The following is a 69,483-nucleotide window of genomic DNA, read 5'->3' as shown; positions in this document are numbered from 1 at the left end:
CATAGGTTTGAGGTAACATAGAGCCAAGGGAACATAAGGTTGAGGGGACATAAGGTTCAAGAAGCATAGGATTGAGGGAACACAGGGCTGAGGGAGCGCCAGATTAAGTAAATATAAGGTCAAAGGGGAATAAATTTGAGGGAACATAGGGCCATTAAGTTGAGGGGTTGTAGGATTGAGGGAACATATGGTTCAGGGAACATAAGGTTGAGGGATCACAGTGTTGAGGGAACATAAGGTTTAGAGTGCATAGTGCTGAAGGAACATAGGGTTTACAGAACATGTCTGAGACAACATAGTGTTGAGGGAACACAGAGCTGTGGGAACATAGACATGCCCCCAGTTTTAGGCTGCATTAACTGCTGCGAGCATAACACACCTGAATCTCAGACCAAACTGTCAGCACTCAGAGTTGCATTATGGGTAATGTAGGTGCCAGGTTTTTACCACAAATCAGAATAAAAACAACCAGTCTAACAAGGTTATATAAATACAATGCTAAACTGGTGGAGTTTTCTTTTACTGGGGCCTATTCATAAATGCCTTTTAAAATAGTAATCATGACCTCTGTACACAACTTATTTACCTAGTCATTATTTATTCACTTTCAAATAAATATTTATTCTAAAATGCAGCTGTACATGATCAAATTAGGTTCAAATAAAATGCTAAAAAAATGCTATTGTCTCACCAGATATATAAAAGTTTTGATTATTTGATGTTTATGCTGTAAAACTGTCAAGTTAGTAGAAAGCAAAATTTACACCCAGGGTAGGGTAAATTAATGTATAAGCTACTCCAAGACCAAACCAAAAAAACAGGAGATGCTGTTGTTAAACAGTTTTAAAAAAATAAAAAATAACGAGGAATAACAGTTTATTTGACAGTATTCGTGTGGTTGTGCTCTTTGTCTTGGCAGGATATGGCACTGAAGGTAAAATGTTAAATTAAAAAAATGTCTCCCTCTCTGTGAACAGGTTCCTCTTGTTACTGTCCCTGTTTTTGATGGCGCCTGGTGCCAGCGCCTGTTTGATGATGTTGATGGATTAGTGCTCTGGTGTTAATGAGTAGAGCAGCAGAGGTGGTGGAGGTGAGGTTGTGTGCAGAGTAGGACAGGAGACAGAACAGGAGCAGAGCTGCTACCACATCATGACAAAGACAACTGATGAGGAACAGGTAAACCCCTGATGACCAAAGACCTCATCTGGTCAAATGGTGGAGGGTGATTTTATTCTCCGCTGTCACTGATACGCTCCACTTCTGTCTTTTTCCTTTAATTACAACTGTACTTTAACGGATCTGTCTGTATATTTTTAATTGACTTATCTTTTCCAGCTACAACTTTTGTGGTTTGCGCCTCTCACTTTACACCTGGATAGATGAATATTGTAAGAATACTGACAATAGTGTATAGGGTTTGCAGTATACTAGAAGCAAAGTGTTATTTTTCTATCAAATGTCATCACAAAGGAATCAAGCCAAATTCTTCAGCAGAATATTTGATGATCCAAAAAAAATTACTTTTATTCCTGTATAAATAATTTTTAGTTAATTCTAACTCCAAAACAGTTGAAACGTGCCGTCTGTCTTTATTTGAATTCATCTCACATTTGCTGAAAACAAGACAAGACATTAGCTGTATTCAACCCAGTTACCAGAATAACTGGCATTGTACCTTTCTGCAGACTACATATATGTAACATTTGTATGTTTTATATGTAGCAGATATGTTAAAACTTAAGGTTTTTATTTGAAATTTTATGCTGCTACAATGTTTTAGTAACGGGTGGTGAGGTTAGACACAAAAACTACTTGTTTACGCTGGGGAAAACATTAATACCCACTTTTTTCACCACAATCTCACGTAGGTTTAGGCACAAAGATCACGTTCAAATGTATCATATCTGTGGTTTGTAGAGATGTACAATGCAAACATTTTCTTCTGGTGAATGGGCTGTCAATATTTGTTGCATTTTTTATCAAACACAAATCATTTAACTTCTCAGTCATGACTCATATGTAAATTATATGTGTAGGGTCTGCTGTATTTCAGCAGATGAGTTTCATGTGAGATTATCTTTAAGTTTATCAAATATTATAGATTTGTTTATTCATATACTTACCATGATAAAGTATTGAAAATCTTTACAGATTGGGTGGACAAAAGTCTTTCCCAGGACGTCTTTTGCCAATCCAATTTGGTGTGAAATTCTGACGACAGACAATGTTTATATTTTGTTGGTTTTAAGTTGTGTTGTTAAGTAACCAAAATCCTAAATCTTTCGAACGTCTTATGCAAATGTCAAGTTTATGTACGATGTAATTTAGTCCGAAGGTGTAGAGAACAAAACCCAACGTCTGCAAAACTTCCACAAAACGTGAAATTCTAACCAACCTGATTTTCATTCAAACCATAATTTAAAGTCTGTTTTACGTAAGAATTCAGTGTCTTTCTGATATCATATTGATATCCAGTGCCAGCCTGAAATTTACCCTTAAGTGACTTTAAATGTTTTCTTGCTGTGATCAAACTCTCCCACTTTTTTTTTTATTGCCCTGAGTAGCAAACCCTGATAGTATGGCAGCCAACCGAGCTCAAACAAACAAATGATTTATGGAAGTAATATCCAACCAGGTCTTTGCATAATGCCAGATAATTAAAACTGAGAAAAATAGTTTGTGTTTCTTTGGTCTACTGTTATCTCAGGCTGTAAGCTGTTAGCTGTGCATTATTTCTCTGAATAACAGTTTGTAGTTTTCTGAGGTTTAAAATAACTATCAAATGTTTTCAAGAGCCTTTTAACAGTGTAACTGCTGGCCACCTGCTATGTGCTGTAATAATTATAAACTTCTATATCAGTCACTTTGTCATGTGGTTGTAGTGACTCATGCATTATAGTGGACCAGTTGTATAAAAGACAGATTACAGAAACTTGTCTGTGTCATATTTTAATTATGAGACAGTTTTCACCTCAGATGAGATGGTGGATTGTTGTTGCACCTTTTATTTTATTATTGTGGGCAGCCTTTGCTCTGGTGCTGTGGTCCTGGGCCTCTTGGTTGGATGTGTCAGCTCTCCTTTCCTGTGTGAACATGAGACAGTAATGTGTGGCAGCCGGCCCTTCTCAGGATTTAGCTTCTTGCTTTTCTGTGTGGTGGGATGCATGTGATCTGCAGGTTTCAGTTGCAAACCGTAGCTGCACCTGGATCTGCAGTATTTTACAGCTCCTATGGTTTTAATGAGTGAGTTGCAAACTGATCACACCGGATTAGAAGGTGTCGTGTTTTCTGAGCATGTGTGTGTGTCGTGTGTGTGTATTTGTAGGTGTAAAGCACACACAAAGTCGGAAGGGGAAGATGTGGAATGTCCTCTCTTCTAGGGTCTCTTCCTCGGGCTCCTCTCCAGCCCTCCTCCTCTCCGGGAGGGGTTTTTCCGATCTCTATGCCCGTTTTGTCTATTTCTGTCTGCCAGGGTATTCAGGTTGGTGTGTATCCCTTACACACACGCCGCACATTCCCCGTCTCTTTCTCGTTATCTCAAGACTCTTCGCACTGGATCTAGTTTTATCCTTCTCCCAAGTCTCAGTTGTCAGAGGTATTTCTCTTCCTCTTCACTCTTCCTCCCCCTTCTCCACCTCCTCTCTTCTATCTTGTTTTCTTTCCCTGTAAACTTGAACAAACACATGATTTCTTGGTGTTTTTGTGACATTTTGATTGTCAGTGTTGTCCCCTTGGTTTCAGTTGTACGGTGAGTACAGGGAGCAGCTGGGAAACTTTGCCCGACGGGAGGCTGCCCGTTTGCTGACAGAGAGACAATGGAAGAGACAGGCAGGGGACAACAGCACCGGCCGCAAAGGGCATGGCCGGCGACATCATCTCCATCACCCTGCGTCTCTGGACTCGCATCACAACCACGCCTCCTCCACCAAGAAGCCTCGTCCCTACTCCAAATGCCAAGGTGACCAGCAGGAACAAGTTATTCTGTTCAAGCACACACATTCAAACACTTTACAAAAGCTTTTTTATAAAGATGCAAACTGCAGTGATAGTTTCATGGTCATGCTTAAGGGGTTGTCATGACACCTGATTTGGTAACCAGGAAACGGAGAATGAAATCAACAAAATAGTACTGAATACAGTTTTGAAGTACGGGCACTTCACCTCAGTTTTTCTTTTTTGTGAAACTTTTATCACACTGCGTTCTGGAGAGAGCAGCGTCTATCTGACGTCTCAGTTACTGGTTACTTTGCACATTATGATTTTACATGCAACACGATGAGCTCATAAAATATGATGCACTGCTGTAGTTTAATTAGGTTACCGCACACAACATGAGGCAGTTAGATTTAGTCGGGATTTTAGACATACTAAGGTCAAAGTCTAGTTACCTCTCTGCAGAGGTCATGAGTACCTTAAAGGGACAGTTCACCCCCCAAATTAAAAATACATATTTTTCCTCTTACCATATTGTTTTAGTGTGAGTTGCAGAGTGTTTGAGATATCAGCTGTAGAGTTGTCTGCCTTCTTTCCAAAATAATGGAACTGGACTGCACTGAGCTTTTGGTACTCAAAGCACAAAAAAACAACCAAAAACTCAACAATGTCTTTTTCCAGAAATTATGGCCTAGTAACTCAAGATAATCCACTGACCTTGTTGTGAGCAGTTTCATGTAGGAGCTATTTTCTTTCTACCAAACTACACCCACCAGTTGTATCACCGCACAGAGGGAAGCATGCATCTGCACAACTAAACCAACAGCAGGACGGCATGAACGTTTACATCTCGCGCTGCAGAGCACGAGCCTGTTGTCCAGGAGTAGATGTATGCATCCTTCTGTGCAGTGATACAGTTTACATTTTGTCCCTTTAATGTACCCCCACCCATACCTAAAAAAAAGTGTCTAAAATGTGTTATTTAGTTGTTTTTGTTTCATATTTTATTCATCATTCAACTGTTCTGTTATATTTTTTGCAAGTTTTATTCCCCAATGCTGTTTCAAAGCTTTCTCCATCCTGTGGGAATACAGTTGCTCTGAAAAACATACTGAATGTTTAATACATATCTATTATTTATGTCTGTCAATATATTGAGTCTAAAACACACTGGAGTCTAAATATGAAGTGCCCACAAACAAAACAAAAAAATGGAGTACATGACCTCAGTCAGTGTTGGAACGTATGTTATGAAGTATACCCTGCCCTGTTATAAATTTAACTACCCACCAATTACATGAAATGGTTAAAATGAGCTCCAGCTTAACCAAATCCAATTGTTGCTTATAATACATCAGTGATGATAATCATTTATTATAATAACATAGCACTCATATTTAGAAATTTACTGTGTTGTGGACTTTTACTTTTGATACTTACATTCATTTTCCCTATAACCTTTTCATATTTTCACTTGAGCAAGATTTTCTAAACATACTTTTACTTTTAATTGAGTGTTTTCAAAGTGTTATATTGCTTGTTTCACTAATCTTTCTCCACCACTGACCTCAGTGTTATTATAGCCTTGCCAGGACTACCAACGATAAAATATTGTTTAGTTCATTATCTACATCAATGCATCAATAAGTTAGCAATCTGAAATATGGATAACTTTCAAAATAAGAACTTCCTATTGCGTATAATCGAATACAAACCTGTCACAATTACTACATAATTGCGCATACAGTATTCAGTACATTGTTTCGGGACTGCTGACGCTGTGTCAGTTAGAGGTTGATATTTTTGTCACGTGCCTCATGAACACATTTTGAGTTACTGGTACTTTGTTTGAGGATGGACTGCACTACATTTTGCAGGGATACATAAAGGGGCTCTGCTCTTATTTTACAAAATCAATTTACTGTTCACAGGGAGTAAAAAGCCTGTGCAGGTGTTAGGTAATGTCTGTGGGAGCTCTGTCAAGTGTGAGAAAATGACTCAACTGATATCACTTAGGTAATTTTGCCATCTGCAGAGGAACATATTCAGAATCAAAATATTGTGCTTCTAGACCACAACACATAGCCTGTATCATAAACATGATGGGGGAAGTTTGAAAGTCACATGCAAGCAAGTCTAAAAAAAGATTAAATTAAGTTGGTTTATGGGAAGTGTGGGATCTATTTAATTTTAGCTCAACCCATACAATGAGGGAGATATTGCTTTTACCTCAGTAAATGATATAAACACTTTATTCTCTCCACTACCAGCAGCTGTTAAGGAAGCATCAACATCTTTTTGTCAAGTAAAAGCACAAATACAACACAGTAAAAATACTTTTTTACGTGCATTAAAAGTGTTACTTAAGTAAAAGCATATGTTTAATTAGAAAACAGTGTAATTAAAATATGAAAACTAATGGTACTAAATGAAGAAAAATGTCCCCTGTGACTGTTAAACTGTTGTATCATTAGATTATTATTCCCACACGTGAACTAACGTGTGCAGCTGGACTGATGTTCCACAACAAACCACAGAGAAGCCCAGATTACAACACACACACACACACACACACACACACACACACACACACATAAGCACAGAGCATCCTGAGCATTCTTTGCTCAGGATGCTATCAGTCCATGACATCTTAATGAAGCAAATTCTGGTTTGCTGCTATTTAATGCTCTGAATGTCGCAAACAGAACTTTTGATTTGTAAAGTAACTAAAAGCTTTCAGGTAAGTGGAATCAAAAGTGTAATATTTTGCTCTGAAATATAGTGGAGTAGACTATAAAGTGGCATAAGAACAAAAGACTCAAGTAAAGTGTATGTACATATTTACATCACAGCATTGACTACCAGTGAACAAACCAGTGATTTTCTGTTTTGAACTCCAATGTATGTTTCTTGGTAGAAAACTTTGTCCAGAGGATGCACACACATCAATTTGAAAATGTCAAAGAAACACAGATCATTCAGTGCTGACATTACGTGGGCTGTTATGATGAGCATCATCACTGTACCCGTGATCACACTGAATGATTCCCAGTGTTACAATTATTAATTCTCAGTAATCAAATCAAATGATGAACGGATTGGAGGTGAATCATTTATTTGATCTCTTTGTCCCAGATTGTTTTGCTCGTGTGCGGCGGTACATAGTGACCAAGTTGGGGGAGGACTGGATATTTCTGGTTCTGCTCGGGCTGACTATGGCTCTGGTCAGCTGGTGTATGGATTACGCCAGCGCCAAGAGCCTGCAAGGTACTGCATGTCATATTGATTATTACTGACAGAAACACAGGATATTGTCCATAATTATTCCATTTATATGCACTTTTCTGTCCTCTTCTCTTTTTATTGCTGTTGTTTTTCTGTCTTTCAGCCTATAAATGGATGCATGGGGAGCTTAAAGGCAATGTAGCACTCCAGTACCTCGCGTGGGTTAGTTATCCCATGATCCTCGTCATGTTTGCCTCGCTTTTTTGTCACCTGGTTTCCCCACAGGCCATCGGTAAGCTCTCCATCACCTGTCAGCCTCTCTTATCTTTTCTCAGCACCTGTTTTTTTTGTCTGGTTTCCTGTTGTAGGATTGTGGCATTATAACCACTCTTTCTTTATGTTCTGCACCCTACATCCTTCAGACTCCACCTTTCTTTCTTTGTTTCTTTTACAGGTTCTGGTATTCCTGAGCTAAAAACCATCCTGCGAGGTGTAGTGCTGAAGGAGTATCTGACTCTCAAAGCCTTCATAGCTAAAGTCGTCGGACTGACTGCGGGCCTTGGCAGTGGGATGCCAGTGGGCAAAGAGGTAAACACCCCCCCCCCTCTATCTAACTCAATCGCCATGAGAAATGTTGCCATTGTATTCTTCTGTAAGCCATGGATACATTACGTTTGTATGTTATCATGTCACAGATACATTGAAACTTTACTCTTGTTTTCCATTTAAATAGCGATTTGGCTAAAGTGTGGTTTGGTTTAGGCACAAATACACTTTTAAATGGCGAGGAAAAGATCATGATTGGGCATAAAATACCCACTTTGGGGGGCACTATACTGGCTGCAAACACAGTAATTTCCGTTAAAAACCACCACTTTTTTGGCACTATCTCAGCTGGAAGTAAAGTATTATAAAACAACAGCTTCACGTGACACAGTGTTGGCAAGAAACAGCCATGTTGCAGTAAAAAAAAAAAACACTATGTGACACTACCGCCGCAGAAATGCAGTGTGATCACGGGTGCAGTGATGATGCTCATCATAACAGCACGTCACCACCAAATGATCTGAATGATTTGTGTTTCTTTGACATTTACAAATTGATGTGCACGCATCCTCTGGAAAAAAATTCTCTCCAAAGAAATATACATACATAAGAGTTCAAAACAGAAAAATCCCAGGTTTGTTAGCTGGTAGTCAATGGTGAAATGTGAATAAGTAAATGTACCTAACTTAAGTACAGATATCAAATATTTGTACCTTACTTTAGTCTTTTGTTTTCATGCCATTTTTCTTTGTAAAAAACAAAACAAAACAAAAAAAAAACAGCAATGTCCCGGTAAAAAAAGAAACACTTTTCATGTCACTAATCTGGCAGGAAATGCAGGGATGTGGGAACTATTTTCTTTCTACAGCCAGTAGTGCCACTTTTCATGGCACTATTGGCAGTGGAATCAAATTATGTCTCTATGAAAAACAACTGCTTTTTGTGGCACTAACCAGGCTGGAAACTAAGCAATGTCACAGAAAAAACAGCTGCTTTTCGTGGCACCATGCTGCCAGGAAACGACGCGAGGTCTTTTCGTAGCAATATCCCCACTGGAAACACACAGAGGTCTCAATGAAAAAAAAAAAAAAACAACACTTTTCCAGGGACTGTGCCAACTGGAAGCACAATAATATCTTGGAGTTTGCAGAAACGCACAATGGCGACTGGGCTGTTTCATCTCTTTACCGTCTGTTTTTCTTTTTATTTATTACCTTCCATTGATCCAGCATCACTGTCATCATCCCACTTCCTCTCTTATTCTCTTTCTCCATCACTCTATCTGCTCTTTCTCCAAGCTCGGAGGATAATAAATCATCTTCTGTCATGTTTTTCTTCACTACCTCCTCTCACGGGATTGAAGCAAATTATTCCTCAGTGAAGGAGTACATTCATTTTCCCCGTTACAGTAGCAGGGCAACTGTCACATCCAGCAATTATACAATGATTTATCTGTTGTGATACAACATGTCCCAGTTTAGACTGCCTGTTCTACAGACAATAGTCAGTGTCTGTGTAAATAACATTACATGTCGCTCATCTGTGTCATTTCATGTCACCTCCAGGGTCCGTTTGTCCACATCGCCAGTATCTGTGCCGCAGTGCTGAGTCGATTCATGTCCATATTCTCTGGAGTCTATGAGGTAAGCTGAGGCCCTGACCAAAACAGACTACATCACCCATCATCCTCATCTCCTCGCTGACCACATTTAATGTGTGAGGAATGCAGCTTTTCCATGATAACTTGATGTTGTCTGTGGTATAATTACAGGGTTCCCACAACCCCTTAAAAACCTTTATTTCCTTATTTGAGAGAAGAGTGTGAATACACCTACTGGTGCTACTTGGACACGTCATCAGTGAAGTACCCGGGGTCATAGGGTGTTTCAGATCTTTAATCTTCATACACTCTCGCCTGGGCGACCCAGCCGGGGATGATCAGTCCCTGGCTTGTGTCCAAATGGCGTGATGTTCCACCGATCTCCCCTACGGATCCACAGCCACCGCGAGGCCCTCTCTGCGGCCTCTAGGATGTTTCTGATGGCTCTCCTCAAACGCAGTCCTTTCACTCCAAGGAGTTTGAGGGTTCGCAGAAGTGAATGGCCAGCGAAGCCTCGGCACCCGACCTCGACTGGCTCACAGCGGGCTTTCCTCTGTGCTGAGCTCTGCGTACTTGGCCCTCCTTTGGCTTATGGGCCTCTTCAATCTGGTCTTCCCAGGGGACAGTCAGTTCCAGGATAACCACTTGTTTGGTGGACTCCGATGTTAGTACCACGTCTGGGCAGAGAGAAATGGTTTTGATGTTGGCTGGGAACTTGAGCTGTCTTCCGAGGTCGACTCTGCCAGTCACGAAGCTGTGGTGAGGAGCCCCCCAGTAGAGTTACTGTGGTGATATTGTGCCTTCTGCCCTGCTCTAATGAAGGTGATTGACTGTTTAGGGGCTGCCTGGGTCTTGCTGTGCTGGATTGCTGTGCAGATGGATTCTGCCAAAGCTTTTAGCACTTGGTCGCGGTGCCAGCGGTACCGCCCCTCCCCTAGCGCTCTTGGGCAGCAGCTCAAGATGTGTTCCAGGGTGCCCCTCTTCTGGCACAGCTTGCACTCGGGGGTGACCGCCAGTCCCCCCACAACCCCTTAAAAACCTTTATTTCTTATTTGAGAGAATCTTAATGTGTAATTTCCAGCCATGCTAAGTGACCAGGCTCAAGGGATTTCAACATCTCATCCACTGTTGGATGGATTTCCATACGATTTTTTGCAGATAGTCATTATCCCAAAATTATAAATACTAATGACTTTGGTGAACTTCTGCCTTTTCCTCTAGCACCTTTGTGCATTAACATGAAAAAAACAGTTAGATGGATTGCCAAGAAATTTGGCACATTTTTTTTCATCTGATAGTCTGTTTGAGCGAACTGTACACCAAACTAATGATGATAAAAATTGTATCATTAGGTCTACCAAACAACTGTAGACAGTTTCAAAATAATGGACGTAGCTACCATGACGTCATTGGTTTGTGGACTGCTATTTTTAGGCCTTTTCCTGCATTTTGGTCAAGCAGTCTTGCAATTTTTTAAGCCAAAAGTGAACATTTTTGGACGAGGGGTTGGAGCTGGGTGGAGCAAGGGGTGATTCTGATATCTGACTCGAAGACTGTGGTGATGCCTCACAGAAAGCCTGTCACTCAAAGCAGCCCGCCCTTTAGTTTTGTGTAACTTATCCTTGATAAAATGTAAATAGATAAGTTGTTTAAAGATTCACCCCTCGTACAGTTATCTTGAAGGGGGATATTAGCAATAGAGGCCAAAACCGTCTTTGTACCAGGTTCTAAACATGTTAGTTTTGACTGTAAGTCGGCATCTTAACACTGGGATCTATGCAGATTGACTAACTGTTGGAGTCAGCCTCGTATGGCTGTTGGGGTCCTGATACATCAATTTGACCGTCTGCTGTTGGTCAATGTCAGGCCGTCGGTGAGTGTCTGTCATCCGTGGTTTTTGCAGTGTATCCAGCACCACTGGCCCTCATCAGCTTCTTTTGGTTGTCCCTCAGCTGTTGTCTTTGTGCAACATTTTTGGCTAAGACACAGGCAATGTGAGGCAATGCAACATTGCACTTTTGTCATTGCTAGTTTTTCGATGTAGCTTTGGTGTGTCTGGTCATTTAGAGGAACTGCAGTGTTTAGCACTTCTGCATTGACTTCAAATCATAGTGTTCAATTCTGTCTCTCAGTTCTAGCATTAATGAAGTGCTTTTGAAGAGATTTAAAATGACTCGATGACCTTGAAAATATTACACATTTCTGTTCCTTCAGCTTTTTTAAAATGAATTTTACCATCATAGTTTGACTTGACAAATTCTTAAATTTCAGATGAGTTTGCGTAACATGTTTGATGAAGAGAAAGTGGGAACCCTGTGTCTGTTGTCCTCTCCCATCTGTCTCCCTCCCGCCCAGCTCACGCCCTCCCCTCCCCATCTCTCTTGTGTCTTTGTTTTGGCTCGTCCCCTTGCACATCGTCTGTGTTTGTGTCTCACTGTATTAATAGTGTGATGGTAATGTCTGGCATGTGTATTAACAGTGACCCCCCATATCCCTGTCTCCCTCTTCCCCTGCTCCCTCTGTCTCCACCTCCCCTCGGCTTTCTCATTCATCCCTGCCCGTCTGTGACCCTTAACCCCAGAATGGCACCCATAACCAGGACCTGTTGGTGTGTGCGTGTGCCGTGGGAGTGGCCACCTGTTTCGCTGCCCCCATAGGAGGCAAGTCCCGCCCTGCTCTCCCCGCCCCCCGACTTGCTCAGGCACAGGTCTGCTGTCAGCTTTGTCCTCCCGAAATAAATTCAGCAACACAAACGCGGAGGTTAAATCTGACCTCAGACCAGCGCTCTGCATTATTATGATGAACCAAACTAAATGAATATTCACTCGTGCAAATTAAGCTGTCAGTCATATCGTATCTGAGCCGGAGATTGTACCGTTCTGTCAGCTTTAAAGGAATAGTTCAGCATTTTGGGAAATATACTCATGATACAAGATTGATTCCACTTTTTTGTCTGTATGCTGAATATAGACGCTCCAGCTGCCACAGACAGCAGGAAATTACCTTAAAGGAATACTACTTGTGTTTGGTTGAATTTGTGAAGAAAACGTTATCTTGCATGCTTCCATGTCAACAAAGAATCCCTAAATGAAATATATATATATAAATTAAATCAAACTCTCACACAAAGTCCATAGACAAAAACGATAATTTTACTTTGCTGAACATAGGAGCTGCTGGTCAAAGCAGCAACATGAGTTTCCGTTTTCTGATGATACCTGCTGCATGCGGCTCATCCAACCCCTTTAGTCACAAACCTCTATATCCAGTTCACACAGTGCCTGGATTTATCACCTCCTGCTCTCCATCTAAATTTTGCGTGTCGTAATAGGCACGTGGTTGCAAACAAGCTGTTGACTCTTGGTTATAGCTTCAAGCTTTTCATCTAACTCTGAGCATTAAAACATGTATTTCCTAAAATGTCAGACTGTTCCCTTGAAACTGACCTCAGACCGGTGTCCGGCGTCAGCAGTTGTGAATTCAAAGTGAATGAATACTTTTTGCAGCTTACCTTGCCAGTGATCCTTGAATTATACGGTTCTTCTTGCTATCAGGCTTTTACTGTATCCCAACGCTTTTCTGATAAATGACAGATTAAAAATATTATTCTTATTATAATGCAACTCAAATCCTAAAAAAAACTGTCTAACTCAAATTGTGATTTTGTTAAGCGTGATGGAAGCTGATAATTCAAGGTCATAAATGAGTGGAAACATTTCGACGTTTTATTTTCAGTCTGCAATCAGCTGCAGGGATTTGTCTCTAAGGACGATGTGACCACTGGGTTTGTTTCCTGATTGCATCCTCTAACTCTGATTACTCTCACCGGCATGTGTTTCCTCTGCTTTGTATTCTCTTGATGTGTTTTTTTCTCCTTCGTCACTTCTTTTTAACCACACTCCAGTGAGCATTATTTATTCACTTTATTCCGTTTTGCTTCCCTTCTGTCACTTCTCCCCCCGTGGTTCCCTGTCCTGTCCTCTCCACCTTGATCTTTTATTCCCTCTTTATCCAACTCACTCTCCTGTCTTCCTGTCTACGCTCTCGTTCCTCTTCTCCTTCATTTTCCCCCTTCATCATCTCACGCCTTTCATCCCCCATTGTCACTCTCAACTCTTTATTTCCCTCTTGTTTTTTCCCCCTCTGTTTTCTGTGTCAGTAGAACCCTTATGGTTACACAGATATTCTGACTGTTGGCTGTGCCGTGGGGGTGGGATGCTGTTTCGGCACTCCTCTAGGAGGTACTGTACAACTTGCACACGGCCTCATACAAACAAAACTACTGCACCAAACATCCTCCTGTGTTGGATCAATACTGTACCAGCTGAGATGTGTCAAGAGCTCAGTGTGTTGAAAAATAAGCAGTATCAAAAGTCGGCAGTTTCCTCGTCTTGTTTACTTGTTATTTTTGAATATATTTCCTAATTTAATGAAATATTTTATTGTTATTGTTATTATTATAATTATTATAATCACGGCCATTATTTTATTTAATGTGGGCAAATTGGCTTGATTTCTTTAAAAAAAAAACACAGGAAGAAAGCAATGAGCAACAAAAGAAGAAATAACCCCAAAATTAGTAAGAGACTAATTCTTTTTTTAAAAAATGTTTTTTGTTTTTTTAGTGTCTAAGTAATGTTTTGTTATTTAAACTTTAAAAAAGAAACAACCTGGAAAAAGTGCTTAAAACTGATAATTCTGTAACATAATTTGAATACAATATTATGATTATTAGAAAAATAGTTTTAAAAGAAGAGTTTTAATAGAACATTACTTTCCAAGTTGCTCATTGCTTTTGTTGCCTTTTTTTTTTTTAATTGCACTAACTTTCTCAGGGTTCAAAGGTTTGAAAACTTGTGAAAGGCGTCTGGATTTTAGTCCTAATGCACATTTACAAAAACAATGTCTGGAAGAAGATCTGGTCTGAGCTTCGGATTTCTTGTAAGTAGACTATGAAACAGTGTTGCTTAACAATGTCAGATGCAACCTCTGCCTCCTAAAACATTGGCCAAGTAAAGGCACAAAAGTTGCACCTGGTGCCTAACCTCACTTTTTCGTGGCAGTTAAAGACGCAGCATGTGTCCCGGCCCTTATAAAGTCCCGACACCTACATGCTGTGCCAGTTACCATCCTGAACACTGTGAAATAAGTAGAAAATAAGAAAATCTAGGGAAATCTTGCATAGTAGTCCTTTAATTAGCAAGTTTTCAATCATCACAGAAAATAAAAAAATATGGTAATTACATCATGTTAGTCCTAAAATACCATTTTTTCTTCCAGCCTTGTCATTGGTTCAGCTATTTTCATGTGGTTCACAATAATGTTACTGACATTTATTTTATTACTTCACATGCTGATTACACCCCTGTGTTTGTGTGTGTGTGTGTGTGTGTGTGTGTTTGAAGTGTACACGTACAGTTTGAGTGTGTGTTGTGTTTGGTTGTGTTATAGTGAGTGTTTTCACTCCCTGTGGTTCTCCTGTTGTGTATAATTACACCCTCAGCCTGAAGTGTTTTTGGACTCACTCTGCGTATTTAACTAATTTCTGTCTCCCCCTTCCTTGTTTATCTCACCCTCCTCTTCTCCTCCTCCTCTCTCTTTTCTCACACTGTCCATCCTCTATAATCCCTCCTCTCCCTCTGTCCTCACCCTCTCTCCCCCTCTCACCACCACCAGGGGTGTTGTTCAGTATTGAGGTCACGTCTACCTACTTTGCGGTGAGGAATTACTGGCGGGGATATTTTGCCGCCACATTCAGCGCCTTCATATTCAGGGTGCTCTCTGTTTGGAACAAGGATGCTGGTGAGGAGCACAGCAGACACACACACACACACACACACACACACACACACACACACACACACTTGTAAAAGACTGCTGAGCTGGTGTTTTAAGAAAAATAGCTGAATGTGACAGCTAAGTAATATTTGCTTCTTTAGATAAACCAGACATGTTTCAAGTCATCACCTATAGAATATTTACAATCCACCAGCACCATAGGATGAAATGCTCACAGATGCTCTTGCATCTAAATCCCTACAATTTCTTTCTGCCTTTAGTTTATTTGTTATGTCAACTTGCAGTTTGAGAATTATGTTTTCAGGAAGTTTTATATAGCAGACACAAGTCTCCCAGATTAGATAGATAATCCTTTATTAGTCCCACAGTGGGGAAATTTGCAGATTTTTTAATGTCTTATCTTTAATTTTTGATCAAGTTAAGAGCAAAATGTATTAATTTTTTAGACAATTATTAAGTTTTTGTGTGCTACATGATACAAAATATGTTTCTTATTTTTAATGTTTTAACTGCTGTTTCATAATTGTGTTATTTTCATGTTTTGACATTGTGAATATTGATTAATATTACTTAGGTAAAAGTTTGCATTTACTTTTCCTACACACTATTGATTCATGATATTTTACTCAAAATTGTGCAGTTGAATCAAACTCAAGATATTGAGCACCGAAATGAGAGATTGTTTGATGTTCATGATTTTCTGTTACATTTTGTTTTCTTTTTCTCACAGTCACAATCACAGCTCTTTTCAAAACTAACTTTCGGATGGATTTTCCCTTTGACCTGCAAGAGCTGCCCGCATTCGCAATAATAGGGTAACTGTGTGTGTGTGTGTGTGTGTGTGTGTATGTACAATGATACTATATTTCTCTTTTTGTATATACTTTTGGCCTGTCATACCCTCATGAAACCCAATAAGAAAGAAGCTTGAGTATGTGGATTTTTTTAAAAATTGTTCATAATTTCAGTAATTGGGTTATAAGGAACATATCACCTTTTTTGTTTCTCATTAAATATCCCTTGTAGTGGTAATCAAGTCAGTAAGGTGCATTGCAGCACAGCAGATTTACACCAAAGAACTTCACCACTTTTTGCAACCAACAAATCCTCCAGAAAGTGGCAAGAACTTAAGTTTCTTCTAGACACGTACTTGCAGATGAATTTCCTCTGTTGCCCTCAGGGTGTTGTTACATTTCACACGCTTGTGAGATTAACTGCCATTCAAAATTTTCATTCTTTTTTATTAACTTTTATTAACTTTATTACCTTAACTTTTATTCCCTCTGCAATTTAAATTCTCTATAAATGTTTTTTAATTGGTTTTATTGTTTGTTTGTTTTTTATTATTATCAAATTTAACTTTATTCTATTTATAGATTAATTTATTCCACAGAACTCCTTGGCGTAGTTTTATTTTTCATTTATTACTAATTTATTTATGTGTCTACGTGTTACTGTATGTGTACACAGCAAGCTGTTATAACAAATTGCCCATAGCGGGATTAATAAAATGTGTCATAAAATATGTTTTTGCAATTATCCCCTTTTTGAAAAGACAGAAGTTGAGTTGGCTGCACTCCCATGTGTGTTACATCACTAGAAAAGGATGTGCCGTACACAGTACATCAGGACTCAAATAGACTGCATGCATGGTATTTAAAATAAAGGCCTTAGTGTCGTGACCCCCACAGAGGACAAATGGTCTCAGGAGGATACAGTATCTGATAGTAGCTGTGCAAAAGGAGCAGTAAGAACAAGTTGTTTCTCATGTTTTAGGATCTCTTGTGGCTTCCTGGGGGCGTTCTTCGTCTACCTGAACAGACAGGTTGTTCTTTTCATGAGGAGACCGACAGCGCTCACACGCTTTCTAACCAAACAGTGAGATCCCAAAACGCACACCTACACCCACACACACACAAACAGGAGCGTGCACTCCCTGCTGCTGTGGATTAATGTGGCACTTGGCTCTTAAACCACAGCGATGCTGGTAGCAAATACTGTTCCCATGAACTCGAACCATTTGCGCATTCAAATCCAATTCCTCTTAATGTATCTCAGCTCCACTCTCTGAACTCATCAGTCTCACAACACTGGCCAGGACAGAAGCAAAGCCTTAACAACCTTTCAGCCTGTTATTCACTCAATGTGGAGATTCACTTATCCCGTGGGACTCAACAGTCAGGGAACATTAGTCTCCACCATTAGGGAGAGGCGAGCAGCGGCGCCAGGAGGGCCGTACAATCAGCAGTTGCACACACTCGTCGTACAAAGACAGTTATTTCTGTTGCAAGCATCACTTATTTTGCCATGCTGTTGGTGTCTAAGAATACATTCCTGTTAATGGTTGTGTTTGTTTTTGTGTGTGTGCATCCAGTCGACTGATATATCCAGGCGCAGTGACGCTGATCATCGCCACCCTCACGTTTCCACCGGGGTTTGGACAGTTTATGGCAGGAGAGGTTAGACTGAATCAATCTCACACTGTCTGACTTCTTTTTGATGTATGTTCATTAATGTTTATGATATTTTTTAAAAAGTAGGTCAGTGGGGTCTAGATTGTGGGGTTTTTCAGGTTATGCTTTATGTGGAAGCCAAGAAAGAGAAATTTTTCATTTTATACGCAACTTGAAGGGCAGCTCCACTGACTTTACACATTAACGTCTGTTTACAGACACGTGCACAAAGTTGTGTAAAACCTTTTCTGGCTCCAGAGGAAGCTAATGTGATGTCACTGTCAGAGTTATTATAGTTTTGTACTTTGTATTATTATTTTTTTAAAATTCAATGTTTGTACATAAATAGAAAAAAAAGTTATGTAGTATGCTATGGACCTTTTTTTTCTGTGTTCGTAATAAAGTCATTATTATTATCATTAGTAGCAGCAGTAGTAGTGGTAGTATTTAGTTTTTAATTTTGCTTTTAATACATTTTTGTTTGAGTTAGTTTCCAGAGTGGGTTTATGTTAGTTTGTATTTGTTTCAGTATTGGTTTTAGTGTTTTTTATAGGTGATTTGTCAGGTGCAATATTAAATACATTCAGAATAGGTATAATAATACAAAAACAACACTTTGTGATGGCAATTGGCTAACAGTCATGTAGTGTCAATAAACATGCACCAATGCCCTCTCATGCTTGTTGTGTTGATAGGTTTGACCAAAGAAATGCTATTTTCTATTTTACCTTTTTTTCTAAGAACATCAGGGAAAGGCACTGAATTTGTTAATCTAAAAATAAGGCCTGTGTGTTTCTGCCCCTTCTGGCAGCTGATGCCCAGAGAGTGTATCAACTCCTTGTTTGATAATTTCACCTGGACCAAAATCTCAGGATCTCCTGCTCCGCCCGGCCTGGGTCGCTCGGCTGCATGGCTCCATCCACATGTCAGTGTCTTCGTCATCCTCCTCCTCTTCTGCATCATGAAGGTATCTCACATGCCTGCTGTGTACAGTAGCTGTGTTGCCTTGTAATATACTGTATGTCACAGCGTGAAAAACCCTCTGGGACTGGTCAGGATCCTACCTTGATCCTGTTTTTGTGTTGCAGTTCTGGATGTCAGCAGTTTCCACCACCATGCCCATCCCCTCGGGTGCCTTTATGCCAGTGTTCATATTAGGTAAGAGGATTTTGTAATGCGAGCGCAGTATCTCCTGCTGAGCTTCAGTTCAATTTGTCTTTACCAGCATGTCTTATCTCTCTCCTCAAGGAGCTGCTTTCGGCCGCCTTGTAGGAGAGATCATGGCCACTCTTTTCCCAAATGGAATCCTGTTTGATGGGATAGTCTACCGCATCCTGCCGGGAGGTTACGCCGTCATTGGTTAGTCTGCTAACCTCAGTGCTGTGCTCAGGGATCAGCAGGCCTTCGGACTTACTGAAGACTTAGATTTGAGAAAATTTTATGAAATAATGCCTTGAATGAATAACTCTGAAATCACCTGACTTTTTAAAACATTTTAATATGGCATCCCACATGGATGTCCTCCAGTTCAAATATGTTGATGCAGCAGCAGTTTAGAAACAGTTTCACCATTTTCACTTGACTTGGTGGCATTTCTTGTAAAAATGTGGCCTCTGTTCTTTGTAATTTTGAATGCAATTTGTAATCTTACCCCCATACATTTAAATTTCTGCAAATTAAACCCTTAAAGGAACAGTGTGTAGGATTTAGTGGCAACTAGTGGTGAGGATTGCCGATTGCAACCAGCTGACACTTTGCCTATGTGCAAAGCATTTAAGAGAACTACGGTGGCTGATATGAAAATGCAAAAATTTAAATGACCCCATCTGGAGCCAGTGTTTGGTTTGTCCATTTTGGGCGACTGTAGAAACACGGCAGTGCAACATGGTAGACTCTGTGGATGAGGACCCTGCTAAACAGCTCATTGTAAGGATATAAAAACACGACAGTTACCTTTTTTTAGGTGATTATAGACTAAAGAAAACATACTTTTTCATCATTTATTTATACATTACAAAAAATAGAGAATCCAAACTGGTACAGAGAACTGACATGGAGGGGAGATATTATAGGAATAAAACCTGACCATGTTTCCCGCCCTCTTCTTTCTACCAGGTGCAGCAGCAATGACCGGAGCCGTCACGCACACAGTTTCCACTGCGGTAATCTGCTTTGAGCTGACCGGTCAAATCTCCCACATCCTGCCTATGATGGTGGCGGTCATCCTAGCAAACATGGTGGCGCAGGGTCTGCAGCCTTCTCTCTACGACTCCATCATCCAGGTGAAGAAGCTGCCCTACCTGCCTGAGTTGGCACTCGGGCACATCAGGTAAATTTTAAGAAGCCTTTTTTGTTTGTTAATGTTTTCCACACAGCTGTCATCATTAGGCAAAGGGTATTTATTGTGGTATTTCTGCATTCACAGCAAGTATAACATCTTTGTGGAGGACATCATGGTGCGTAAAGTGATGTTTCTGTCTTCTCAATCGACCTATCGGGAGCTGAACCATCTGCTGGAGACCACAACTCTGAAAACCATCCCGCTGGTCGACTCTAAAGGTACGGTCACTTACATTGTCTTTTTGGGCCTTAATTCTTCTCTCACTTGCAGTGTTGCCTTTGGCAGCAATTTTAGATTAAGTCTCAGTCTTTAGATGAAAATGCTATGCAAACCATAATTTTTCCTTAGAGAGCTGGATTCTGAGTGGAGTCCTGTGGGGCTCGACAGTCTGGTGGCTGCTCTGCAACTGTTCAGCGACTGGAGCTATCTGCAGACAGCCACTGCTGCAACTAACAAACTTCCACCATCCACAGACAGACACACAGCTGCTTATTTACTGCTGAAATAGCTCACAACTTGGCTAATGTCTGATGCTGCTCTGGTGTGAGTGTTTTGCAGGCTAGTAAAACATCATGGCGCCGACTATTTATTGGAACTTACTCGGTGGCCCTCAGATCTCATACTGCTCATACAGCATCAGAAAATAATTGCAAACGCAGCCACGCGGCCCCCATGTAAAAAGATTTTTCTAATATTTTTCAGAAAATCATTCTATTCTCCTCTTCTCTTATTTTGAATGTCCACTAGCCCACCATCAAGATTTTAGTTATGTCTTGTGTCATCAACAAAAAAAAAAAAATACAATTTGTCCTAGCTTCTATAATCAGCTATCTGTTTTTAGCTTGTCAATATCTCATCTTCGTCACTGAGAAAAAGGTTGTTGATGAACATTTTTAACGTCGTCAATGGTGCTAGTAGGCTTTGGACAGAGCCCAGTCAGCTGTTTCCCCCTGTTTCCAGTCCCTGTGCTAAGCTAAACCCACTCTGGCTGTATCTCCTTATTTATCCCACAGACATATGAGCAGTGCTGATCTTCTCATCTAACTCCAAGAAAGAAAGAGAGTAAGTGTATTTCCTTTGAACATTTCTCCCTGTAGAATCCATGATTCTTCTGGGCTCCATCGAGAGGACGGAGCTTCAAGCCGTCTTTGACTGGTGGCTCTCACCAGAGCGACGAGTCTTTGAACGAGGTCCGAGGTCACCAGGCCAGGGCTCCAAAGTGAGCTGGGAGTCCTTTGCCTTCGTAGACGAGGAGGGTGGAGAGGAGAGCGCAAACAAGGTGGAAAAAAATGAACTTAATTCACAGGAAGTAGTTTAGTTTAAAAAAATGTGACTCAGTTACCAACCATGTTTTATCCGCAGACTGCTCCTGTACAGGAAGAATGCAACGGGCCCATCCCATCCCCCAAACCTCAGGAGCCCTCCACCAACCACACAGGCTCAGGTAACATGGCGTTTCCACTGCACATAAAAACAAGTCGTCCCATCAATGTCGCTTCCTTTCTCCTCTTACATGTGTTGCCATACCTTATCCTCAGACAAGCGCAAGCTGCCGTCTGTCAGGAGGACCCTTCAGAGACTCTTCTCGTCCTCATCTCTGTCAGGCCAGACTGAAACTCAGGTAAGATCAACCTCACATACTCATCGTTTTGACCCCTGAAGCGCAAAGGAGCATTACTGATCTGCTGTCGAGTTGGCAGCGACAGCTCAGACGGGGGGGGCATCAGTCCAACATGGCAGCTCTGGCCAACCCTGCTAATGTGACGGGAGGGGCATGACATGACGCATACATACAGGAGCTGACATGTTGTGCAATGGCCGATGCCATTAAACCACCAGGGGTCATTTTATCATCTGTGCAGTTTTTCAAACTGACTGCCTGCTCATCCATCTGGCCCTCGCTCCTTCTCCCCCACTCCCTTTCCTCAGGAGACCACACCCCCGCCGCTGACGGACACCATGTCCCCTGAGGAGGTACTGTACACTTATTGATTCTGCATCCACACAGCCAACAATGAGACAACCAAACCATCCAGATCAATAAATAGAAACTCTGTATACTCTGAGTCCATCTCTCTGCCTTGTGATTGGCTGATGCAGATCAAAGCCTGGGAAGAGGAAGAGCTGGATAAACCAATCGATATGGAGCAGATACGTATAGACCCCTCCCCGTTTCAGCTGGTGGAGAGGACTTCTCTGCACAAGGTGACCACAGCAACACTTGAGTGACATGTTGTCACATGCAAACATCATGTACAGAAACAGATTATGTAAGACATCATGTACAGTTTTATTCAAGACTCCTCTTATTCAGGTTGGGGTCCTGCATCACCATTCTGGCTTTCATTTCACAATAATGAGCATTTTTCTTTACATTATCCCACGTATTGTACTACTACTTTCAATAATTTGACACAAAAATATTAGTTTAAAAATTATTTTTAGTAATTTAAGAATGACTTTATTGCGTTTTACGTGATGAATGTTGTGAAACCAGTTAGGTTTTGGCAATGTTTAGAAAAAAGACCCCAAGTTTTTCGTTAAAATAAGTATATTTGTTACTTAACAGTAACGTAACATGGTGTAAATCTGTATTGTGAGTGACCTCAATGTGCTTTGACTGTAGGTAAATTCTGCAATGTTACACAAAACCATGTTGATTTTTGGTCGATCTCCTTGATGAAAGTCCGGCTTTGTTTGGCCCATACCACCCCTTTCTTCCACGCTACTTGGACTTTCTCACTCTTTTTGGTCTGCCAGTTGCTCCTAGCGTCACATTTTGTTGCATTTTACATTAGAGTGAGTTAAAATATTGTGCATCTCATTAAGACACTAAAGGGCGCCTTTGGCATTGATATCTCATGCCGAAAAGGCGTTACAAAGCATTGGTATTTGATGACTTGGGGATGAGAGCGGGCTCAGACAGAGATACTTCAGTTTTGCATGTCAGGTTCAGTCTGTACAAACAATCGTATAATATCTTTCAGCATTATCTCAGCTTGACTTTAAAGAGAACACGCTTTTATCAGAGAGCTAAAGTTACAAAGTGAGGTTTGAAAGACAAGGGCAACGAGGAGCTTAATGAAAGATTGTCATCATGGGAAATGTAGGATCCAATGATTTTGTAATTTTACCCTTATCACACAGTTAAAGTCTGCTGCATTTTTAAAATCATGTCTTTCGATGTCCCCATACTTTTGTAATACTAAGCGCAATACTACTGAAATACAAAACTAAAATCTTTGAATCCTGAATCTTGAATTTTATGCAATGACTCATGTTATATTCCCTCTTTCACTTGCGGGACAAATTGTTTAAGAGGAGCTGTGCAGCCATGCAGGCAGAACGCTGTCACACTACAATACATTTAACACTGACTGGATCATGTCCTCTCTCTCGTTACTCAGACACACACACTGTTCTCTCTGCTGGGGCTCAGTCACGCCTATGTCACCAGTATTGGAAAGCTGGTGGGTGTCGTGGCGCTGAAAGAGGTAAAGTCACTTTTTTTTTCTTGACTGCACACTTTTGGTCACCTCTATTCGTTTGATTGTGAAATACGGCGTGACAGGAAGCTGTGATGATCTCATGTTGTGGGCAGTTGTTCTGTCGCAGGATACATCACTCTGATTCATGCTGTTATTCTATTAACCGCCCTCGACTCATCTCCCCGGGTGTTCGCTTTTCTTGCATTGTCACTTCAAGTTCATGTTTCTTCGTGCTTTAACTTCTTTCTCTTCTCTTACAGCTACAGAAAGCTATCGAGGGCTCAACTCGCAGCGGGGTGAGGCTACGTCCCCCTCTGGCCAGCTTCAGAGACGCCAGCAGGAAAGCCAAGAAGCACCAGCCTCCTTCGTCCACTCCGTCCTCCCCCACTCGGGACAGAGACCTGTGGGGGGAGGGGAGCCGGAGGGAGGGGGACCTGGTGAGGAAGGAGTCCAAGGAGGATTCCCGAGGGAAGGCTTCGTCTTCCAGGGGAGCTCCCGGGTGTGACACAGCTCCCTCCTCCCCCAACAGTGTAGGGAGCGCCAGTGGAAGCTCTGCCCCCACAAGAGGAGCTGATGGTGCTTCACAGGAGCCGGCGTCCCCTTCTACCTCCTCCCCTACCTCACCTTTACCTCCTGCCTCCCCTGTGTCACCCTCCAGCCCTGTCCTCACACTGTCCTCTCTGCAGGAGGACAGGGAGAGTGAGGAGTCAGATGAGCCCATATAGACTCAGTTTAAAGAAGACTTTTACTTTGCTTTAATTTCACTCCTTTCTCCCCAGAGACGGAGCTGCTGTCTGGGGGAGTAGTCGGGTTCACCTACAGACAATCAGCACTCAGCGAGCCGGACAAACTACTGCACAAAAGCTCCTGAAACTTGTAGTACATAATTTTTTTTCTACTCTTACGACAGTCTCACTTTTTCACTCAAAATCTCAGGTGCCTTCCTGTGTCTTCTGAACTGCAGATGGACAGACGTGTTCGGTCCTACATATCACGAATGTTCAATGTCCGCCCATTTCTTGGAAATATTGAATGTAGCTGCACATCGTATATCAGTGTCTGTTAATCTCACCAAGTACCTTTGATCAAAAATTAACTGACAGCGATGAATGGTATGATGATGAAATAATATATTGATGAAGACTTAATTATTTTGACCCAGAGGTCAAAGAGATCATGCATTTAAAGTTTACTGATTGAGGTTAATTTTAAATTATATCTTATATTTATCAAACATTTGCTGTATGGTAAACATTCAAATCGTTATTACCAGTCTGTGATTTTTAAAGATAATAAATACTAAAATTGTCTACTAGCATATTGTCATTATCAACAACAATAGAAATGACGATCTGAAGAAAAGCAATAGTCACATTAGCGACTCCAGCACTGGTGATTTGAGCGAAATGCTAAAGTTAGCAAGCTGATGTTTAGCAGGTATTTGCATGATCACAATTATAGTTTACCATATTAGCATGCTAACGTTTTCTAATTAATGTGAAACAAAGTCTAGCCCTAGCGATGTTCTGTGGCATAATTTAGTCCAAAAAGTCAACAATTAGATATACAAATTTTACAATATAATGTTATGATGGTCAACGGCGTAGGTATCATTTTAACAATAGGAGAAATACATGTGAGGGGGGTTTGGGGATCCTCCGTCAGGAAATTTTGAGCATAAAACACTTAATTTCCTGCATTCTGGTGAATTTTATGCTTCAGTCTATGGTGGACGTGTTTTTATTTTTTTTCAACACAAAAGTCCTCTGCAATGTTAATAACGAGTCAAAACAAACACCGGACTTTTCACCAGGAGATCAGTGTTTGTGTCCTGTGTGAAATTCTCAGACTTTTGGTTATTTTAACATACATTGCCACCATTTTTCTTCCTCAATACCTAACTTGCTGAAATTCACGTGAAGTACATTACATAACAATGCCATTCATGGGGTGCTAATTTGTTAACGTTAACGTTTATTGTGGATCCAGTGCTTTAGGGAGTCCTGAGTAAGTTTCCCAAGCTTTATAGCAATTTATTGAAAAATTGTTGCCATATTTCAGCTTGGACCAAAGCGGTGGGCTGACACATCACCAGAGTGGGTGGAAAAATCGCTGTGTCAGTGTTCAGCATTCAGTCTTGAAAAGAGAATATCTCTGATCATTCAATCATATTTGAACATTGAAGGTCAACAGTGTGTTTCAGCTTCCTGATTCCTGTGTGAGTTTGAACAAATGAGCATCTTGTCCCCACAGAGGAGGCCTGAGAATCTGTCATTAATATTCTCCTGGCATAAAATCCCAGAGAACGACTGGAGAGTGTTTGGAAAAGCATGACAGGCTGGATTACAATGCTGCCAGTTCCTTGGTGATTGGTGTTTTGTCTGACAAGCACCAACAAGCTGGCCAGAGACGACAGCTGCCACCAAAAAGTTGTTTAGGCACATCACGTGTTGCCGCTCTCCAAGAAAGAGGTGAAAGTCTAATTTTTTACACCCTGTGAAAGATATCCACACATAAGCACAAGGAATGCCATTGGTTGGTTTGTTTATTTGCTCTTTCTCCACCAGAGGAAAAGAAGAGGAGACAGGTAAAGGAGCTGGAGGGGGTGTAGGAGGTTCCGTCGTGCAGGAAAAAGGAAGAGAAACAGGAAGAAACAGAGTTGTTGACAGAAAGAGGAGAGAGAAAGAAAGAGAGAAAGAGAGAGAGGGAACCACGTGGAAGAACCATCCTGTGACAACCGTCCAACAAGCATGCATAGGTGTGAGTGTACACTGGTATCACAAGTCACACTGCCTCATCTCAGAACAAATAAATCCAATTTTATACAGACTTTTACAGAAGCCATCCAATTTTAACAGCGTTTTTTACAGCGATTACTTTTTTTTTTTTTTTTTTTTGCAACACATTTCCAAATCATATCTATGTTACATGTCTGATTGCCTCAAATCCCCCTTTGGTTGATGTGAAAACTAATTTTTTTTTTTTTTTTTTCAGGCAGTGATTCTTCCAACAAGACAACTTACTGTACACAAACAGACAGACAGAGAGACAGACAGACATACAGACAGACACAAATATACAGAACAGATACAAAGAGATAGAAAGAGAGAGAAGGAGAAAGGCAGAGGACCAGAAGCAGATTTTGAGCGTCATGCCTGCAGACAAGTTACTGTAACTCTGGAGGATGGCAGTAGAATTATACAAAAAGAGGAACTCAATTGCAAACTAGAGATGTTCCGATACCGTTTTTTTTCTCCATCTTGATACCGGTTTTGACTTAGACCTGGGAATCGGACAATACAGAGTACCGATCTGATACCATTGCACTAACAATAATATTAGCCACTGGCCCTGTTTGGATGTGAAGTGATTGCTATTATTGTTGTACTACATGGCTCAGGTTAAAGCCTTTAACAAGAACAAATGCATGAGAGAATGAATGGCATGCGAATTGACAATTTTTTGACATTTTGCTAACAGCTAATGTTACACTATTTACTCGAAAACATAGTCTTTGCTGCTCTGAAATTTGCGACAGCTGCACAGCATACCTTTCTGTGTAGGCTGGTGTTATAAGGCCCTGATACACCAAGCCACTGATTTGTCATTGGTCAAGGTTGGGCCGTTGGTGAGCATCTGTCTCCTAGTTTTTGCAGTGTGTCCCACACCATTGACACTTGTTGGCCATTAACAGGTTTTTTAGCCCGTTGGGCTCGTTGAATTGGCGATAGAGCTGTTGGAGCCAGTGGGTGAATGAAATCACTTAAATTGGCAGTTCAGAAGTGAGCAAAGCAAACACAGCTAAAGCAGGCTCCTGGGGAAACTGCTAAGCCTTGCTTTCAATTTTTCCAAATGGCCACCTGCCATATTGCAGTGAAAAAATCCCCTGCAGCCCAAAAAGCCCTTTCCCCAAAGACCACCACTGTAAAAGAGACATCAGTGAGACTGCTGACAACCTCCAACTGCAAACAAGGTCAATTATGAATCTTTCTATTATGAATTTTTTATCCGTTCCTCGAGCTGAGAAAAACAATTTAGAAGTCTGCGCCGTCATCACAATGTGAGGTCTATGAGACAAGCATAAACTCTCAGGGCCAGCAGGACAACTGTGCATATTCAGCGTGGCGCATATCCCGAAAGTAAACCTGGAAGCTAGTTTTTTTTTTGGTGCAATGTGCCAGGCGAGCAGCTCCATGGGGATGAACAGGTGCCAATTTGGAGTCCAAAATTTAGTTATTACTACACATCCATTGGCTAAATTAAAGAGGGTGTAGAATCAAAACAAACCCTAATATATAAGGTGAATTAAATATATTTTTTGCCATTAATGTTTTTAGCAAAAATGTTTTGTAATCGTGTGCTGGCTAACTAGCATCTTGACTCCATCCTGTTAGTCTTCTGCTTTCACTTTTTGGTTAATGAATACAGACTGCTGCCACCTGCTGGTATGAAGACCTGTTTCCTCTCACGCAGGTGCAGAACATACATGCTTGTTGGTGGTTAGTTGTAGTCTTTGCGGTGTGTTTGCGTAAAACATTTTGGGCAAGACACAGGTGACAGTCGGCCTTCATCGCCACTAGTTTTTTGATATCTGTTTGGTTTGTCTAAGCCTTTAGAGGGGCAAACGAGAATTTATCCAGGCATGAAACTACTCAAGAATTTCTGAATAACGTACTTGGTAAAAGATCGGTGCATAGACTCATGAACTTGCGGATACCTAATCCAACATTTTGGGCAGTATTGGAGGCATTTCCGATACTGGTATCGGAACAACTCTATTGCAAACTGGTCGGTTAACAAAGATGTGATCAGTAAACCTTAACATCCACAGAAATATATTTGGCTTCTTGTTATTAAGTTTATTCATTCATTTAGGTTCTGATAAACAAAAAAAAAAAAAGAAAAAAAGCAATAAAATAACCCAAATTGAAGCAGTGTCTTTTCATCATGCAAGTTTCCTTATAATATCACTTTCAAGCTCAAATTAACCTTGCAGTTGTCAACAAATACAAAGCAATAGTCTTTTCACCACATTATGTCTTTAAAACTGACTCATAAAGAAAAAGATACTGCTCCCAGAAGGGTCGGTACCTACGTGAAATTATAGACTCTGTACAAGCTGTCACATTATTCCTCCCCACCAAGTAATTGTTCAATAAATAAATGAATACGTGCCACCGTGTAAAGACATTCTGTTTGCAGTTTTGAGCCCTCTTATTTTCACGCGTCACTAGACAGGGATTCTTGGAGTGACATAAAATGATTTGTTATAATTGAGAGCTGCCAAACTATCCATCTCTAATCTCTTAACAAGGTGTTTTTCTTGGTGCAAAGTGCTCAAAACCAGACAGAAACAAGACGGCTTTACAACCGTGACGACTATTCTAACTTATACTGGAAGGGATTTCAACAAGTCAGTAGAAAAATAAACATTGTCCCCCAACATTGCATAAAGAAGCAATCGATAAATAAATTCATTCAAGTCAATTATTTTTCGTGTTTATCTTAAAAGTTTCTCACACAATCATCAAAGTGAGAGGAGAAGGTACTCCCCAGCAGAAAGAGCAAAAAAAAAAAAAAAAAAAGTGGTGTTGTGAAGTTCGTCATGCACAGAGAGTCTTCACTGTCTGTTTAACTCCCCTCCACGCTGGAAAAAAACACCCATTCTTCCTCAGGCGAAAGAAAGAAAAAGAAAAAACAAATGCTTCCTCAAACATCATTAGAATCACTATCACACCCCAGGCAGCTGCTTCACAGTAATCACGTTGAGCAGGAAGACACCAATCTCTTCGGCTCTAGTGTTCGCTCCTTTGTTCTATTCCCTGATTGGCTGATTGAGCAGCACACGTGCTGTAATTTCCCCGCCGTGAACTCGGACCTACGACTGTTCGTCTTTGACTCGCCGGATAAAAACAGTCTCTAGTTTGCTCTATTTACAACACGAACATTCCTCTGTTTCATTTGTCCTTGTGTAATGGTTTAAAAAGAAAAAAAAGCTTCAGAGCAATCCCAAAGTAAAGTGGGACTTTGAGGTGTAAAAAAATAAAGAAATCATACTGTACTAGAACAGTTGTGACTGTGAGTGCGAGGCGATTTCTATATACTCAGACTATTTACATCTATACGACAGAGGTGACACTGGTCTGTTGGGAAGCCAGTGTTTTGTCTGCCTATTGCTGGTTACAATTTAGATATTCGAGTGTTTTCTGTGTGTGTGTGTGTGTGTGTGTGTGTGTGTGTGTGTGTGTGTGTGTGTGTGTGTGTGTGTGTGGTGGAGCCAGCAGTGAATCCTTTTTTTTCGACAGCTCCCTCCCACATGTTTGAAAGACTCGCTTGTTTATCTTTGTTTTCTGAAGAAAGACTCTTTCCCACCACGAGGAGACATCAAAAAACATGTACTGCCATCTGTCTTCCAGTACATTCAAATAGTGGTTATCATCCTCGATTTAACGTCACTACCTCTACGGAGAGAGCAAAAAAAAAAAACAAAAAAAAAAGAAAAACAGCAGCTGAGGGTCTGTGTTGTTAAGTGGCTCGGTTTTGGTTGTCGGTGGAAAGCTTTCAGAGTGGAAACCGGGTGAACGTCAACAGTCCAAAGGCAACCTCTGATCTGTTGGATTGCATCAGTGCAAAAGAGATTCGCTCATGCAGCTCTGTCTTTATTTCTTCGTCATTGAAACTCACCGCCCCGGGCCCACTGTGGCCCCACCTGGGATACTATGGTTCAGTGCAAAGTCTATACAGTGCTGTATAGTACAGGTACTCCATAGTGCTCTGAAGAAACATGCATACAGAGAGACAGAGTAGGAAGCACACTATCTTACAGTACAATCCTTATCTGTGCAGTTTAGTGTGTGCAGTCAGCAGGACAGGCCTGCCCCTGGGTTGTGCCTCGGGCATCCTGGTGCCACACCGTCATAGATTATTTTTGGGGGTCAGTCTGCATTTCACTGAAATGCTGACATTTTCTTCTTTAATTACACGTGAAATAGTTTTCCATATTTAAAGTGTGTGTTGGATGCGACAGGGAAATTAATTGATTAAACACTATCTAATATGTTGAGTAACAGCTGTAAACAGAGTAGTTCTCCCGCAGGAAAACTGTTATATCTTATCATACACTTATACATAGATTTGTTCTTTTTTGTCCTTTTTTGTGGCTTTATTACAAAATTATTCTTATTATAATGTTTTTATTATGATTCCTTATTATTATAAGACGATGACGGGGTCGAGTTGCTTGTCTTCATTAAAAGCATGCATGTTTACTTCCCCCTCCTCTTCCTCTCAACATGGTTTCCTGATGGAAATGTCTTGGTCAGTTGGTGCTCCTCCTTCTCCTCTTTAGTGTCTCCGTCCTCTCTTCAGTTACCTTTGGGATGTAAGGCTTACAAAGAAATTGGTGTCCTTTGTTGCATCGGCTCCTGTCTCATTGTGAGTCCACCTCCAGATCTGTTTCTCACCATTTTTGAAGAATTCGTCTCGCAACCAAAAAGTTTTTGATACCTGAAAAGGAACAGATTAATAGATATATATTGTATTATTACGCTCATTCTTCGCTGACTCCCCCTCAGCTCAGTTTGTAATAAGGAGTCTCTTCACAGCCAGGTACTCAGTTGGTTGCGATGGAAGCGGCTGGCCCCTGCCCCTCCTCCTCCTCCTTCCCCTCTAGCGTCTGAACGAGGCCGGAGGTGACATCTGAGGACTTCCGCTCTGTGATTGGCTCTGCCGGCGGTTGCCCTGGACTACTGCCACCAGAGGCATCCCCTTGTTGCGTGGGCGGAGTCAACGAGGCCAACTCTGGCTCCATACACAGTGCCACCTCATCCTCCTGATCAGGACAGATGGAGACACACAGAAGGGTCAGTCAGCTAATTAACCACTGAAATATTAAGAATGGTCCACACTGATGATTTTGCAGGTTAACAACATGTCTGATATCATTTACATCACTGCCAACCGACTTCCATTTGTTTATAGACTGATCTCACATCATTCAGGCAACCAGCAGAGTATCAGGATCAACTGGAAAAGATAAACCAGATTTTGTTTGAAATGATTTACCCACCACTGCTGACGTTTAGCTGACCATGAAAATTGAAAATTAAATTGAAAATTAAGTGGCAAATTATTGTTGGTTTGTTAAATCATAGTCACAAGCTGTTATTTGTTGGTGCGTGCAGGAGGCTTCAGCATCCAAGATGTCTTAGTCAGCTGCTGAAAAGCTTTATGCATTTCCATAAAGTTGGGTGACTTACAAGAAACCGTTTAAACAGAAAAGTCAAAATCAAAGCAACAGAGGAGCAACAGATGGGGAAAGCTTCCAAAAATCTGAATCCTATAATATCCATAATGCAACTCATAAACAAATTTGATTAGACCCATTCTGCATCGTAAATGCCCGTTTCTTTCAAACCCAACATCCCTTGTTTGTAACACAGCTTTCTGCTAAAATTCCCATGAAATAAAAAAAAAAGATATATGTTTGGCTCTGATTTTCACCTATACTTCGGAATCCGGTTCAACAATGACAAAAAAAAGTCATTTTGTGAGAAGAGTTTGATATTTCCTGGAAATTGATAAAAAATTGTTACAGATTTTGCATCCGATGAAAGGTTTTCTCAAATTTACATGTCCCTCCCCTTGACTATAAATTCTACCAGTAACACTGGTAATATCACTTCATATTATTTGCTATTGTGTATATATTTTGTCTTGTGTGTGCATTTATGCTCAAGGTGTTTTACAAATACAAACAAAATATTTTATGGATAAGTCAACGAGCGTTACCAGAAGAACAGTACCAGAAAAGTAATCTGTAGTAAATACTAACGTACCACGAAAAATTCCATTGGCATGTTTTGTTTGTATACAGTAATTACTATTTTTGCTCACATCCGAGTCAAAATTATTCTGTAGTAAGTAATTTCTTTTCCTTCGGTTCACCACTCTTTCCTTGAGTCTGTTATTTTAGCTTTTACAACAACCTCCTATGTTCTTCCACAACCTGTTGCAAAAATCCTCTTCTCTCAGGGGCGTATCCAGGGCCTGGGGTGCCACGGGCCACCACTAAAATCTGAATGGCCACCCCATTATGACTGACTACCTGCCCAGTTAGAACTGTTTGATGGATAGACTGATTTTTTGTTGATAGGTGCAATTCAGTCTTAAACCTGAGAGGCAGTAATGTGCCGGAGTAGTGTTTAGCCTGCCAAAAAGCCACAGTAGAGAGAGAAAATGTGTTTTGATTTGGAGCGGAGCTTTATTTTACATTTGTGTGGTGTCACTCTGATGTGCTGTTACTGGTAGGTCTATTTATATTTTAAACTAAACTAAAAACTGGATTGCAAGACACTGCAATGTTAGTAATCAAAGTAGGTGTTGCAGTGCAGACAAAAACGGTAAATAAAGCTATGCTGACGCGTGTGTCCGCAGCAGCGTTCATACCTCATGATACATGACATGACTCCTAAGTCAGTGCCCCACCTGGGAAGTCTGGACACGCCACTGTCTTCTCTTCCAAGTGTTGTGGAGATTTCTTTCCAAACTTTAGCCACTTCTGTGTTTGCTTGTGACTTCAGATTGGTTATAAGACAATCAATATCTGCAACCAGCCCCTCCCTATCTCCCTGATTGAACAGGAAACAATATGCAGAATCAAATAGCTCTTAGCCATTAGAAGGGGACTTTAACATCACCAGCTCCCTCCAGAGACACAAAAGACATTTTACAGCTGTTTTAACACACTGAGTCAAATGAACGGCCCATTCAAAAAGACTGCTGGTCAGAAGCAAACTCCAAAGTTTCAAATGTCAGACTCCCCCACAAGACCAAGTAAACAGGGCTTTCAGACAGATCCCTGTTGTTACATGACAACTATCAATTTCAGTATTATTATTACAATGTATTTTTCCAAAAGGCAAAAAAATTACTGTTAATTAACTACTGCTGCAACTAATGATTTTTTCACATTATAAATTAATCCAGAATTTTCCTTTATTACTTGATTAATTGATTATCTTATTAAATTTGTGCAAAAAAAAAATTAAAAAGGGGAAAAAAAGCCCATCACAATTTCTTAGAGCCTGAGGTAAGAATGTTTGTCAGCAGACTAAAACCCAAAGATGTTAAATTTACAGAGATATCAATCAGAAAAGCAGCAAATCCTCATATTTAAAAGTTGAAAAGAGAGATTCCCTTATCAGTTAATTAACCGATGATGCTGTTCACAAGCATGAACTGAAAGCAACCTGTATCCATGCCTACTTGGAATCATTTAAATTATAATGTGAGTAAATAATACATGATTTGTAGTTAACAGAATAAAACCATCAGTGCGGTCTCTTACAGTGCTTCACGGATCAAATATTCAACACAGGAGATGTAATTTTATGCAATCTAACCCTGCGTTCACCTCACCTTGACCTCCTCCTCCTCCTCCTGCTGCTCCAGTAGCGGGGAGTGTTCTGTTCCCACCATCTCCTCTCCAGAGGGAACACAGAGGCTCGGCTCCACCACCGCCGCCACACCCATGTAGCCTCCAGCGTCCGTCTGATAGGCCTCCATCTGCCCCGTGTTCCACAGATCGACCAATGGTGGGTGAGCAGGATGGACCAGACTGTGGATGGTGCTGTTGGGCGTTGCTTGCAAAGAGTGGTTGGCACTGTGCAGCCTGTGCTCCAGCGACTACAAACAGGGTGAGGAGGAGGAAGAGTTAGAGGTCTGAGTCTATTTTCCATGACACACTGACATGTCTGAGGTGACACATCAGTCAGTTTGACAAAAGACCAAAAGCCCTGTGTTGGCAGCCAAGAAAATAATTCAGGACAGCAATACAGTATACAGTTTATACCTCTTTCTGACTGCGGCAGTGATCAATACTTTTCTTTGTGCACACAGGTTTAGGCTTATTATTTCATCTTGGCTCCAACTTGCTGTTTAAAGAAAGAACTTGTGTTTTTGGTAGCTGTGATGATATTATGATTTCCAGAATTTCCTCCTAGAGATCAGTTTCTAGAAAACCAAAGTAAATATTCCTGTATATGTTAAATACCAAATAATGTTGTGTGTTAAATTGTATGTTTGCTTGTAGACATTACATTAGTATTCAGCTGGCAAAATAGTTCCCGTAATTATTACCCAATGACTTTTTCCTTTCCAGGAAATCTAATTATTAAAAAGCTGTATGCAGCATTCAGATCATTAATAAAGCAGCAAAGTGCAGTTTGCTATGTAAAGATATGGTGGAGTAATGGCGTTCTTATCAGAGAATGAAGTCAAGCTCTCTGTCCTACCCCTTTTTCACCAAATTAGCTCTGGTTCTTCCAACGTTTCTGTTCAGGATTCTTGGAACTTGGTGCTGTCCATTGCGTTAACTCCCACTTTCCACCAGTTTTGCGATGGGCCATTATAATCAATGACGTGTCATCAATGGAGGGCGTTGCGCGATGCACAACAGAAGTAAACAGTAGCAGCAAAATCGCGGGTTACATCGATTACATGCAAACTTTTGTTCTGTTATTAAAGGGATTTTTTTTTACCCAAAAATCAAGCATGGACCAACTATTAGTGAGTCCACTGCACACTCGTTTTTGCTTGATGATTTCTCAGTTGCCCTCCCCATCCACTCTCTCCAGTCTGTAGTTAATGACATGCCCACTGATGTCGTCACCTGCTTTGTTTTGGTTCCAGCTGAGAACCAACTTTTGGGGTTCTGAGCCAATTTATTTATGGTCAAGATGGTTTGAAATTAGGTGCAGGAACTGAAGCAGAACCCCTGCCGTGTTGGTGGAAAAGGGGTATCTGTGTGAAATCCGAGCCTCTCTGTTCGTTGTTGAGTTTAGACGGTCCGGCCACATGTGCATGTTGGTGCAATGAGTGTGTATTATCATCGGCTAACTGATTGCCACCTCTCTTCACTGCACTCATACAGCGGCTACTGTGGATAATGTCAACCCGACCCACAGTGGCAGAACAGCTTTGTCATGGCAGCGTTAACACCCATCCTCTGGTTCTCCCTCACGATAATGCTGTTAGCTATGTCTGTTTGCTCCATAAACTGCTGTGTGCAGATAATCCCACCCCAGACTCTGAATCATAAATATGCTCTGAATGTCGCATAGCACTCCTCTAATTTAGAGTAACATAGAAGTTCCTTTCTAGGAAATTATAGTTAGTTATGTACCTGTAAAATAAATTGTTTTGTTAACCTAAATATCAAAGTAACTGAATGAAAATCAAGAGAAAGTTAAAAATAACAGCAAAGAAAATGCAGATTACTTTGTCAGACTAGAATTTTCAGATTGAACTTTCCCACATGAATATCAATGTTTCTTTTTAGCCAAATGACTGATTTTTTTGTTTGTGTAGTTGATTTTGGAAAACCTTTCTAAACCTGGGAATAATAGAGTTTTCTGAGGACACAGAGGATCATGTGTTGTTACATGAAAATAATCTTTCATAATGAAATGACTTAATCTCATGATTCTTAGGGACTGCTCAATGGTTATGCATCATTAGAGAGCAACAGTAAACATGCTCTCATACTAAATTTCAACTCCATCAGTCTTGTGTGACCCCCACAGAAGTGAGACCCCACCTGTTGTTGCTGATACTGCAGGAGCTGCTGTTGCTGGTAGTGCTGGATCTGTTGGATCTGCTGCAGCTGTTGTAGTTGACTCTGCTGCTGGAGGGTGAACTGCTGCTGCTGTTGCTGTGACAGGAAGTGAGCTGCTGCCTGCCCGTCGTACCCTTCAGTCCCCATAACGTAGGAGCCAGCAGGGGGAGACGCCACGCCGGAGGGATCATTGTTGATTGGCTCCCAGGCATCAGAGGAGGAGAGGCAGTAATGGCCCTGGGAGACGTAAGTGTGAGGCCACACCTCTGCTGAGGAGTGGTGCAATATCTGATCTGGAGAAGATGAAAAACAGGCAGCAGCTGCTATTAGAAGTGTGACTAACAGGGAGGTGTTATGATGGAGTTTTGTTTTTGTTGCTAATAGTACAATAGATAGAATCATCCTGAATATATAATCTTAATAAGGTCAAGAAATAAAAAAAAACAGAGGGGACATCCTGCTGCTGATTATTTGGTTTTACCTTTGCAACAACTAAACCCCAAGCACATCACTGTTTTTTATAAAACATCAGCATGAGCATCTCGTCCATGAGTAGATGCACGCTTCCTTCTGCACAGTGATACAACTGGCAGTTGTAGTTCAATAGAAGGAAAATAGTTCCTACATGAAACTGCTCACTATAAGGTCTGTTTTTAATTTTTAATTTTATTTTATTTTTTGCTGCTTTGAGCACCACAAGCCGAATTCCATCTATTTCCAGAATATTTAAGAGAAGGCACACATCTCTGTGGCCGATATCTCCAGCACTCGGCTACTCACACCGAAACAATCTAGATTGATAAATAGCACTATAGGTGAGATGATAAATGTGTATTTTTTATTTTGAGGTAAACTGTCACTTAAGGTGCTAAATAGCCTTTCTCTAAAGACCCACAAATTACCGTTAATTGTGTTTAGGTTTTCTGGTGTCAGCCGTTATTGTGCACTTAAGAGGAGTTTGAAGTTCAGCAGACTAAGTCAGTTGAAATTCGTCTTTGATCTGGCCCACTGAAGGAGGTTTGACTGGGAGCTAAATCAAAAAACTCCGTCACTGCAGAAAAAAACCCTCCTCCATATTGGCTGAATAAGTGTTATGACAGAATCTGTCCTAGATGTACTGAATAGAGTTTGAACACTGGCACACCTTCCACTGTTGATTCATCATATGTGTCAAACTGAATAATGCAGACGCAGCCTTGATTTTGTGCACTTCATCTTTCTCTCGAGAGGAAGGCTATAAATTGGGCCCAAGAGTAAACACAGCCACACATATTTTGGCCCTTTGCTAAGAGTTTGTTTGACTAAAAAATGATGAGATAATGTGATGCAAATGCATTAATGAAGTGTCATATCCTTGAGGAGGTTTATCATAAAACAACAAAGTACTCATTATAATTATCTGTACCTCTAACTTCGTGCTGTGGAATAAAAATGCCAGAAATCATATTTTGTACAGATAACAGTCCATGTTGGAAAACGTCATGTTAATAATGTGCTTTCCCTTCAGCCTGCAAAGAGGAACAGTGTGTTCTCTTTACATGACACATGCTACACCGCAAGCTGCTTATCTGCACCCACGCAAACACCCACATTTGACACATGCTAACTGGCAATATATCATAATGTATGTTAAATACATACATCATACATTATTTCAGTAAATATGTTTAAAAAAAACCCCAACAACTGTATACCAATGGTGGTTAGTAGGCACATTTGCTTTAGTACTATACTTTCAAGGTCCAGTGTGTGGGATTTAGCAGCATCTATTGTCAGAAAATGACTGTAATATTCATAACTATGTTTTCATTAGTTTATAACCACCAGAAACACTATGTTTTTGTTTCCTCAGAATAAGCAGTGTATATCTACATACAGAACTGGTCCTCCTCCATGAAGTCCGCCATGTTGTTTCTACAGTGGCACGGAAAGGACAAATCAAACACTGACTCTAGGGCCACTCACATTTTCAGGTTGGCCTCTGTAGTTCTCCTGCACGCTTGGCACATGGGAGAAGTTTCAGTTCTGCAACCTCAGCGCTAGATGCCACCAAATCCAAGACACTAACTTGACTATTTTTATTTTATGAAACTTAATACTTCTACTCCACTGCATTTATTTGATAGCTATGTTACTACTATCTTTGAAGATCATGGTACAAAACATATGATCAGGTTAAAGTGTATCTGGCTAACACATTCTCACTCTCAGCTTATCAAATACCAACACTTGGTCAGTGCATCTACATATAAAAATCAGACGCAGAGGTACCCCCTCTCTGCAGCGCACGTTTCTGACGCTCAGTGATGGTGTGTCAACTTATACTTGTTGCATGTATTGTGTCTTTTCAAAATAATCTTCCAGTTTCACAGGACGTGTACAGTTGCTGCTTGTTAAATTCATACAGTCTTTTCAAAATGAACTTCAAACATAATTTGGCTTAAAATATGTGCATTTGTTACTGTGACTTCCAGCATGTTGTAAAGTCATTTTTAAATGTCATTTATCTTACACCTTGGTGGGTTTGCATGTTAACATTTTTAGATTCTGCAACACAAGCTCCTCTGAGTTTAAGCTGCAGCAACATTTGTAGTTCTTTGTAGTCCTTTACCTCGGCTGGTGATGCTCTCCTGGTTGACTTCACTCAAATGAGCCACACTGCCCTGGTTTGAGCCTGACCGCGGGCTCTCTCCATCCATCGACGACCAGGCCAGGAGTGTCGCCTCGGAGATAGCAAACTGCTGCAGGATACCTGAGGTCAAGATTCAAAGGACACGCCTGTCAGGACCTGTATTATATTTAATTAGCTAAATAACTGGCAGGAATCCCACACAGTGAGGAGAGGAGCACATAATTCTGCTGATGACAGTTAACGGGCTCTGTGGAGTGCCTGCCCTCCTCTGTGTGTGTGTGTGTGTGTGTGTGTGTGTGTGTGTGTGTGTGTGTGTGTGTGTGTGTGTGTTTCCAACCTGCAGTGAAACGAGCCTCCTTCTCTCCATCACTGAGGTCACTGTAAGCGTCGTTCTCCAGCCGCCGCTCTTTCTCCCGCTCCTGGGTGGTGATGCGGGACTGGGGAATGCCCCCTGCGCCCACCGTCTGCATGCCCCAGTTTTGCCATTCGATCATGTGAGCAACACGACCCTGGGCCATGGCTGTGGGCTTGGTCACTCTCTCCTTCATCGTGCGACTAACACCTGTTGATGGAGAAACCATAGGACCAGAGAAGGGTGCACAAGAGTGTGAAGTGAAAGAAAAAAAGATGATAAAGTGATGAGAGGAGTTGAGAGAAGGTAGAGAAGGAAGTAAAGAAGCAGTTTGGCGATAAAATGGTAGAGGGACAAAGAGAAAGAGAGGGGGGAGAGAGACATAAGATAGACCCGTTATCATCAAATCTGTAACCATTGTGTGGTCATGAATGCTGGGATGGCTTATGAAAGTATGGATACCCAGTTTGCAAAACTGGTGTGGAAGGATGTTAATGGACAGACAGTATTATGTCCTCAAATATGATGGCTTACAGTTTATTAAATTACATCTTTGCTGTATTATTGAAGGTTACCCCAGAGGCTCACCAAAAGTGGTTCAAGGGATAGTTCACCCCAAAATTCAAAATACATATTCTTGCTCTTACCTGTAGTGCTATTTATCAATCTAGATTGTTTTGGTGTGAGTGTCCGAGTGTTGAAGATATCTGCCGTAGAGATGTCTGCCTTCTCTCCAATATAATGGGACTAGATGGCACTCGGCTTGTGGCACTCTGAGTGCTAAAAAATATATATCTTTGAAAAGCAATGTCTCTCTCTATAAAACATGATGAGGTAACTCAAGATAACCCACAAGCCTTGTTGTGAGCAGTTTCATGTTGGAACTATTTTCTTTCAAGCAAACTGCATCCTCAAACTGTATCACTGTGTAGAAGGAAGAGTGCATTTACCACAGACTGTATATCAAGGTCGACCACATGACAACTGCCCCAAAGTGAAGCCAAAACCTCTCTGTCACCCCCTGGTGGCTTGCTGCACTTTAGGTCATAAACCAGCCCCCTCCATATATGTGGACATGACATGGGCTAAACTAAAAACTTAAAGTACACAGTAAATTAATTTTTCCTGCAGATTTTTTTTCTGTCATTTTAGGTAGATTTTATCACCCTGATGTTTGTTCAAGTGATTGTTTTTCTGAAAAGTTTTAACTAGCTATTTGATGCTATAAAACAGGGATTTGATAACATAATTGACAGACGTGTGAGCCAATCTGTGTGTTCGTGTTCAAAGTCACTACATGCGAATGGTCAGTCGGGCTATGGAATATCTTGAGTAACCGGGTCATGATTTCTGCAAAGAGATGTTTATGTTGAGTTTTTCAAATGCGTTTTTTTCCCTTCATTAATTATTTATTTACTTATTTATTTATTTATTTATTGTCACTTTGAGCACCATAAGCCAAGTACCATCCACTTCCATTATATTGGAGATAAAACACTGACATCTCTATGGTTGATATGTCCAACACTCTGTGAATCACACATTGCTTGCCATTATGGATCATAATTTGTGCTGAAATATATCTAAATAGACAACCAAACGTCACATTGTTGTATACTGAATTAGTCGGTTACCTTTATTTTGATAGGTCGACTTTTATTTTGATACCGATTCAAGAGCATGTTAGGATAAGGAAGTCACGATAGTAAACAAAGTCGCGAGAGCACATGAGAGCATCTGCCTCGTCCTTCACTTTTCAAATGTCCTCGAAAGCGTTGGCTGTAAGTTTTTGGTTATTTAATACCTTAGTTTAAATGTATAAGTGAGCATGGTTTACCTTCTCTACGCAGTATTACTCCTCTGGTGTGCAAATTGACATTAACAGTGATTTATTGTGGTGTAGCAGTGATGCTAATCAACATGCTAATACGTGAGCACGTTAGCACATCGTTTACTTGCTGTTGATGGCTAGCGTGAGCACTTATGACCAGATTTAAGATTACAGGTGTGTCTTTTTCAAGGTATACCATAGTATGAATATTGACGGTTATTATACCGTGTACATGTGCTTATTTACAGTGTTGAAAAAGAATGAAACTGGACAGAAGGTCTTACCTTTATTTTGTGTATTTTTTCAAATGGGATATTTTTTATAAATACTTCTATTAAAAGTATCAAGCTATAATAAAGCAGTTGTTAAACTAAGAAATATAACTTTAGAGGTCTTTATAACAGATAATAATTATATTTTTATGTACCCAGCAAGCAATTTTTGGTTCTGAAAAAAAATCTGAGTGGTACAATGCAACCAATGCTTGTAGGTAACGTTAGTCAGTGCTGTGGAAATGTTCCCTGCTCGCTGGGTACCTTGAAAGGTGATATTTTCTAAGACAGTTTTTGTACTATAAAAATCTCATACCATTGCAGCTCTAGTTGTTTTCATAATGTAAGTCTGTTGTGCTAACGATGAGTCATTTCTGTTTTCTCTTTTTTACAGTTTCACTCCAGGCGCTCGCTTGCTGACCTGTGAAAATCAAGTTTGGCTGGCTGTTTAATTACATTAACATGCGAGCTATATTGAACGTGTGAGGGGAATAGCACTTATAAATGGCACTACAGGTAAGAAGAAAAATATGTATTTATGATTTATGATACCGAGCCAATTAATCTTCACAAATAAACCCCACTTTTAAATTTTTTGAAGCCTAAGTGCAATTGCCAGAAGTAAAAAGCCAATGTTAGAATATAAATGATCTACACTGTGGTCGACACTTACAAACCTCTAAAGCCGTGTTCGGCGCCGTTTGGTTAATGATGTTCTGTAGTCTCATTTAGCCAGTTGTTTGCAACGGCCTTTTTGTGCTTCAAAGTGGGGTATTTACTGACTTACTTTATTTTGTAGAAAAAACGTGAAAGTCTCTTAAACTTGTGTTAACCACAGACGTTATTTCTGACATTTAACCAAAAACATATTCAAAAAACTGGAGCCCGAGGTGCTGACTTGATAAATAATTATGGATTTTAGGACTCATTCATGGGGTTCTCTATTAGCCTTCCTTAAATACTAACTGTATTGAACATGTGACTGGAAACACACAGAAAAATAGCACTAAAGGTAAGAGAAAAAATATGTATTTTTGATATCCGTTTAAAGTATAAAAAAAATATGTATGATAATAGTTTTTAACTGAAAACCTCTGGGATGTTTGGGGCGTATAAACAGGCCTTTTGTTCCTTAAAAAATATTGAATATTTACTATTGGCAGCTTCAACAAAGATAAACCCACTACAGAAAAACATTGTCAGTCCAATTGTACTATTCAAATGCCAGTAGTTTAATGAGGGTCCTCATGAACATGGATCATGAGGAAAGCTAAATGATGAGGGGCTGCCGAGGTGACATTCACGTGTCTAATGAGACTGAGCCATCGTCTGAAGGGGCTACAAGGAGGAGAGGAGGGAATGGATGTGTCTCGTCTGACAAAAGTGCATCATGGGATGGAATAGGTTAATTGGGGTGAGTTGGCTGTGTGGCATGAGTAATGAGAGGTTGGCTTGTTGACATGATAGCTTTCACACCTCTGCTAAGCTGCACTGGGTAAGCAGAAAGCTACTATCTTTCTCCCCGCTGTCTGTCTGAAAACTCAACTCATGCAAACACTGCAGAACGTACAGTACATCTTTAAAAGAAGGAACTCACTTCCTGCAACACAGCCGAGCTACATAATGGCTGTGCTCCACTTTCTCATGTGACCAACACATGATGACATGTAGTGTAAATCCCTGGTTGTTTGATTCTCTTTGATGGTGGCGCATGGAGATGAGATTTATGAATAAATTATGGGAATAAATTACATTACAAATCTGTTCCATGGTACACAGTGCAGCTGCTGCATTACATTTCACTGCACTCAAATAAACTGCACTGCACAAAACAACTGGATTAAACCAAAAAAAAAAACCTACTGCACTACACTGCACTGGAAAACTCTGTTAAACACAGCACTTAACACGGTTCAGAACATCCATACTACTACTAGTTCAGGACAACACAGTTTCACAACCACTTAACATGGAAAAAACTACACTTCCCACTCAACACTCACCTTTTCTCAGAGCAACAATCTGCATGATGATGTGCTATGTGTGTGTGTTGTGTTTTTTCAGGCTGAATTTATTCCATCAATGACTCAGGGGGGGAGCCATTGACGAGTGTTATCACAGTGTGGAGAGGAAGTGATACAGGGGAACCCGTTTTCGGGTACCATGCTGACTCCAGCCCCCGCTGAGGGGCCGAGCCAACATGGGGTCGTTTACCAGTTTACAGCACAGACACACACCTGACACACCTGACAGAGAAGACTTAGCCAGAGCGCCGATGCCGTAGGCGTTTGAGTTCCTCTTGAGCCGAGGCAGGATTGACGTGGTGTCTTCCATAGACAGCTAGAGGGAGAGAAGAGAGAGGAATGGAGGAGAGGGGGAAAAAGCGTGGAGAAAAGGAGAGTATGGGAAGTGTGACAGGGCACACAAAGACGTCGAGACAGTGTGTGTCAGAGAGGTGAGTGGAGAGAAGTGATAGAGATGTTGGGTTAATACAAAAGATAAAACCTGCAAATCCTGATTCCAAGTTGTTGTTTTTTTTTTAAATCCTGCACACATAAGTCATTCTGATTGTGCTCACTACTGTGCACCACTACAGTAAACCATAGAGATCATCTGTAAGGCAGAGGTGGAGGGAGGTCGTGAGGAGGGGGAAAGAGCTTATGGCTAAAGGGTGAGTTAAATCAAAACAGGTGAAAAAGAACAAATAGATAGAGGAAGAAGAGTAGTAGACGAAGGAATGGTGTCACAACACTTACATTGATTCCTTCCCATGAAAATTCTGAACGTCCATGCTGAGGAAGAGAAATAGGAGGAGGGAGGGATGGGGAAAGAAGGAGCGGGAAAGAGTAAGAAGAGTGACAGGACAGAGAGGACATTGACGTGCATGGGACGGGAGATGGGAGAGGAGAGGGTGGGGGGGCCAAAGGGGTGGGATTGCACATCGAACATGCAGAGGAAGAGAAATTCAGAGACGGAGAGAGACAGATACACAGGATTTTCCAGGGACGAGGAAGAGTCAAGGACCAGAATGACAGGGAGAAGGGAGGGGATTAAACAGGGATCAGTATATTTGCTTAGTTCTGTATAGCAGAGTGAATACGCTACAGATGAATGAGTCTCCTCTCTGGTTACATGTGCTGCCAAAAACACTGAAAGCCGGCGGAAAATCGAGTGTGAGTGAGAGAGATGTCAGTGCTGTGTCGAACGGTATCTGATGATGCAGACAGACAGGGGACTGAGGCTATCTGGAGGGAGGGGAGGGTGTGTGTTCATGTGTGTGTGTGTGTTTGTGAAGGCAGATGCTGGGGACGCAGCAGATAAGCAGCAGCCTCTGCCACAGCATTCCTCTCTATCAGACACTAAGTAGACTGGGGACACTGGTGGGTTATTGGCTGCGCTGACATGTTTTCACCTTCCTGTCGTCCTGCACAGGCGGCTGAGGCTTAGCAAAAATAAATTAGTGAATAAATAAAACTGGGGAAATCTCACTGGTCCCCGACATTCACCTCGCCTACATATCCCCTCCAAGTGTGTTTTTCTTTTAGTTTAGGTCATTATTTTTCCTCGCTTGTCACAAAGGCGGCTGTGCCTCCGTTTTTATATATTTGAAATCCTGCAATGTAAACAGCAGTGCTGGAGAAAGTACTCAGATCCTTTTATTAAAGAAATACTTTGACGTTGTGGGAGATACCCTTATTTACTTTCTTGCTTAGGGTTTGTTAGCAGACTTGTGTTTGTATGGTAAATATGAAAGTGTAGCAAGCAGCAGTTAGCTTAGCTTACCACAAACACTGGAAGCGGAGGGAAACAGCTAGTCTGGGTCTGTCAAAGGTAACAAAAGCCGCCTCACATCACCCCTGTAGCTCACTAATTAACACATAATCGGCCCTGTTTAAACTATCTACAGCACATGGTCTTAAGTACATTGTCCAAGTTCATATAGGGGCTGTCCAGCTCCACTTTTTCTACTTAAACAGTGCATAATATGGGTGCAAAGTAAGGCACAAAGAGTTTGTGTTCAGTCCCTCAATTAATCATATATGTGCTTTGGCGTAATATGAATTAAACCAATCTGAGTCATCTCCTATTGCCTCTAAAAGCACTGCTATCTACATGGCGGATTTTGCAAATTAGAGTTTGTGAGTGGTGTTGTGGCGAGAGTGATGCAGTAATATCACTGCAGCTAATATCGAGGGACATTTAAGCAGCAAAACTAAAAATGCTTGTTAAAAACTTGACAGAGGAAACAGCCCAACTTTTTGGTTTCAGAGATAATCAAGTTACACTGCTCCTCGTTAATGAGACGTCTGTCTTCATGGGGAGATGGACAGCAGCTCTGCTCAGCTCTGCGTGTTTACATTTTAGAGAATGTAATTCACATTTCCTCATTAGTGATAATCATTTTACCCTCCCATAATCCACCCACTTGTCCCTGTGTGTCTAACAAGCAGAGTGTACCCGCATTGTGAACCCGCCCATTTTGCTGGTCTTACTATCTGAATAACGTGTCCTTTAAATTGCAGGAAAAAAATGCAGCATTCTGACTTTGAAACAGTTTTTTGTTGGTCAATTGTACAATTGCTTCCTGGTGCCTCTAAATAGCAATACACTTACAATGCACCTGACCACACCTTTAGACATACAAGCACATGAACACACAGATAGGCACAAGTACATTTGCTTCATATATATTGCGAGTTTTTGCCGTGAAAATGACATCTCCGTTGACCTGAGACTAGCAATGACAGATGCATTGTGCCATGTTGTGCAGCACTTTGTAAGAAAGGGCCCGATATCTTGTTTGTTTAATTTGTACAAAAACCTTTGTCCTTGTGTGCCAGGCAAGTCGACACTACAGGAAGTTTCTGTACCTGGCCAATAATAGTCTGGCATATAAGCTTCATAAAATATGTTTTTCCACTTCAGTTTTTGTACAGATTAAACAAAGAAGATATAACACGCTAATTTGTCAGATTTAGAGGTGCTTGTAGCTTCAGACAAAGCCAGGCTGTTTCCCCGTGTCTCCAGCCTTTATGCTAAAATTCATTTTCCAGCTGCTCGCTGTAACTTATATTTTGCTTATAACAAACACAAGGATAACTAATAATCTGAGCGTAAACATTGGTTTTCTGCTTTCCGACATCATTTCTTCCCTCCCTAATAGTGAAATCTAGACCAATATAAAATATATATTTAATTAGAAGTAAAGGTTCTGCAGTCAGTTAAGTAAAAGTGGAGAGTCATGTAATTCTCTTGTACTTTTTACATATTTTGGTCATTTTTTCTTTCGTTGCTCATTGCCTTCCTCTCATGTTTTTGAAAGAAATCAAGCCAGTTTGCTCAGAGTTAATGCTGAATGACATAATGAGGGAGTGACTACCAGGGTGGTGTTCACTATCTCTCATCAGCCACATGCAGCATGTATCCAGATAGCTCGTGTTAATCGATCTCGGCCTCTTCCTGTTCCTTTCTTTACACTCTCTTTTTCTTGTAATGCTATTTTTTGCTCCCACTCCCTCGCTCCTCTATCTCTTTCTTCCTCTCCCTCTGCAGAAGGCGGTCTGATGAGAGATTTAACACACTTGAGTGGTAGAGCTGGGCCCCTTAAAGAAGCTTTTCCTATGTTGCTTCCAATAGCCCTGACAATGCTGGTGTGTGTGTGTGTGTGTGTGTGTGTGTGTGTGTGTGTGTGTGTGTGTTTTCCCTCTCCGGAGGACCGAAGGGCATTTTGGGGCACAGTTCATAAATAAATGATGGAATCAGTCCACAGTGCATTTGGTGAAAAAGTAGTTCTCTACATTTTAGTCCAAAATGGTTCCCGCTCCTGTGTCCTGTCTCAGAGGGATCAGGTTTAGAGCACGGGATCAGTAAAGCAGCGGGAGAGGAGAGGAGGAGGTAAAAGGAGATAGTAATGGTGTGTAAGAGAAAGAGAGGGTGATGTCGCTGCTGTTTGGCTTTGAACCAGCTCTGAGCAGCGACTCTGCCGGATGGACATCAAGCACCAGACGTCAAGAACAACAACTATCAGTACGTTTACATGATGTTCGAAAAAGTCTAATTATTGCGTTAAACTGGACTTTTAAAATATTTGTTAACATGTTGAATGAAATTGCACTTAATTGAATTTCTCAAAGTCGGACTAACACATTCTCGCATGCATGCACACGCATGCTCCTAGTTGCCGCATTATTTGTGAGGGGGGAAAGAGGTGCTGCAAAACAGGTCAGGTATTTAAAAAAAAAAATAATTGTGGCTTGGGTGAGGGACATACGACTTTAAATGGTAGTATTTTGTATTAATTTTACATTAAAAAAGTCACACCGCAGCCACCCCCCTCCTCTGATAAAAAAAGTACAGTCCCATAACAGAGGCACGGACGCTAAGCTTTGCACTGCAGTGGACGGGGCTGCAGCAAAACATATTATAGCCAAATTAAAAAAAAAGTTTAAGTGTACATTACATTTGAATATTTGCTCCCTTTTACCTGCCATAACAGCTGATCGAGGCCGCATTAGAGCAGCAACTTTGCCGTTCAGTGGGGTAAAATGTTTTTAAGAAAATGGCTTCAAATCTCCGTCAGTAATGGCTGTCTTACAGCAAGGTAAAGAGGTGAAAATATTCTAAATATAGCATTTGCCTGAACTGATATTGATCTTTTAAGTGGGCCTATTCAGGTGGCTTAAAACTACTCAGTGCAGGCAGAGTTTGCTCAGCTCAGTTTGATAATATGTACCTGACACAGTGGTTTTCTAACCTAAAGTTACTGTAGATAAACAGGTGTGATTGTGTTTTGGTCTGTAGTTACCAGCTGAAGGGGGGCATATCGCCACCATCTGTGGTGTAGTCGGACAAACTTCTGTCAGTAAATGGATTCTCCCCCGGTGCATGTATACTGGGACAAGGACAGTAGTCCAATAAACTGGCCTAATCGAGCTGTAACCGTAGCTCCACTTATCTGTGCATGTAAACGTACTGAATGAGCCAACCACACCAGCCTTCAGCCTTCCAGCTACGCCACCTCATCTTGCGCGTGGGGAGGTGTAGTGGAAGTTAAGTGACTGACACTGACATGATGTTTGCGCTACGTCACTACTCTACTGGCATAAGCGCTGGCGCCTTTAGTTACAGGGAGCTAGTGGAGTGAGCTGCTGCAGCTCATCATGTAGCTGCCTGTGTTTTTTCTAATCAGCCGCCATGTTGGTTCCTCAGGTGGAGTGACAGCAGTCCACCGTCAGAGGAAGTCAACAAGAGGGATGAGCCAGAGGAACTGAAGACTTACCTGCTCCCCATCCTTCTGGACTGGCACGCCATCTCCCGCTGAGAGCAGAGGAAAGGAACAAACAAGAGAGAAGTAAGTTATGTTTTTGTTCTTTTATTTTTGTGTTTTAGTCACTTCTCAGTCAAATCACACAAGAAGCCGTGCTTCCACAAAATGTTCTTTAACCTAACAACACTACTTTCATGAAACTTTGACTAAAGTTCAATGACGATGATGTTTTCTCTTTTGTTCTGCGTTTCTTCTGCTGTGGGTGAATTTCTGCGATTTAATCATCTCTTCCCTTTTCCAACAATGTCAAAGTTACATCATTTTTTTCCCACTTTATTATGAAAATATGCTTTGATACTTTCCACCAAAAGAACAGCGAACACACACACACACACACACACACAAAATCTTGTACTTCTATCTTTATGAGGACCCTCATTGACATAATGCATTTTCTAGCCCCTTAACCATAACAACTAAATATTAATGTATCTTAACTAAAACAGCCCTTTAAAAAAGTGAGGACTGGTCAAAATGTCCTCATGTTCCAAAAACATCCTCAACCAGTACACACACATGCACACAAACACGCATGCAGACGCGCGCGCACACACACACACGCACAAACAAACAAAATATAGTTTTTCATAAATCAACAATAGTAAACACACTATCAAATAAAATAAAATAAAAATACCAATTAACTAACTAGATTAGGTTTTCTGTCAAATCTAGCAGGTTATCCCAAACTTTTTAAAAATGTGTGTGCATGTGTGTACCTTACTGGCTAGCTCATCACCACCACTTTGCACTTTGCTCTTGCTCTTGATTACTGCTGAATGAGGATGGTGTTGTTGTGGAAGTGCAGCACGTACCCTCTGGTGTCTCCCTGGTTAACACCGTTAGCTCTGTCAGCACTATTGCTATTGTTTAGCGTTGGTATGGAGTGTCTGGACAACTTATACTTAATGAATTTTGCATAGACCCCCTTTTATATTGAACAAAAACATTTGACTAGTAACACATATTCTTTCCTTGCAGTCCTCATCAGTTTAAAAATAAATAAAGTATGAGTCAAAAGACTATTGGGCTGGCTGATAATCGGAGTTGATATTTGGCACTTTGCCAGTTATCTATATTGCCATTTAATTTTAATGATCGCCAATAAAATTAATCAAAAAGTGCAAAGAAAGTGTCAGCATAGGAGGAACTTTTACTTTGTAAAACCTCAAGGAGCTATTTTCATTTATTTATTCAATTTTATTACATTTTTACTTGACTTTATTAAAAAAAACATTGCTGTGAACTGTATGTTGATGTTTTGTACATTTGCTAAAGGCATTTAAACAAGGTTTTGCGTTGGAGTTTGTAATATTCCAAATTATAAATATTGACAGAAAGATTTTCATTTTTATTGTAAATGCATATCGGTTCCAAATATCGGTTATCGTCTCATTAACTGCTAATAATTGGTATCAGCCCTGAAAAACCAATATCGGTGGACCACTAAAATAAAGATCACTTTGCCATTTTATAAGCTTTTTTATGCATAACAATCAGATTGAATGTAAGAGATCAGCCCCTTTTATCCCCTTTAACCCGGATTTATTTGCATTCACGATTCTAACGTCGCCTCCTCTGTCACCACCATGACTACCAAGAGTTTCCATCAACCACCTGCAGGCATTTCTCCTCGACCAGGAGAGGAGCCTTTATATGAGCCAGAGTCTTTCCCTCCTTAATGAACTTCCTCTACATGTAAATGGCACCTGAATTTCACTTAATAATGCTCAACAAAGAGTCAGCGGCAGATCGTACACACCGCCATCCTTCCAGCACACTGCAGATAGGAGTCATCTGAAATAGACGCTCTCTGTTGGATAAATGAACGTTATTATCCCTCCTCTTTCCTTGCTGTCCAAATCCTAATTAAAACATTGGTTTAATTAGGGAGACTGTACTGGTAATGGAGTTTAAACACAGCTTCAGTCTCTAGGTGCCTGTACTCTGTATCAGAGGGTCTCTGTGTGTTTGTGTGTGTGTGTGTGTGTGTGTGTGTGTGTGTGTGTGTGTGTGTGTGCGCGCATGTAACTCTGAGGGGCTCACTCCTGTATCAGCAGTCTGTGTGTGTGTGTGTGTTTGTGTGTGTGTGTGTGTGTGTGTGTGTGTGTGTGTGTGTGTGTTTGCACGTGTGTTACTGAGCCAATCATGTTTTTCCACAGCTGCATTTGGCAGTCATGAGCGATTCCTCAGCAGCTCTGAGAAAACACTGAGAGTTGTTGGCTCTCCGGATGTCCAGTGATGTCTGTGACCCACTGACCCAGTGATTCAGAAACATCAGCTCCGCTCTGTCTCTGTTGGGCTCTCAGATATTACCCTTCCCTCTGAACTCCATCCAGTCGCATCAGATCACTACGAGGGCAGGAGACGAGGGACACACTTCATTCCAGAAATTGACCCCCCTTTACTTGCACAGGGAAGGGTGTGCCAGCTACAAATAAGGACCACCACGCTTCATTTGGACAGTTAATACCGCACTCAAACCTGGGGATCTTCTCATTTCAGGGCTCCTCTGTTGTAAAGATTGTACAAGTATCATTATATTCTATCTGAGGAGTTACTTTCAGGAGTGATTGAGTGCTTTGTTTCCCATTTAGTTCGACCCAGTTTCCCTTAACCCACTTTGTGTATTCCTCCCAAAGTGTTCCTTGTGTTTCCCTAAATACCACCCCACATCACCACTGAAGGTACACAAAGTCCCTGTATGCATAAATAGCTGTTTGGTTGTACATCACCTAAGTAAATTTACCTTAAAGGGAGACGTAACCAATTTTATGTTTCAATGTCCTAGTCCGTGTGGACTACACAGCCTTTAAAACATCACCTCAGTATCTCTGCTTTTGACTATACAGTACATTTCTGACAAAACATCTAAAAAATTGGGGGTGTTGAGTTTAAGCAAAGATGCTTTGTATCAAGCTGAACCAGTGGTATAAAATGGCATACACTTCCTGTCTCCGAAGTACGTACAGTTGCATTTCCCCCTGTAGTGAACGCTTTGTGGATGGATGAAAGCAGATTTTAAAAAAAACAACAAAAAAACACTTGATACAGCATAGATTTAATGTTTGCACCTTATTTTGCCACTTGTTTTTATCTGATAGCTTTATCTCTGATATCATCCCAGTACAAGATCATATCAGTTGTTGCCAGATCTGGCTGGAGTGTGAGACAGAGACGGGTCTTGGAAAAAAGTTAATTTTCTCCTGGTTTGTCTGTCTGAAAACGCCATTTTTTTGTGGCTGAATGTTGAGAAGATTTGTGGCTTTCAAAAAAAAGGTGTTCAGTCTTTACTGCAGTGACTATGGGGCAAAAGAATCACTAAATAGACTTAGGACCTGCCATTTGTCCCTTAAATGGGCAGGGCAGCAGCGAAACCCATATGACACAGATATAGGATATAACTCCAAAGTGCATTGTCCCATTTCTAAACTGTCTTGGGTTTGAGACATGACCGTTTACAGGAAGGGTTCGGTGAAAGATGCTAGAGATGTAGTAATAAACTACTGCTGGAGTGTCACTTTAATAAGGAATACTTGTTGGACATTCAGTTAATTTTTTTTATAGAGCCCAATATCACAAATCACAATTTGCCTCAAAGGGCTTTACAACCTACGACATTGCTCTGCCCTCGAAGTAGATAAGGAAAAAACTGCCCCCAAGAAAGCCCTTTAACAGGAAAAATATTTCAAAGTTGGATGAAACTGGTCAAAAGAATGTCCAAAATCTGATTTTAACCATATTCTCTCTAGTTTTAGGTGTAAAGAAATGCTCCTTATACAATATCCCTTCATGAAGCATTATAGCCCATAAAGCTCTAGCTTGCTATTATCAGTTTTCAGTGTTTGATTTGATGTAAGATAGTGAGCCAAACATTGTTATGCTCACTGATGTGAAAGACCTAAAAGTAAAACACAACATCACTTTTAGCTTGAGAATATTTCATACCGTGAAGCTCTATTTAGGCTGTTTTGGAGACATAATGTACTTTACTTTAAGCAACTTAACTTGTGTGACAAATTAAAACACACCATTCAAGGGCAAATCCCAGCCCCAGTCCCAACAAATGCCACTGCCAATTGTTTTTACAGTCTAAGCGTTTTAACTCTGTTTAAGGGCACTAACAGCAGCTTTTGACAGAACTCCCCGCTCTGCTGCAAATCCACCTTTTTGCTATCAAACTGTGCACGGCTGTGTGAGTGCGAACAAAGTGTTCCCTGAAAAAGAAAGCAGCCAAACTACCCTGGTTGCCCCCGAAATTGCAGAAATAAAGAAACCACTTTGCATGAGGGCTTGCCATTGTCAGAGAGTGTGGACACATTTACATTCAAGAGCCACTTTCACTATTAGAAATAAACTCTGTGTGACCTCAGAAGGATTAGTCAGACGCGTTTGATTTTTGGCGCTGTGGAGTGTCGGTGTGAGGTGCTTACTTATGGGCTGATATCAGTTAGATAGAGAGATGCCTCATTTTCTGCCTGGGTGAGAGATACTGTCCCACATTTTCCCCCATCCGTGTTAACAATCTGCCTTGCAAACACAAAATCTACATGAATGTATATACACACACACACACAGTATGATACATGGGGACACACACAATGCCACTCCCTCTCGTCCTCTGTTTCTCCCCCTCGCTTTGGCTCTCTCAGTGTCTCTCGTCTGCATCCCACAGCCTCGTTTGGCCAATTAGTAGATCAGCAGTCACTCTCTCCACATGAATCACAATATGGCTCAAGAGTTTTCTGGACTGCAGCAGTACAAACTCCCACAGGGAAGCCCTCCAGCCTTTACACAGCAACGGACCAGAAACATTAAGTACAGTGTGTGTACGGTTGTAGCTGCATGTAAATGATAGTGTGTGTGTGTGCCTCGTATGAGATTACATCAAAGCCTGTGCTATTTGTGAAGCGAGCCACGAGGGTTTGGATGTCCATATCATGCTGTGATTACTCAGAGTTGTTTGTTGATCTTAAAATATCTATATAGATGATGGGTCAGTAGTCATTATCCAGGATCTCAGTGGTTTCTTAAAGAGATACTTCGCTGATGTTCAACCAGCTTTGTACAATGTTGGTAATGCGTGGAGATGAACTGTTGCAGTGGACAGATATCCCTCTTCACTCAGCAGAAAAACTCCCTCAAATATGTCAGTTGGAGGAGTTGGGATGTTGCTCATTTTCCGCCCCTGTCACTTTCTCTTAAACTCAGACTGAAATCTGATCAAATGGTAAAACTAAGCAGCGCTGATTGAATATAAATCAAGATTACGTTACTGCACTGCCTTTTCTAAAATGTTTTCAGAAATGTATTTTAACGCCCCATTTCGCTGTAATTGTGAGAGTTTCTGAATCGGAATTGGGCGCCACTCTGTTTCCTGCACCGTGAAAATGGATGCAGAATAAATAAAACTCAAACAGTAAAACTAGGCAGTTCTGATCAAATATATACCAAAATTCTGTCACTGAGTTGCATAGTTCTTGCCTCAAATGTTCTCAGTCATGTTTTGGTTAAATTCTTACTGTTTAACTGTAACATAAGAGCGTTTGTCACCAGCCGGCTGCCATTGTTTCACAGGGACCGTTCCACAATGCGTCTGAGTTATAGCATTCTGGTAGTTGTAGGTTTTTTCTGTTTTCTCTGTTCATGTAGCACCAATTTCAAAACTATTTACGTCTTTCTACTGCAGAGATGGAACAGTTTTATGTAAGGACCCTAATGGTGAAATACTTCTTTAAGTGACGCTGTGTATTTCTGCACCCGGGTTAGCTGATGCTCTTGAGCTCTCAGCAACACAGTAAGCGAATGCGTAATTCTGCTCCTGAAGAGGCAGACAGGATCCCTCCTTGAGGAAACAGCAACAACAACAGAGCACATGACCAGAGCTCTGAGCCAGCTTTTTCTCCCCTGGCGCTCTCCCTCCTCCCACACAGCGGTGCAGCGCTGGATACCCCCCTGCGGTCATAGGGGAGCCAGGCTTTGCTCAGCCGAGGGGAAGGAGCGAGAAGGAGTCAGGGAGGGAGGGCAGGGAGACGGAGGAGGAAAAAAAAAAGAGGGAGCAGCGCGGCCGTGCGTAACGAACAACCACAGATCTGCAGCGGCTGCACTGTCAACTCCAGCTCTGACTGTAGTGGCTTGACGGCTCGTGCTGAAGTGGGAAGCGTTTGACCGTCATCTGTCTTTTTGTACTCCCAATGCCCTGCAGCAACAACGCCTAAGAACCAAGGGGGAGCTCGGTGCTTGTTTACCATGACAGCTGCAGTAGGGCTGGTTGCCTCGATGGGGCACTGGTTTGGATAGCAGCCCTCTTGCAGCGATATGTGCAGATGCCGGGTTACTGAGCTCCAGAGTTCAGCAGCAACACAGCTGAGGACCGGAGCCCAGATGGTTGGAGAGTTTGGTCGAGGAGAGATCGAGCCAAGTGTGTCTCAGGATGTACGCATACAGGGGCTGCTACTGACACTTAAACAGATACTCAGGCACAGCATGAGCTACTGCCATTAACTTGGTGAAATGGCATTCCCAATCTACACGCCTCTGGCCTAACATGCCTCATTAATCTGCTCAGGCATGAATGTGGCTGCCATCCTGTGCAGATCTCCATCACTGATACAGGATAAAGAGGCTGCAGCAGTCACTGAGTGTCGTATCTGCATATCTACAGCATGTAGTATCCTGGCACAGACAGCTGCATCATCCACCTGATCACTTCCATAAACATCTTAATGGCCTGCTAAATATGTAATGAATAATATTTAGATCAAGGGAAGAAAGCCTTTATACAGCAGACAGCATGTTGTATGCAGCAAATCTTTACTTTCTTGCTTCTTGGTATTCATTCCCGCCTCTGAGAACGTGGCCTTTTTCCTTATCAGCACTGAAGTGGTTAGTAGCTGCAGATAACACAGAGACAACCAGAGCTGGTTTGTGCACTAATGTAGAGTGCACCCACAAATGCACATAAATTCACACAAACTCTGACACAGATCAAATTGCAGAGATGAAATTCTCTCTTTCACAGCATTATGTTTCAATTTCATAACACACTCTGCGGCTGAGTCACATTGTTTACAGAAACGCCTGCCATCAAGTGCCCACACACAGGCCTCTTATTTCTGATCTGCCACATACAGGCTTGAAGATGCTATAAGAAGGCAAGAATATACACATACATATATACATTTTAATCAATCCTCCTCCCATAATGATCCAAGCTCGTATCTGGCACCCAGTGACAAGACAAACCATAAAGAAATGACACATAAATCTGCAGGTAAAGACCCAGTGCTATACACGCCACACTGGAGTCCTTGGGTGCACACACGCACGCACACATACACACACCCTGGCACACACTCACACAGGTAAGGGTCATGAGATCCCCCCTTGTCTCTGAGGTACTACATCACTGACTCATTCACCTTGAATGTGTTCATGTGTGCAAGGCTTTTCCACCTGGACAGAAGCCAATCAATCAGCCTCCACCTCAGTCTGCCACATTTTCCAGTTCACAGACGGACTGCAAACTGGCTGATGCGGGACGCGGTGTCAGGTGTTGAGTGAGTGTGTGTGAATGCACAGTGTATGCGGGGGTGTTTTAGTTTTTTTTAATTTAATGACAGGGAATCCCACTCTGTAGTGCAGTGGCAAAAACAGATTGATGGGACAAAGTGGTGCAGCAACAGCGGTGCCTATTTGATATATTTACACCCACACATGGGCCTATGGGCATATAAATATAGCAGCAAGAGCGCAATCATACGAGAGGCGGGTGAAAACTTGAGGTCATTCATAGATCCATGCATGAACACGTACATACGTGTGAACATGCATGCATACAAGCTGGGTACTGTTTGCAATGTTTCAAAATTAGCTATTTGATTTTCAGTTTCTGAGTTTATCAAAGGTGGGATAGTCAAGTAATGCTGCATTTACATGGGACTCGTGAGTTCTTGTTTATGACATGAGAAGTTGTGCACAAAGTGATTGATTTGGAACTCTCACAGTACGCAGTAACACAGGAACAGGAACACAGTAAACAATCCCATTTGAACTGCGTTTCTTCTCAAGTCTTACAAGTCCCAAGTCAAAACAGACAAGCCCCAAATCAAGTATCAAGTCAAAACAATTAAGTCCTGAATCAAGTCTGAATTAAGCCCCAATTCAAAACAGGCAAGACTCAAATCAAGTCACAAGTCGAGACTGACGAGTCTCACGTCGGAACAAGCAAGTACTGAATCTAGTCCCAAGTCAAAGTCCTACACTTTGAGTCCTAAACAAGTCATAATGTGCTTTTCATCAAATTTAATGGCACTTCAACAACAGAGTAGTAATATATTAAATTTACAAAAATTGTGAATTTTGAATTTTTAAAATTTTTTTTCTATACTTATTTGTTAAAACAATTTTGTTGGAAGTTGTTGCGGCTCTGTAATTCTGGCACATATGTTTTGTATAGTGCAGTGCATTTTTTGTTGGCCACCACATAGTTTTTATATGCAAACTGAATTATCTTTGGTATCATTTTTAGCACTCAGTAACATAACTCGGGTCTTTGTGGTTAGGGTTAGGGTTAGTGTGGTTAGGGTTAGTTTAGTTGCAAGTCTTTGATTTTGCCAAGTCCAAATTCATCAAAATTATGGATTTCAAGTCACGTGACTCAAGTCCACACCTCCTGTTTATCAATACAAAAACGTTCCTTTTTTTCAGTATCTTAAGAAATATAAACTTAATTTTTCACAATTTCCTTTATACTTCATCAAAAGAAGTCAACGTTTTCAAATGTTAAATAACTACACACACGCTGCTGCACAAGAATCTTACTAAAATAAAGTCCAAAATTAGCAAAATTATGATTCAAGTCTGGAACTGTCTGATCGAACAACAAGTAAACAAAATTATGAATATGACTAAAAATTCAGCGCCACTTTATACGCTTTAGATACTCTGTGCTAAAAACACACACACACAGAGAATCAGCTATTAGTTACTGAATCAGTAAGTGGTTCATGAGTGGTGTGGCACCTTACCAAAGCTAACTTAGAGAAAGAGAAGAGAGACTCTGCTGAGCGGCGGCACAAACAGGTGAGAGTTGTCATAATGTCCCACATTCATATCTATAATTTCACCGCTGCAGCCTGACCCACAACAGTTATCTTCACACTGCACACAATGCCCTGAATTACTCAGTGATGAATGTTTCCCAGCACTCACATGTGGCCTATAGTGTGGCCAGGTAACTGGATACACAACAAATGTTGCTGAATGCTTTTAGCACAATTATGGGTAACAGCGTTATCAACACTACTTCTCGAAATGTGATCAGCATCATGGTGCCTGCAACAGCATTTCTAACACTGTGTTTGGCAGCTGTGGAAATTTGCTCTCAATGAAGCATACATAAGCTGTGTACTGCACACATATGAGCTGAGTCACCGACAAAAAATACAGCCGGTTGTGATTTTGCCGTAGATCTCGCTGCCTTCTCCTCGCTGATGAGGCGAAGAAGAATGTGCACCTCCCATCGACTGCTTCTCAAGGCCTTTTGCTCTCTGAAGGGGTGATGGATGCAGACATCTCATCCACAGTACATCACCGTGTCACCTGACTCAGTAGCAGGAGTGGTGAGGGGCAGCCGAGCCAAAGCAGATGTTAAAAGGGTCAGTGTAAAACATAACCAAAATAACCATTAAAAAGGCTGCGGTTTAGTTTAAACATTGGGGTTCGAGTCTGAACATACCAGAAAATAAGCATTTATGACACCCACACTTTTTTTCAAGATAATCTCCACAAATAAACACTAATTTTAGGATTTTAAGGCCTAACTGCAGTCACCAAAAGTAAAAAGCCAAGTTAGGCTACAAACGAACTACACTGCTGTTGCATTGCCGGCGCTACAAGGCTGTAAAGTCACACTCAGCGTGGCTCGGCATGGGCTGGTGTCGGGGTTTTTTTAGTCTCATTTAGCCACATGTTAGCAACCGCCTTTTTGAAGACACTCTTCAAAGTTTGCGAGTCAGGTATTTTACTGACATATTTTATGTAGTAGAACAAAACGTGAAAGTCTCTCAAGCTTGTGTTTCCTACAGACCTTATATCAGACGTCTAACCAAAAAATCCATTCAAAATACCCATTGACTTTGAGATGAGAGAACTGGAGGTACAGAAATTCAAACTCATTTGCGGGTTTAAGGACTCATCATTGGGGTTCTCTATATGTGAAAAAAAGGCACCACATATTGATTTATTGTTAGCTAGCTCACATGATTGCAGGATTCCTGGGTTACAGTTAGCCTATTGTTTGTGTTGTGTACTGTAAACTAAATTAGAAAGGCAATTTTAGTTAGCTATTAAAATGTTGGATTCGTGTAAATGTGTATTTTCAGTCACATTTCACTTTTGGAAAACAATGAAACAATAAAACTTTAAATTATCAAGAGGTAATTTGGTGGCCGCTACTGCAGTAATTCTTAGGACCCCCGTAGGGGTCATAGAGCCTCTTCTGAAGACCCAGGTTTTTAAATGAACAAACCCTGGTACCCCAGTGCTCATTTTCCAGTCAGGTCTGAATTAACAGCCATAAACTCACACACCAACTCTCCTCACTGCCTGCATGTATCAGTGTCTGCAACACTTGCAGTGATGCTGCTTTTTTATTTATTTTTTTTATTTTTACATCCCGGGCTTCCTGTTTAGATAAATTTAAACCGCCTCTAGTAACAAGTGATATATGGGGTAAAATGTTGTCCTTACAGCGGATAATAAAGGTTTCTGTTAAACATCCTAAATAAAGTCAACTATGCAGTATACTCCCTCAACGTGCTTGGACGAATCACACGGAGGCGCAATTTTTGTCGTACTACAGCAGCGTGTGGGTACAGGTATCCCGGCCTGCCCATGGAGCTCACTCCCATATATGATGGAGCGGGGGGAGATAGTGTTACTGGAGGGCAGACAGATACATCAGGGCTACTCCCGTACAGAGACGGAGCCAGTCCTGCTGCTGCTGCTCCTGTTGATCTCTGCTTGGCAGCGTGGACTGCAGTTGAGAAGGCCGATCAATAGCGCACACTAAAGCCGTCCTCACCCAGGATAAACACAACCACGCCTCGAGACAACTGCCGGTCCCGATGCTTATGAGAGAATCCCAGACTTAAGGCACGCAAGCTGCTTGAAAACACAGTTTATTTACACATTCATGTTAGATTATAACAGCTTGTGATAACGTTTGTATTAAATTAAGTAGATGTTGACTACATGTGACTGACTGGCTACAGTGTGCCTCTTTTTATCCCTGATTAGAAACTGCAATTACCAGAGCAGCCTTATTGAAATCTTAAGCTCTCTCTCTCTGATATAAAGAAAAAGGGAGCATCAGTATTCAGGTGGCTTACAATCAGATTAATGTGGCACTTTTCCAAAACCTTCTGTCCTCTTCAATCACATTTTTTCCAGCAGGGCTTTGTAAGGTCTCCCATCTTGACCTAAGTGTTGACAAAGGATCCTAACCTCCTCTCCTGCTCTCTGCAATGTGTCAAACACTGTAATCTGGACGGCATGAGCTGCCATAACACTGGTTGTACTGTATTCAGTTCACACCTGCTGTCCTAACTGTGTCATAAACTGTAGTACTCTTTCCTCTGCATGTTCATAGATATATATTTAAAATCAAGAATATGCTTTTAGTTAAAATAAGGGGGAAGGCTTTCACAAACACACTGGACTTCCTGTTTGACATTCAAGACCCCTGGAAAGGTTATGCACTTTTCAGAGTGACGTAAAATATTCTGACTGATGCTTTTAAAGAGCCTGACGTGCTAAGTGGCCCATTAATATTTAACAGCAAAAGGAAGTCTGTGTTTATTTTTACCTTTGAGCATGATTCATGCTACATACTAAGACCTGACTAAGCACTGCAACATATTTGCACTACATTCATGCAAACAGTCCCCAAAAATGATTATTTATCCCCCACTTTGCAGCAGCTCCAAACATGTCATGTATCCAGGAAGGTCCTCACCTGAAAACTCCTATCAATCCCACACCCCCTCGCTCGCCTGCACGTATTTGCCCCTCCCTCTCCCCCTCTCTCCATCGCCATCCGTCCGCCTCCCCTCCTCCCCGCCCGCCTGCCTGCGCTGAAATTCTTCCTCTGCTGCTCGTTTCTTTATCCTCCTCTATCCCTATTATTCATGCAAATAATAACAAACTGAGCAAACGCCCCTGACAATGGCATTATCCCGTGTCTCTTTTTCCTCTCTTTCTCCAAGCCATACCGCCCTATAAATAAGCACTATCACAGCGTCTCTCTCTCTCTCTCTCTCTCTCTCTCTCTCTCTCTCCCCTCTCCATCCCTCTCTCTCTGCCTCCTACTCACACACATATACATACTGCCAAACAGCATCATAAATCAAGGGATGGGAGGGAGGGGAGGGGAGTGGGGAAGGTGGGGGATGCAACCCCACACACACACACACACACACACACACACACACACACACACACACACACACACACACACACAGTAGCACATTTTAACACATATTGTCTCTGACATCTTGCCTGTATGCTGTGTACACAGCTTCTGGGACCATACATCTACACCTTGCTTGCTCTGACAGAGAACCAAACATGCACACACACACACATACATATATATAAAGCCGGTCCATACATAGTCTCACCACACAGAAACCCTCGCTCCTGCAAGACCCTCATCCTCCTCCTCACCCCCCCCTCACCCAAACCCCCCTCTAGCCCGCAATGAGAGAGAGGGAAGAGAAGCGGGGCTTACTCAGTCTCCTGGAGCCGATGCATCCCATGGTGTATTCACAAAGGCCCTGGATACAAGCGTGGAAGTGTTACCCAGACTCCGTGCATTCTCCCTCTTCCTCCCTGCGACTCTCTCTTTCTCTCGGCTCTAGCTTCTTTTTCTTGCTCTCCTGTGCTCTCTCTTTTTCTCTCTCCCTCCTGCGCTTGCTCGATCACTCTCTCTCCCTCCCTCTCTCTCTCTCTCTCTCTCTCTCTCCCCCCTGCTCTCTCTCTCCAGTGCAGTGTCTTAGAAGAGATCCGGTTAGTAAGTCAGTATGCCTGAGGGGAATAGATTGGGACTAAATAAAGATGAGAGGAGGCATTATTAGCATTATTTAAAACAGATGTATTTAAAAAAAAAAAAAGGTATCAACATCACTAATATATTACCTGCAATATTAGATATCCAATCTAATTTTCAGCCATTATTACATTATTAGTTACTGGACTGACAATGATGACATGATTGGATAATTTCTAAATGAGAATGCACAGGCATTAATCTAAAGAGAGGTTAAAACAACAATTACATTGACTGTGGGCCTGTTGGGTTGCCACTACAAGATCAATAGCACACTGCCGAGAGTGCCGGGCTGCCATTGTTGTAGATATCTCTGCACTGCCGTAATATTGTTGAGCTAAAATGGGGGATTCTCTCTCTGTCTCCCTCTCCTGTGTGCGCTCAGCCTAACAATGCACTGCAGCGGTTTCCTCGTGCCTCTCTCCTCTCAATCACCCTCCTCCTCCTCCTCCTCCTCCTCCTCCTTCTCTTACACTGATCACTCAAAAAAAAATGCACGCACATACACCAATATTAAACAATCCAGAGGAAAAAAAACAGCAGAGGGTTTTCCTTCTCAGTCAAGCCGCCGCTGCCGAGTCTCCACCTCTTTCTGTGGCGTCTCTCTGTATTGATCCGCCCCTCAGTCATCTCTGCACCTATTTCTCTCTCTGAGTCACATCTTCCTCTATTCACTCTTCTTTTTCTGCTCCCCCTTTGCCTTTCCCTCATCCCCTCTTCCATGGAGAAACAAATGAGAGGAGTGTCTCTTTTACCTCTTTCTCTCTTTCTCTCTGCATCTATATCTGTAACACATCTACACCCTCCACCTTCTTCCTGTCTCACTTCAGTTTCATATCAACACTTCTTTTCGTTTTTTTTTTTTATCCTCCCTCCCTATCTCCTTGACTCCTCTTCTGTCTGGGAAGCCCCCTGCCCTTCTCTCTCTCTCTCTCTCTCTCTCTCTCTCTCTCTCTCTCTCTGCTGATTATAAATTCATGTGTGCTGTTTTCTCATGTGTTTGTCCAGCGAATGACGCAGGAGGCAGTCTGGACAGTGACAAGGTGCATGTGTGGTCACTCACGTTTTGTTGACTTTGCGAGCACTGGGCAAAGAAGACGGAGCACGACAGATGGAAGGACAGAGAGACAAAGACATGGGCACAGATGGGGGGGTGATGGAAAGGAAAGCAAAGAACAGTTGAGTCATGTGCGGGAGAGGTGTGGAGACGATGCTGTGTGAAATAACAATTAACACCCCAGAATGGATGCAGGAAAAAGACAACAATGTAATCACTGAGTTTGAGAATTAAATAGATACAAAAAAGGATGGACTGTAGCAGCAGACATAACAAATAATACATAATATAACCAATCTCTCCACTGTGTTTATATATAGATGCTCTCTCTGTTGGTTTTCCCACCGGGGCAGAGGAGAAGAGGCTATAGGCTGCTGCAGGGGTCAGCTTCACTCGAGGCTGTTGGCTCACATAACCTGAACCTGGTTGGGGAAAAAACACACACACTTCTCCCCTCTGCTACGTGTAATTGCATACTGAGTATACTGTGTTCCCCCCGCCATCTCCCTATTATTATTCGCTATTCCATCTCCATCTGCCCGTCACTCTGTGTAAGTCACTGTCTGTAATCCTTCAGTCAGTCTTTGCACTGCGTTATAATATTTCATGCTTTTTGCCAAAATCCTCGGTTAATCTTGGTGTTTCTGTATCCTGCTTTACCTGTCGTTCTTTGTCATTGATATTTTTTATCTTTGCACATTCTTCTGTGTCAAAGGTAGGATATATTTAAACCTTGTGCACAAACTAGGTCAGATTACTAAGACACAAACACACTCACACACTACAGCTGTAACAGTTAATCAATTAGACCTATTTTGATAATCAGCTGCGTGTTTAAGTCAGCTTGCATGCAAAAATGCTAAATATTTGATGGTTTTAGCTTCTTACAGGGAGACTGCTGTATTTCCTTCTCTTACATCACAATGAGTTAAAAATCTTTTGGTTTAGGACTGTTGGACAAACGATACCAAACATTTTATGATGTGACCTTGAGATCTACTGAATGACAACAATTTTCACTGACTCTCTCATACCTAAACAACAGACTAGGTAGATTTCCACTGATTTCTAAAGAGACATATGACCAACCCCAAAATGACATGTATTACTGTCCTAATGGTTACAATTTAAAAATTGTCCTCAACGTCTTGAAACAGTTGAAATTCTATTCCAAAACTACCTGGTTAGGTTTAGGCATCAAAGCTGTGTGGTAAGGTTAAGGATAAAAGATTAAATGAGTATTTTTATCATTAACATTAACACCAGTCTCCGTGGTAAAAGTCCTGTGTTTGACCCATCCAACAACCCTCCCACGCACTGAAAGGTCACAATTTTAAACGTGTCCTTAAACCTCATGAAAGAGTTGAAGTTCCACTCCAAAAATATGTGGTTAGGTTAGGAAAAACATTAATGTTTGGCATTGAATGAGTATTTTTCTCATTAATGGTAACACCAGTGTCCTGGGTGAAAGTCCTGTGCTTGTTTGACCCTTCCACTACCCCTTCCACCAACCCTATACGGCCATCTCCGATATTTATACAACATTTTGTGGACTTTGTTGCTGTTTGTGCTTCTTCACATCATGTCAACTCCTCCGCTGATCCTCTAATAATAACCATGGCCACTAGAGAACACTGTCTTGCAATAAACGTAAATATGGGTTGTAAAAATCAGTTTAAAGTCGATCTATGTGGATGTTTCTTTTTTTGTGAGAGCAGCTGGATGATTTACAGATCAAGCAATCAAACAATTAATTGAGGACATAAACTTCAAATTAACCAATAATGAAAATAATCCGTAGTTGCAGCCGATCACACTCACTCACTCACATCCATCATATATATACAGAACACCTGTGACAAAGTGGTGATCCATGATATTCACCGTCAATGCGAGACAAGGTCAACCACAGAGGGAAGAAAGTCTTGACACTAATCCCGCTCGTGATACATGAGCCATTCACAGAGATGACTGCCACACACTGTCTTTGTCCGCTCCTTTCTAACTCATCACGTTTCTACACCGATGCTAACAAAGTATGTACAATGACATGAAGGCCGCCTTGCAACACATGACACAGCCCACTTCTATCATGTTGCCGTCAGCACGTCTCTTGTTTTCTTATCAGGGGTGATGATGCTGCGCTGAATTCAAATGCAGCAGCACCTGTTTAATATTATCTTGGGGACCAGCGTACACCTCATTCTTGTAATCAGTGGCTTTCGTGTACCTGTCACTATCTGTCTATCAGCCCCTGACTCCTCTGTAGGTTGCACCTCAAGGATAATGAATAACAGCTTTATTACTGTCTCGTTCAAGATGTTCTGCGCTGATGAATGAAAATGCCTGTTGCCAAAGTCATCCTAAAGGTTAGCAAAGCATTTTTATTTCAAATAAAACCAGCTCAGACTGGTTGAACACCTCAAAAAAAGGTGCTATTATCCCCGTTGTCTCCACTTCGCTGCCCACAGCTCTCAATATCTTTCTTCTGTGCTCCAGTGAACCTAACTGCTGCTAGTGTGTGTTACTATCTGTGTTAATTGGAACCACATGTTACACATCTGCCCTTGAGCAGCCACCAAGTTAGTTAGACGAGAATGTGTGTGTGTGTGTGTGTGTGTGTGTGTTAGGAGGAAGGGAGGTATCTGACAGCCAGCCTGCATTGGGTTTCACATATGAAAAAGGAGAGAAAATATGTGTGGGGATGGAGAAGTGAAGGGGGGTTGGGGGAGTGAGCAGAGAGAGGAGAAGAGAAGGAGAGAAAAAGAGGAAGGGGAGAGAGAAAGATGGGGGAAGTGGTTTGTTGGTGGTTTTTTTGGGTGGGGACGAGGGAGAGATATAAACGTTGTTATAAAAAGAGGCAGCCTCTAATAAGGTGTTCTCTAATGGTTGTGCTTATGTGATTAGCTTTGTTTTAGCCGCTGGGAGATGGAGTTTATGTGTATTATTAGTTGATGCTTTGGGCTGGCAGTTCACCATTTCTAGCATCAGCAGCACACTGTTTTATATTTGTGTGTGGGTGGTATGGAGTCTCTGCACTCACAGTGTGTGTGTTTGTGTTTGTGTATGTGTTTGTGCACTCCAGTTCTTACACAAGGCAAAACCTTGCGTACGAGGAGTTCCCAACTCTCCTTTATTATTTACAATTCTCTTTCCTGCTCTCCTGCAATCACCTCACATTCTCTCTCGCTCCAGCCCTCCTCGTCTAGACCACCACCACCGCTGCTGCCCCGTTTATACCCTCTGATGCTTCTGTGTCCAGCTTCTCATGTGTCCATTCTCCCCAGCAAGCCTATTAGTCTCTCTTAGAGTCATGTCCCTATCAGCACGCCATTCTGTTCTTTATCACATCTGTAGCCGATGTGGATTTACTTGACGTCAAGAGATTCTGAGGGAGTCTACTTCCCTCAAGGCATTTTAGTCTGGCCGTGCACGCCACACAGTAAATATGTGTCAGTCTGACATCTGCTGGGGGAACTGGGGCACTGCAGTCTCACACCGGTTTTGAATGGGAGCCAGTTTGGCAGCAGAGAGATTTTTCCTGTGGGTGCTGCTGAGTTAGGAGACCATGTTCTGCCTCAAGTATGCAGGTTCTCATCCTGTCTGAAGTACGCCTGGAATTTCTGCTTGATGTTTTCTTCTTTGTGGGCACTGCTATTTACCTTGCACCTCCATTGTTGGCTACGTTTTGTGTTTATACTAGAGGTGGGAGAGGATTTCGGCATGCTACATTACAACTTAATCTCACACGGTAAACTTCAAGATCACAAATGAGTTCAAGATGTTGAATTGCACATGGCTCATTCTTGCATTGCACCTGGACATTTGGATCAAAGTTTGCACTTTCTGACCAAACACATTTATCATAAGAATGAACACAGAACTTGGGGAAAGTTGGCAAAGATTTGCTATATTTAAAAGAACATCCAAGACATGTTTTTGACAATAGTTTATAGTGTTTCCACAAAGCATATAGTAATGACATGGAAGACTGACTCTTCTCTCTCCCCAGCTAAGCATTTTGTGAAGGAAACAGCTGTATTCCCTTTGAAAAGATCACAGACAATCTTGGAAAGAGTCTTCTTAAAGGAACTACGCCCATTTTAAAAAATGATGCATGTTATTCCTATGGCTAAAGGCTGTCCAAAAATAGAAAACAAGAACAACTCTATCCCAAATCCAGAAACTAGAATGCTGAAACTCAACTAGATAGACAGCTAGAAGAAGGTTTGCTGCCTACAAACACACAACACAATACACCATTTAAAATGCACTAATGTACAATATACAAGATACAATCATACAAATAAGCAGGAAGGACCAATAAGTTACACAAATAATAAAAGAGCACATTTTATAACGTAGTAGTGTCACCTGTCATTCTGTGTCCATTTCCTGTATAGCATGGGGAATAAATGACTTCTTATAAATGTTCTGACTGATTCTTGGGACCAGTCGGCCAGACGGTGATAACACTGAAAAATGCAACCATCTTTGTTTAAAGGAGCTCTGTGCAAAACTTAGAGTGTATTGTCTGCACACGGTTCTCAACAGTTTCTCAATGCTGCTTTCCTGATATCAGGAGTAGCTACTGCATGAACTTAGCGCAAAGTGACATGATGAGCTTGACAGTGGAAGACATACACGTGCACTAACACCCACACGGAGCTGGACCGGCTTGTCACAACAAAACACAGAGAAGCTCGGATTGCAACACAGAGGTAGCTGTGACTTCATTCTCTCCTAACAATGCCATTACTTCACTATGTTTTTACATAGCAAATTATGGTTTTATGTTATATTAATACTCTAAATATCATATGCAGAGCCTATGACTTAAAGAACCCTCTCTTTTTGTAGGTCTTTGTTGTGTCTTCTTTTGTGACCCTTGTGCATGAAGGCCTGGGTGGGAAGGGCCAAGAGTAGTGTGTTTATTTGTTGGTTTGGTGTATTTTGTGTCGTTTGTGGTTGCAGCATATTTTATCAACAGGGGAAAAGTGGAAAGCAATATAAAGTTTTAACTTCTCAGATAAAGTACAAATCATTTGCTTTGTACAGTTTGCTTTGCCATGCTCATGTTTTTATGGCTTTAACGTGCATTCGCTTGGTCGTTAGCAGTTAAAAACATTTACATCGCATTCAAATGGCTTCCCACTTTTCCTTTGTGGAGAAAATGAGCGTGTCCTGAGAGAGAGCGAGCAAAAGAGAGAGGGAGTCGGAAATGATCCAAGATCAGGTTATTAACTGTGAGCACGGAGGTATTATGAGGCAGGTAGTGACTCACATGAGCAGTAGGAGGTGGAGAGGGAGGAGCGGAAAGAAAGGTGGGAAGGGAAATAAGAGTGCAGCGTGTGGAGGGCAGACTAAGGAATGGAGGGATTTGGGGGAGAAAAGTGTTGAAAAAAAAACGTTCAGCATGTAACCGAGAGAGAGGGAGAGATATGGCACTTTAGAGAGGGAGGGGGAGAGGAGCTGTTCATTCCAAGGTTTGGCTGCATTCCAGGCTGTCTGGCTCTGATTCTGACGGCCTCCTGTTTTTCTTTTTTGTCTCACCTCCAGACTGACCGGACCCTGGAGCTGCCCTCCGCCTGCCTGATCCAAACTTTACACACTTCAGTCCCCACGGCACCACCCGATGTTTGCAGCTGGCTGAAAAGGGCAGGAGAGCATCACACGTGTCATTTCAGCTTCCCCATTCCCGTCACTGGATAGACTGAGCGCAAACTCATGAATTGTCTGGAATTTGGAAGGGCAAAGAGACATTGACCTCTTCTCGCATGTCACCTGCCCGAGAGCCGACGAGCCAGGATGGGGTGCACTTTTTTTTCTCAGCACACACCAGAGCTGCTGTGGAAATATCTGAGTGGAAATTCAACACTTTTTGTCCCAGTGGAAGTGGGGAGAGACTGGAAACATTCCTTGCAGGACAATGGGCTATCAAAGACCCCAATCACCACTCCCTGTAGTTCACAGACATGAATCAGGCAGCAACAGGTTACACAACAGCCTCTGCAGAGGTTTGCATGGAGGAGAACTTTGCCTGGTTTCACAACTTAAATGAAATGCAGCTCCACTGTGACTCAGCCTATCTGTCATATGATGATCTGTAAAGTTGGTGGCAATGTAACCGAGGTGTGAGATGAGTCAGAGTAAAAACTACACACACACAAGTTGAGTTATTTAAAGTCAAATTCAGCCTAAAGCAAAGATAAGATGAAGAAAAACTTTTCTGCAATTGGATAAGATAATTGCAGTTGTTTCCAATCATGTTTGCCATGTTACAGAAATGTGTTAAACAAGAAGTGCTTAAAGTTTTGATTATGTGCCAGTTGAGGCCTGCACAGAAAAACTGCAAAAATATCACTTCCACATTAAACTACCGAGTTATCCACTGAAATGACTAATTTTAGCCGACAGCACTGACGACAGGATGTTGCAACCAGTAGCTTTCTACATTGTTCTTCAATCTGAAAGATACTTGTTGATGCAGTAGCAGAGTAGTGTAATAAATGTAAGCTATTGAAAGTGAAATACTGATGTTTCAGATATAATGCATTCATTTAATGTCACTTTCAGGGGCCACAGAAAATGTTTCTGAAGACCACCATTGGCCTGCCAGCTGCACTTTTAGCAACTACATGTGTTAAAACACAGATAAGGCTGCAACTAATGATGATTTTCATTAATGATTGACCTCTGGATTAAATTCTATATTACTAAATAATGTATGGTCTATTAAATGTCAGAAACTAATCCAAAATCACTGTCACTATGTTCTACAGCCCCGGGTGATGTTATGAAATTGCTTGCTTTGTCCAACTGACACGCCAGTGCCTAAAGATATTCAGTTTATTATCACATAAGATAATGAAAAGCATCAAATTCTGACAACTAAGATAC

At 41.5% G+C, this 69,483-nt stretch overlaps 2 protein-coding genes across 2 annotated transcripts in view; one reads left to right on the top strand and one right to left on the bottom strand.

The window, feature by feature from the left end:
- Nucleotides 1-24,537, top strand: part of clcn1b (chloride channel, voltage-sensitive 1b) — a 36,997-nt gene extending 12,460 nt beyond the window's left edge. Inside the window, exons 2-23 of the mRNA XM_042489314.1 lie at nucleotides 3,742-3,958; nucleotides 7,069-7,200; nucleotides 7,322-7,450; nucleotides 7,613-7,746; nucleotides 9,270-9,347; nucleotides 13,467-13,545; nucleotides 14,981-15,106; nucleotides 15,834-15,918; nucleotides 16,880-16,981; nucleotides 17,478-17,562; nucleotides 18,368-18,523; nucleotides 18,645-18,714; nucleotides 18,805-18,915; nucleotides 19,672-19,885; nucleotides 19,982-20,115; nucleotides 20,995-21,176; nucleotides 21,260-21,341; nucleotides 21,436-21,518; nucleotides 21,827-21,871; nucleotides 21,998-22,102; nucleotides 23,305-23,391; nucleotides 23,646-24,537. Of these exons, the coding sequence (XP_042345248.1) occupies nucleotides 3,742-3,958; nucleotides 7,069-7,200; nucleotides 7,322-7,450; nucleotides 7,613-7,746; nucleotides 9,270-9,347; nucleotides 13,467-13,545; nucleotides 14,981-15,106; nucleotides 15,834-15,918; nucleotides 16,880-16,981; nucleotides 17,478-17,562; nucleotides 18,368-18,523; nucleotides 18,645-18,714; nucleotides 18,805-18,915; nucleotides 19,672-19,885; nucleotides 19,982-20,115; nucleotides 20,995-21,176; nucleotides 21,260-21,341; nucleotides 21,436-21,518; nucleotides 21,827-21,871; nucleotides 21,998-22,102; nucleotides 23,305-23,391; nucleotides 23,646-24,110 (2,901 nt within the window). The 3' untranslated portion in view covers nucleotides 24,111-24,537. The remainder of the gene's footprint in view (nucleotides 1-3,741; nucleotides 3,959-7,068; nucleotides 7,201-7,321; nucleotides 7,451-7,612; nucleotides 7,747-9,269; nucleotides 9,348-13,466; nucleotides 13,546-14,980; nucleotides 15,107-15,833; nucleotides 15,919-16,879; nucleotides 16,982-17,477; nucleotides 17,563-18,367; nucleotides 18,524-18,644; nucleotides 18,715-18,804; nucleotides 18,916-19,671; nucleotides 19,886-19,981; nucleotides 20,116-20,994; nucleotides 21,177-21,259; nucleotides 21,342-21,435; nucleotides 21,519-21,826; nucleotides 21,872-21,997; nucleotides 22,103-23,304; nucleotides 23,392-23,645) is intronic.
- Nucleotides 24,538-29,628: 5,091 nt separating this feature from the next.
- Nucleotides 29,629-61,310, bottom strand: fam131bb (family with sequence similarity 131 member Bb). The gene is made up of 8 exons (XM_042489436.1): nucleotides 61,209-61,310; nucleotides 48,368-48,405; nucleotides 43,326-43,428; nucleotides 38,971-39,195; nucleotides 38,613-38,753; nucleotides 35,984-36,294; nucleotides 33,805-34,071; nucleotides 29,629-31,216 (listed from the first exon to the last, which is right to left on the bottom strand). The coding sequence occupies exons 1-8, from the start codon at nucleotides 61,234-61,236 to the stop codon at nucleotides 30,998-31,000; spliced, it is 1,332 nt and encodes a 443-aa protein (XP_042345370.1). The 5' UTR covers nucleotides 61,237-61,310; the 3' UTR covers nucleotides 29,629-30,997.
- Between the last annotated feature and the right edge of the window lie 8,173 nt (nucleotides 61,311-69,483).

Source organism: Plectropomus leopardus, chromosome 7, assembly GCF_008729295.1.
Source record: "Plectropomus leopardus isolate mb chromosome 7, YSFRI_Pleo_2.0, whole genome shotgun sequence".
Taxonomy (NCBI): domain Eukaryota; kingdom Metazoa; phylum Chordata; class Actinopteri; order Perciformes; family Serranidae; genus Plectropomus; species Plectropomus leopardus.
This window is presented reverse-complemented; position numbering and strand designations above follow the sequence as displayed.

Coding starts and splice junctions, on each gene's coding strand:
- fam131bb (XM_042489436.1), bottom strand. CDS start 61,236: ATGGGATGCATCGGCTCCAGGAGACTGA. Junction 43,429..48,367: donor TCCAGAAGGATGGGGAGCAG/GTAAGTCTTCAG, acceptor CTCTCCCTCTAG/CTGTCTATGGAAGACACCAC. Junction 38,754..38,970: donor GGAGGCTCGTTTCACTGCAG/GTTGGAAACACA, acceptor TCTTGACCTCAG/GTATCCTGCAGCAGTTTGCT.